The sequence below is a fragment of the Beta vulgaris genome, chromosome 6 (assembly GCF_026745355.1).
Source record: "Beta vulgaris subsp. vulgaris cultivar EL10 chromosome 6, EL10.2, whole genome shotgun sequence".
Classification (NCBI taxonomy): domain Eukaryota; kingdom Viridiplantae; phylum Streptophyta; class Magnoliopsida; order Caryophyllales; family Amaranthaceae; genus Beta; species Beta vulgaris.
Genome location: NC_079207.1, coordinates 52,622,324 through 52,694,412, shown reverse-complemented (window position 1 = coordinate 52,694,412; position 72,089 = coordinate 52,622,324). Strand labels below are relative to the sequence as shown.

General features: G+C 36.2%; 5 protein-coding genes and 1 non-coding gene across 13 annotated transcripts; 2 read left to right on the top strand and 4 right to left on the bottom strand.

The window, feature by feature from the left end:
• The first annotated feature begins 14,588 nt into the window (after window positions 1-14,588).
• LOC104896983 (guanylate kinase 3, chloroplastic) lies at window positions 14,589-21,121 on the top strand. 7 transcript variants are annotated; one of them, XR_008969973.1, is made up of 4 exons: window positions 14,589-14,769; window positions 14,924-15,893; window positions 16,880-16,987; window positions 20,727-21,121. XR_008969973.1 is itself a non-coding variant. In XM_019250350.3 (3 exons), the coding sequence occupies exon 2, from the start codon at window positions 14,946-14,948 to the stop codon at window positions 15,855-15,857; it is 912 nt and encodes a 303-aa protein (XP_019105895.2). In that variant the 5' UTR covers window positions 14,589-14,769; window positions 14,924-14,945; the 3' UTR covers window positions 15,858-15,893; window positions 20,727-21,121. The 7 variants fall into 7 exon arrangements, 5 of the variants coding, with proteins under 5 accessions (XP_019105895.2, XP_010682080.2, XP_010682081.2 ...); XR_002040275.3 differs by lacking the exon at window positions 20,727-21,121 and adding an exon at window positions 18,861-19,196; XM_019250350.3 differs by lacking the exon at window positions 16,880-16,987.
• Window positions 21,122-25,613: 4,492 nt separating this feature from the next.
• LOC104897036 (uncharacterized) lies at window positions 25,614-26,618 on the bottom strand. The gene has a single exon (XM_010683845.2). It carries the CDS (start codon window positions 26,616-26,618, stop codon window positions 25,614-25,616), a length of 1,005 nt encoding a protein of 334 aa, XP_010682147.2.
• A 2,018-nt stretch (window positions 26,619-28,636) lies between these two features.
• On the bottom strand, window positions 28,637-32,456 carry LOC125498565 (uncharacterized). The gene is made up of 3 exons (XM_048646795.1): window positions 31,974-32,456; window positions 30,602-31,864; window positions 28,637-30,463 (listed from the first exon to the last, which is right to left on the bottom strand). The coding sequence occupies exons 1-3, from the start codon at window positions 32,454-32,456 to the stop codon at window positions 28,637-28,639; spliced, it is 3,573 nt and encodes a 1,190-aa protein (XP_048502752.1).
• A 118-nt stretch (window positions 32,457-32,574) lies between these two features.
• On the bottom strand, window positions 32,575-33,567 carry LOC125498566 (uncharacterized). The gene has a single exon (XM_048646796.1). It carries the CDS (start codon window positions 33,565-33,567, stop codon window positions 32,575-32,577), a length of 993 nt encoding a protein of 330 aa, XP_048502753.1.
• A 5,684-nt stretch (window positions 33,568-39,251) lies between these two features.
• LOC104896984 (leucine-rich repeat receptor protein kinase HPCA1) lies at window positions 39,252-51,062 on the top strand. Of its 2 annotated transcripts, none has more exons than XM_019250352.3 (19): window positions 39,252-39,520; window positions 41,996-42,119; window positions 42,207-42,278; window positions 42,971-43,045; window positions 43,133-43,204; window positions 44,135-44,296; window positions 44,430-44,504; window positions 44,879-44,950; window positions 45,047-45,118; window positions 45,215-45,283; window positions 45,420-45,494; window positions 45,819-45,890; window positions 46,059-46,196; window positions 46,930-47,408; window positions 47,503-47,661; window positions 48,873-49,012; window positions 49,218-49,437; window positions 49,880-50,115; window positions 50,392-51,062. In XM_019250352.3, exons 3-19 carry the CDS (start codon window positions 42,220-42,222, stop codon window positions 50,839-50,841), a joined length of 2,625 nt encoding a protein of 874 aa, XP_019105897.2. In that variant the 5' UTR covers window positions 39,252-39,520; window positions 41,996-42,119; window positions 42,207-42,219; the 3' UTR covers window positions 50,842-51,062. The 2 variants fall into 2 exon arrangements, with proteins under 2 accessions (XP_019105897.2, XP_048502472.1); XM_048646515.2 differs by having other exon boundaries at window positions 41,985-42,119.
• A 16,900-nt stretch (window positions 51,063-67,962) lies between these two features.
• Window positions 67,963-68,071, bottom strand: LOC125499245 (small nucleolar RNA R71). Its single transcript, XR_007275960.1, has one exon. It is a non-coding gene; the product is annotated as a small nucleolar RNA R71 (small nucleolar RNA).
• Between the last annotated feature and the right edge of the window lie 4,018 nt (window positions 68,072-72,089).

Below are 72,089 nucleotides of genomic sequence, written 5' to 3'. Positions count from 1 at the left end.
CAATATTTAATCAGACAATTAAACAGATTGCAAAATTAACAAGAAAAACACTAATCAATTAGAGAAATCAATAACTAATCAAACCATGAATAAATATCAATCAAATCATATTATATAAACATGGATTCCCAAACCCTAAGAACAATAACTATTCAATCATGGAATAAAGAATAAAAACTACATCTAGAAAGAGAAAGGAAAACATAATTAAAAGAAATCAATGAAAGAGAGAGAATGAATAATAATATAATGAATTAAAGAAGAACAGAAAAACTAGGATTTACAACTAGCAACTAGAGAGAAAGAGAGGAGAGAAAACTAAAACCTAGATGAAAAATAACGTGAAAGGGGAGTGGAGAGAGAAAAAGAAAGAAAACATATCTAAATAATATTCAATAACCTAAAATGACTAGGAAAGTAATTTTACAAGATAAGGAAAGTCTTAATTAAATCATTAACGGGCGGATTAGTCATCCGCGCGTACGCGTGGCAGATTCCAGCAGAAATAGTGCAATTTTCCGAAAGGCATAACTCCTTGACTACAAGTCTCCTCGAGGCGTGCCACCTATCGTTGGAAAGCTCTTCAAGTCTAGTTTCCAAATATGCTGGAATTACTCGATTTTAAGAAGAACATCAATAGTTATGATCAGAAGAGTAGACGTGACTCTTTTTCACATTTCTTCTAATGATTTTCCGCTTCGTTTTTGCTCAAACTCGTACTATGACATATCCATACGGTCCTTATGCATTGTAACTCCTTTTCAAGTGCTCCTAATCCTCAAGTTTAGCTAATCATAATCCAAATAGGTTCTCAATGCCTGAAATTCATCAAAAACAAGAAAACATACCGAATAGGAGTAGAAATGCAAAACTTAAGAATATAATGCAATAATGAACCTATGCTCTGAAATGAAACCTAAATGCACGTAAAAACTATATATATAAATGACTTATCAAACTCCCCCAAGCTAAACCATTGCTTGTCCTCAAGCAATAAGACATAGACATCGGAAAAGTTAGACAACCTACAATATAGGACTACAACAGGGCTAAAACTCAATTGAGAAACAAGAGATATAATCACTACATAAACAAGCATCGAAACAATCTCGAAAACATAGCAATCATGTATCGCAATCGACTCTCCAATCATACCACACATCCATCTCCCAAACTGGATTTAACCAAACATGACAGACCTCACTATAGTTATGTGCACTCAAATCTCTCATGTGTTTAAGGGTAAATAATGACTCTCAACCTAAATAGTCGACTCAGATGAAGCAAATACTCTTTAACTTTGACTTTTTACTCACTTAATACTCACAATACAATACATAATGATAAGAGGACTTTTAAGGGTTGTAATGGGGTGAGGTTAAAGGTATGGAAATAATTTGGGAATGTGGTGGAAAAAAACAGAAGGGGGACATCATATAACTGAAAACATGACCATAAAAGTCACAAAAACTCCGTGCAACAACCAACAATCTCCAAATATAATCAACAACCTTTTTCACTCAAGAAATTCAATCATAACCCTTTTTATTTCACTTTATTCACAACTCTTTTTCACATCTTTTTCATTTTATTTTTCACTTTTTTTTTGTGTTTCTTTTGTACAAACTTTCATTTCAATTTCTAATCTCACTAAACATATTTTTCATCCTTCTAACCACAAATAGAGCACTTCAATTCAATTCAAACCAAACCGAAACTAATACTCGCTCCCCCAAGCTAGGCTTGGGACAAGAATCAAATGAGGCCAATGGATTGTAATGTAGGTATCAATCAAACAAAGTCAGAAAAGGCTCAGCAGGGCTAGAGGAAGGATAATATGAAAATAAGAATAACTAAGATCATCAAATGAAATGCCTCAATCATATCAAAATGTATGCACTATAAATATCAAGGAGTACCAAGTCAAAGTCAAGATCAATGCAACAACGAGGAACTAATCACACATGAAGAACAAAACTGACACATATACGTCAGTTTATAGGCACAAAAGCTCACTTAGGTTAAGGTCTGCATAGTAATGTTAAAGTAAGCCAGAGAGAGTCAATCAATCTTACCACAAACAATCAGTTGCGAAACAATCGTGCTATGAAGTATCACGAACAAGATGGGTGACACTTAACAAATGTAGTAAAATATCAACAAGGTTCTCAAAAAATTTTAGCAGTAGTCTCATAGATGCAACTAAAATTAGATGAAATATGCTAATGCAACTAAGAAAGCAGTACAATTTTTTTGGTTACACGTAAACTCCCACTCCTAATAAGCAGTACAAATCGTGCAACATCCTACGAAAGCAATGAAATCTACACTAGAAAGCAATAAAGGATAGAATATTCCTCCCCCAAGCTAGAATTTGCAGTGTCCTCACTGCAAAAACCAGTTCAGAGAAAGAACCAAAAGCAACCTCGGGATCACCAAATCACTAAAGGTGTCCACCAAAAGCCACAACACACCACCAAGACCACACACAAACTCCAACAATCCAAAAATTCAACCAATCTGTTAAAAAGATTCTTACAAGAGGACATCAAAATAAAAATCCAAGCAAAAAATGTCAAAATCATATCAAGAATATTAACAATACAAATATAAAAGCTCACTACCCAATTGAAGTATCGGATAAGCTTAAAAATCACATTGTATGAGTTCTTGAAGACTAACTGGAGTATTTTGTTGTCACTTGCACAAATCCTACAACAAGCATGAATTAAAGAGAGAAAAAGGAATTAGATGATCAAGGGAAAAGGTAATAATAAGAAGAAATAAAAATAAAAAGGAAAAAAAATCAGACTAAAACAAATGATGAAGAAAAAAAAAAGAGGAAATAAAAGAAAAAGAAGAAATAAAAGAAAAGGGAAAAAAAAAAGAATAAAGAAGACATAAAAGATCATAGGGTAACAAGGTTCGTGGCTTGGCCGAAGAAGATGGAAGTTGTGATGATGGTGCGGGGATGTTGGACACGGCGGTCAATGGAGATTGGATGGTGGTGGCGCGCCGATTTTTGGTGGTTATCTGTGAATTGTGATGGAGAGAAGCAGAGTGTGAGTGAGGACGAAAGAAGCAGGGGAAAAGGGGGTGAGTGCGCGCCCGGCTGATGGATACCGCAGTAAGGTGGTGGTGCGCATGTGAAAGTGGGTGGTGATTGGGTGGTGTTGAGCAAGTGAGGAATTCCGATGCAGGTGGTGGTCTGGAATGGAGTGAAGCAGAGGATGCGTGATGGACGAAAGAAAGAAACGAGGAAAAAGGGGATGCGGTGAAAAGTCTGCTGGTGGTGGCGAGTGAGGTGGGTTGTGGGTGGTCGTTTGCAGGGACGGATGTTGACGGCGCCGGAGATATGGTAAAGGACGTGGGATGGGGAGAGAGGGGTGTGCGGGATTTCGAAGCTAAGAAAAGGCTGCTGGATTGTCGTTAAGTGGTGGCGGTGGTCGCTGGTGGAGATGTACCGGTGATGTGATGGTGGTGGTGCGCAGAGGAGCGAGGTGACCGGCGTTGGTCTATGTGACGAGATGGAAAGGGGAGCCACGGGCCAGGCGTGGCGTGGGGATGAACCAATGAAGCCCACAGCCTGGCCGTGGTGTCTACTGCCTACTGGGCGCTGCTACACTGCTAATGCTCCATGTTTTTTTTCTTTAATATTCTTTTCACTTTCAAATTCCACCTACAATCACAAGAACCAACAACAACACACCAAAAATCACATACAAAGAATGAAAAAAAAAGATAATAATCAAAATAAAAAGTAAAGAAAAGAAGAAATAAACTAAGTCAAAACTCGGGTTGCCTCCCGAAAAGCGCAAATTTAAGGTCTTGCATGACCGTTTAAGACTAGTAGATCACTCATAATAGTTCAATACTCTAAGAAGCTTATCATATGTTCCTGCAGACATCTCTAACCATATTATATAAGAGTGAAAAGGAAAAATGAAAAAAGTTAGTACTAAAAAAATTACTAAAACTACAAAAGGAAAAATCAAAGGAAAAATTATATTTACAAGAAGAAGTAAAAGAGAAATTGTTAGTATTTTTACATGATTCAAAAGAAGGAAAACAAAATAATTGTACATTATTTACATTATCATGAAAGTCATTCAAAAGGGGAGAAAGATGGAACGGTGAAGGATATAATATAGGAGAAGAAGGAATAAGATCAAGTTTGTGAGAGAATGGAACATGAGACTCAAAAACAGTATGGGATACCGATAAAGACTCATAAATTACCTCACGCTCAACTTGACTTTCCTCTAGAGAGGAAATTTTAACTATGAATTCTGCCTCCTGCAAAACATCCATCACATTAGTCGTTCTTTTAATCTTTTCATCATCACAATATCTCTCATTTATTATCCACCCCTCATTATCATCATAAATAAACGGATTGGGGCTAGAATTCTGAGCAGATTGGCATTCAAATTGGAAAGAGGGGTCAAAACCATCTACTAATGTCACATCACACGAAAAAAAAAATCATGAGAAGTAGACTGACAATTAGAACAATAAGGGGGTAGTGTCATGTAAGTTTGGGGTGAAAGAGCAGATGAAGACATCACCCACTCATAAGTATCCCTAGCCAACCACACAATTAAGTCCCAACAATAATCAGGGGATTGAAATAGAAATCCTCCACTACACATAAATTCTACCACCATCCTAGTTTCTTCATTTAACCCCTCATAAATCACTAGGCACATATCCCACAGTTCAATTTCATTATTAGGACCAATAAAATCACCAAGCCTATGATAATACTTCCAAAACACTTCATTTTCATACTGAGGAAAAGAAAAAATTGCTCTAGAATCACTACCATGTACATGGGGTTCACATAACATATGAGGTAATTCTGGAGAACTCATGTAAAAATTGGGAGGATTTTGATATGATGCATCAAAACTGCAAACATGAGAATTCCAAGAATTATTACTATGTTGCCTAGCAAAATAATTATCCCCATCATCAAAATAGCATGACTCCATGATGCTAAAAAAAGATAAAAAAATAAAAAAATTCAAAAAAAGGGAAAGAAAAAAAAATAAAATTTAGTCTCACCAACAATAAAAACTAAATAAAACAATACCGTCTCCCCGGCAACGGCGCCAAAATTTGATAGGCTGTCGTACACCCGTCAAAAATAATTCCTGCAAAACCTTCTAACAATGTAGTAGGGAAGTAGGGTCGAATCCACAGAGAGATGGTCGTTTTAATATAGTTTCTAAGGTATGGAGAAACTAAACAAGATCACAAATATCTGAATTAAAGTTCTAAACTAATCAACCTTTGAATATCAAACTAAAAAGATCTAGGAAAATGGTTCACCATATTTATACTTATAAACTATCAAAATATCATCACAGTTCAATTAATCATATATCTAGAGCACAGGTTAATCCTTGGTCAGGCATTAACGCTCTCAAATCAACATATGCTAGTACGGTCGCTCAACATAATCAGATTTGCTAATTGCAGGTAAGCCTCTAAAGAGTACTATCTCTCGATCTATGACTCGATATTAGCAATATTTAATCAGACAATTGATCAGATTGCAAAATTAACAAGAAAACACTAATCAATTAGAGAAATCAATAACTAATCAAACCATGAATAAATATCAATCAAATCATATTATATAAACATGGATTTCCAAACCCTAGGAATAATAACTATTCAATCATGGAATAAAGAATAAAAACTACATCTAGAAAGAGAAAGGAAAACATAATTAAAAGAAATCAATGAAAGAGAGAGAATGAAATAATAATACTAATGAATTAAAGAAGAACATGAAAAACTAGGGTTTACAACTAGCAACTAGAGAGAAAAAGAGGAGAGAAAACTAAAACCTAAGAAGATGAAAAAATAACGTGAAAGGGGAGGTGGAGAGAGAAAAAAGAATTGAAAACCTATCTAAATAATATTCAATAACCTAAAATAACTAGGAAAGTAATTTTACAAGATAAGGAAAGTCTTAATTAAATCATTAATGGGCAGATTAGTCATCCGCGCGTACGCATGGCAGATTCCAGCAGAAATAGTGCAATCTTCCAAAAGGCATAACTCCTTGACTAGAAGTCTCCTCAGGGCGTGTCACCTATCGTTGGAAAGCTCTTCAAGTCTAGTTTCCAAATATGCTGGAATTACTCGATTTTAAGAAGCAGATAAAAAGTTATGATCAGAAGAGTAGACGTGACTCTTTTTCACATTCTTCTAATGATTTTCTGCTTCGTTAACGTTTTTGCTCAAACTCGTACTATGACATATCCATACGATCCTTATGCATTGTAACTCCTTTCCAAGTGCTCCTAATCCTCAAGTTTAGCTAATCATAATCCAAATACGTTTTCAATGCCTGAAATTCATCAAAAACAAGAAAACATACCGAATAGGAGTAGAAATGCAAAACTTAAGAATATAATGCAATAATGAACCTAAATATGAAACTAAATACTCTAAAATGCAACCTAAATGTACCTAAAAACTATATATATAAATGACTTATCATCATGCAACGGAGCTCTATTTTCTTTTTAAACTAGATCGCCTTCTTGGATGTCTCTATCTCGAACCCTTTTGCTAAATGCACGAGCAATTCTCCGCTGATAGAGTTGGATGTTATGCAATGCTTGTAGTCAGCGCTCATATGCGAATGCAAGCTCATCGTAGCGAGTTTTGTGCCACTAGTCTTCCGAGATTTCACTTTCTGCTATGATCTTGAGAGATTGTATCTCCACTTCAACTGGTAGGATTGGCTCCATCCCGTAAACCAAAGAATACGGGGTTGTTCCTGTTGTAGTCCTAATTGATATCCTGTATCCCCAAAGAGCATATGGCAGTTTGTCATGTCATTCCCTAGTCTTTTCAGTCATCTTGGCAACAATAGTCTTGATTGTCTTATTGGTTACTTCTACCGCTCCATTTGTTTGGGGACGATAAAGTGAGGACTGATGATGCTTGATTGGATATTTTGCAAGAGTGGTATTCAAATGACCCTCAAATTGTGATCCATTATCAGAGATGATTTCAAAAGGTATGCCATACTGACAGATGATGTTGTTAATCACAAATTTCAAGACTTGCTTTGCCCCTAGCTTCGAAAATGATGCAGCTTCAACCCACTTCGAAAAGTAATCAATTGCTACAAGAATATATTGATGCCCATTTGAAGCCTTTGGATGATTTTGTCTGACTATGTCTATGCCCCAACTTGAAAACGGTCAAGGAGAAGTCATATTTTGTAATGACACAGGTGGCATATGATTGAGGATAGCAAATATTTGACATTGCTTACAGGCGCGGAGAAGGCTAATGCAATCACCTTCTATAGTGCTCCAATAGAAACCTGCTCGTAAAATTTTATGAGCCAGCATTCTTCCATTCAATTCATATGGGGTCCACATTCCCCTCCATGAACTTCTCCATGATGACTTAACTTTTCGCTGTCATTTACGCAGAGTTATAGAGTACCATTAAATCCTTTGTGATACAATATGCCTTTTAGTATGAGAAAATGAGCAGCTAGCCTTCTGATGGCTATACGGTCCTTCTTGCCACTTCCCTCTGGATATTGCATTGTTTCCAGAATATTATTGATATCCTTGTACCAGACATCATCATCATCATCTCGTTGAACCAGCACAGAGACAATTTGTGCTACCGTCACCGTTGGTCCCTTCCTTTCTTCAATTAAAACTAACTGGATCTTTGTACCATTTTCCCATGTTAAATTAACAGCGAGATTGGCTAAAGCATCAGTGAAACTATTTTGTTCTCGAGGAAGATGTTTGAAGCTGATGTTATCAAAATAAAGGATCAACTCTTGAAGGTACTCAATGTAGAGTTGAAGTCTCTCATCTCTAACCCTTCATATTCCTATTGTTTGAGATATGATGAGATTAGAATCTCCATACATAGTGAGATGTCTAGCCCTTGCTACCAAGGCGGCCTTTACTCCATATATACAAGCTTCATACTCAGCTGTATTATTTTTTGTTGGGAAATCCAGCTTGACAGCAAATGGGATATGGACACCATCAGGATCTACTAACAAAACACCTGCTCCATTAGCTCTCCTATTAGAGGCTCCATCAAAGTTCATGCACCATTGTGGATTGTCAATAAAGCTTAACTACTCATCGAAGAATGCATCATCATACTCATCTACTGACACTGGTCCTTCTGCTAGGGCTTCAAATATGGCTCGTCCTTTAACAGATTTCTAGCTGACACATTAAATATCAAACTCAGAAAGCATAGCATGCCATCTTACCAATCTTTCGCTAAGAATGGGTTTTTCAAACAGATATTGATTGGATTAAGTCTTGAGATCAGATAAGTGGTATGAGCTTGAAGGTGATGCTTCAACTTCTTCATGGCATAGACCAAGGAGATACATGCTTTTTCCAATGAGGTATATCTTGTCTCATACTCCAGGAATTTCTTGCTGAGATAGTATATGGCAATCTCTTTCTTTGTTCCCTCCTGATATTGGGCTAAGAGAGCTCCCATAACCGATTCTGTGATAGTGAGGGACAAAATCAGAGGTTCTCCTGATCTAGGTGGCATCAGAATAGGTGGATTTGAAAGGTATTCTTTCATAGAATCAAGAGCTTGTTGACATTCTTCATTCCACTCATGGGATGCTCCTTTTCTGAGCAGCTTAAATATAGGTTCACATCTCATAGTGAGTTGTGAGATGAACCTGTTGATATATTGAATTCTGGCGAGAAATCCTCTTACTTCTTTTTCTGTTTTTGGAGGAGGTAGTCCTTGAATAGTTTTTACCTTTTCAGAGTCCAATATGATACCGTCTTGACTGACAATGAATCCCACAATTTCCTCGAAGTGACGCCAAACAAACATTTTTGAGGGTTTAACCTTAAATTGTATTTCTTGATTCTTTCAAAGAAGGACCTTAATGCAGGAATATGCCCCTCACGACCTTCACTTTTCACAATCATGTCATCTACATAAACCTCCACAATGTCGAGGATGAGGTCATGAAGTATAGTGGTTGCAGCCCTTTGATTTGTGGCTCTAGCATTCTTGAGACCAAAAGGCATAACTCGATAGCAAAAAGTGCCCCATGTAGTGATGAAAGATGTCTTTGTCATGTCTTCTTGAGCCCTGATTATTTGATTATACCCTGAGAATCCATCCATGAAGGAAAACATTGCATGACCAGTCGTACTATCAACAAGAACATCAATGTGGGGTAAAGGAAAGCAATCTTTTGGTGACGCAACATTCAAATCTCGAAAATCGATGCATACCCGAACTCTCCCATCCTTTTTAGGTACAACCACTATATTGGGGAGCCAACTTTGATGTTTTACAGCTTGGATGAATTTGGCGTCAAGTTATTTTTGGATTTCTTCTTTCACTTTCAGACTAACCTCTGGCTTTATTCGGCGGAGCTTTTGTTGCTTAGGCTTGCTTTCAGGATGTAACGGAGTACGATGTTCCGCAATTTCTCTATAAACACCAGGCATATCTGCATAAGACCATGCGAACACATTTACATACTCTTTTAATAATGCAATAAACATAGATTGTTCAGTTATTGGGGAGAGGGATGATCCTATTTTGACTTCTTTGATAGCATTTTTTGTACCAATATTAATTATAATGGATTCTTCCATGGGTTTTATGTATGTTTCAGTTGTATCAAGTGCTTCATCATTATCAAATTCTCTGTCAGAAATAACATCTTGCATGCAAATGTATTTAGATAAAGGTTCACATTCAATTTCCTCACTATTAGATTCTTTTGACTGTGTATGCAAGGTAGATTGGCTGGAAGATGAACTTTTGGTATGATATCCATTTGAAGAAGGTGAAAAGGTATTTTCATGAGATGGATGTAGAGGATGATTTCCTAAAAAAGTTTTAAATTCTATAGGCCCGTCTTTTGCTTGACATTCAATACTCCACTCATGTTCAATGTTTTCGCCAAAAGGTATCATCAAAGGCACCGAGTCAAAATCCCCATCCCCAGAGGACTCAAAAAGGACTCCATGTTCCAGATTATCCACCCAGTCATTTTCTTTTTTCATGTTTTGTTCTTGGACAAACCAACTTTTGATTAAGTCCAAATTCATAGCTTCATTGAAGAATATCTCCAATTCCGATAAAATCTCTTGTTCTTTCCTACTAAGCCACGGTTTTGAAAATTCGTGGTATGGCTGAATATCTCCTTCCAGGACGAACTGACCATTGAGGGTAAAAGAAGGTTTTTTAGTGTTTTGAGAAGTGTTGCTTGGATCATATCCTAACCCATGTCGGTTCTGCTTGTCTACTATGGGGATTGGTTGCTTCATTCCCCTACCATCATGCCCTAATCCGGCTCCTTGAGTATAACTCATCTTCATCATAACTTGAAATCCTTTGGACAGAGGTTGCATGGCAATTCCCACAGACTCTTTGACCGCATTCGTGGGTAGGGCTGAGGAGTTTGTTTTCTGACGGTAATTGGTCATCCTTAGAGAAGGGACAAATTTCTTCTTTTTGGACCTAAAGGTAGAGAAAAAGAATTAAAAGAAAAGAAGGCTACATATTGCCGAATGCATTGTAGAGTAAAGAAAATTTTCAAAAACAACTTTGTCATATTTTGACTGGAATGGTCCACCTTTGCAATTTTGCTTTTTAATTACTATCTATTATTTTTTATTTATTTGTTTTTTGACTTTATTTTGACATCCAGTGAGCTCGAAAAGCTCCTGAAAAGAGAGGTTCAAACTAGGCCTCACGGCAAGCCTTAGGTACCCCATTCAGAATAGTCTACATCAGCTACCCAGACCAGTCCATCCTGGCTAGCTGAATGAACTGAATTCAGCTGAATCCCGGACCATGTGGAGAACGACCACACGGGAACTGCCCCTAGCCTGAGCATCCTCCCTTAGCTACAGTCCATTCCATCCCGATCCAATGGGCTAACTGGACCCGACTAAGTTCAAAGACCTACACTTAGGCACTTCACCTAGATCGAGTGAAGGATACTCCAAAGACACCGTAACTCACTACAAGAATACACCATTTTAACAACGGCAAATACCGACCGCCCAAATAACAGTCGGTGAATTAGAGAATACCGACCGCAAAATAACAGACGAAAATTACCAACCCTCTTGTTGTAATGACCGAATGCACAGCAGTAGTTAATTAAATACACGACCTCTTTAAAAGATATGTTACCATACTTCTGAACCCCATTACCAACATCCATATAAAAAGGGAAAAAAAAACTAGATCTAATCCCTCCCTTATTTCCCACTCCTCTCTACAGTTTCTCACTCCTCTCAAATCCCTAATCTCCATTTCAGCCAAATTTCTCAATCATCTGTTTAGTTTCCCACTCCTTTGTCGACCCCATTCGCCTCCTCCATCATTTTTCGTCGACCGACGTCTGAGTTAGTTGTTCCACCGAGTTTCGTTCTTCATCGACGTTTAGCGGTGTCTGTTCGTTTGAAGTTTCATATTACTCTTCTTCATTTTTAGATTTTCGTTTTAGATCTTCACTTATTCTTAAAGGTTCCCTGTTTAATTTTCTTTTATTGTTGTTTGCTCTTCTATTCTTCTGTCAGTATTATCAAGTTTGGCCAAATTTGAAGACTCGCGATGAAGAAAGAACCAACTGAATTAGTAATGAGCGTATGTAATTTTATTTTGTGTTTCAATTTGTAAAAGTTTGACAAGTTTCAAAATTGGTGATGAATAAAGAACCAATTCAATTTCCAGAATCTAGGAGTGAAGGTGTAATTTTTTTTTTTTATCTTTTTATGTAACTTTTGGATCTGATGTATCAATTTTTGTAATGGGTCAATGTGAATACGAATGAATATTATTTTACCATATGTTCTTTTGTGAATTTTAATTGTGAGCAATTTTGTTTACTTCGATATTGTTGATTGCTTGGTTTATCCTCCTTCAAATTCTTGAAATTGATTTAGATTTTAAATGGAATTATAAAATTAGTGGCATCTCTCAAAATTGAAGGGATGGTGCTATTTTTTTTTTTAATTTTGTCTCCGGTAATTACCTACCGATTATAGCAGTCGGTGGTTTTGCCGACTGTTCAGCAGTCGTTATGATCTAATTAATGATAAGCCTTTTACCGACTGAAGCAAAACGACCGCTTAGCGGTCGGTGATTATAATACCGACTGTATTTGCTAAATTACCGACCGTTTTAGACGGTAGCTAAAAATGCAGATCCTTGTAGTGACTACAGAAGTCGACGTCCGTCAAGTGCTACGGCGTCAGGACCCCTCCAGATCCTTGGGGCTCATTAGCCCCTGAGGTATCTCGAGCGAGTTATCATCACCCCTCGAGATCCTTGGGGCTCATTATCTCTTGAGGCATCTCGAGCGAGGTATCATCACCCATCGAGATCCTTGGGGCTCACTAGGCCCTGATGCATCTCGAGTAAGGTCTTATAAATCCTCGAAATCCAGCGTCCCTGGAGATATATTAGGCCCCTAATCCTATGAGGCACCTTAGAAAAAGCACGAAGGTACCCGAGGTTCACCTTCCATGGAAAGGGCAAATGCGGCATTCCGCAAAACACGCGACTTCAGGGAAGCCTTTTCCAGCATATTTTGCGTGGGGATAATCTTTGGGCCCAATAAGTTCTTAATGCCCCCCCCCCCTTATTCTCAAGACTTGTGCAAGCCTGACAAGGCATCCTCAAGTGGGCCCCACCTACCCTCATGCCTTGTGCTAGCCTGACGAGGCAATTTTTCACACATTCCGACGCCTATAAATAGGGACCATATCCCCATCTATTGAGGTAATGAATTCTAGATAAACCAGTTCACATTTACCGTTGAGCAATTAACTGACTTGATCATTGGAGGGGAGATCCCGGATACACCCCTGGGGTAGTCTAACTCTCATTTTTGCAAGGCTCACTTCATTCCTCGAGTGACCGGTCACCGCCATGAGCCATCGACCTCTAATCTTGATTCATCCCCCATCTTACAAGTTTTTACCCGAAACAGATCCAAAACCGATATTTGCTTTCAATAGCCTGATAAAGAAACTGTTGGCTTGCATTTCTACCTTTTGATCTCGTCTTTCTCAATGCATGTCCACAGTTGTAGATGTGCCTCATGTTAGACCTCAAAGACGAAAATGAACCCTTGATGGATTTCATGATGTGTCGTGGTTTCACATGGGATGTACTTAGTTCTCCAACAATCATCAATTAACAATATCCATACGCTATAGATTAAATTAAATTATATTAAATAATTACAAAATTAACCAAATTATTTTTATTTCAATTTTCTTACTATTCATCAACTAATTAAAGTTAATTTTACATATAATATAAGATAAATTTTTGAAATTTTAAGATCAAACTAATTTATAATATAATAATTTTTTATATATAAAAAAAAATTAAAATTACGTTTAAAATTAAAAATCATTCCATGGGACACACATCTAGCCACAATTTTTTCTCTACGGGACTAGGGCTGGCAATGATGCGAGTCGAGCTCGAGTTTGACTAAACTCGACTCGAACTCGAAAACTCATACTCAAACTCGACTCGAAAACTTGCGAGTTTCAAATTGTCAAGCTCGAACTCGAACTCGAAACCTAAACTCGAACTCGAACTCGAACTCGAACTCGAACTCGAACTCGAACTCGAATTCGTTTCAAGCTTTTTGGTCATCTGATATAGTTCTATTTTTAATAGAAGAAATTCTTTACTTTGCTTTTTGGTCATTCTATAAACTTTTTTTTTCCATTTTTAAAAAAAATAAAAGTACAAGTATTTTTATAGAAAAAATATAAAGTTAAAATTTCTTAAAAAATTAAAAGTGTATATATATATATATATATATATATATATATATTATATATATATATAATATTATTATATATATATATTATTATTATAATATATATTATATAATATATATATATATATATAATTTTATCGAGTATCTCACGAGTTTCTTGAGTCGAGTATTAAGTTGCTCGACTCGACTCGTTAACCTGTCGAGTCGAGTTCGAGCTCGAGTCGAGCTTTGACCGAGCTTTGACCGAGCCGAGTTCGAGTAGCTCGCGTCTCAACTCATTGCCAGCCCTATATGGGACAAACGTCCAAGCCAGACATGTGTCCCATGCTCATCGTTAAAAGGAAAACCTACCTCTTCACCGGAAGACATGGTTGCTGGTGGAGATATCCTCAGGTTGGTGGTAAGGATTGGTGGTCAGTAAGTTTACGTGGAGGTGGAGAGAGTGTTGTAAAGTGGTAAAATAAAAAATTTGAAATGGTAAAGTAAAGTAAAAAGTTGAAACGGTATAAGACAACAAATAATTGTACTTTCATATGGCCGGTGAGACGATTTTAAGTAATTTCGGGGGTGACGTTTAGCATTCAAGAATTCAAGTGGTGAAACAAAAAAATTATAGTCTCTTTTTTTTTTTAGTCATATATATGTAATAATATTGTAATTATTTCAAATAATGAAAAGTTTCATTCATTGAGAAATGGATGTGGTAAATTTTTTTATCTTTTGTATACCAAACCAATTATCATTTGCACGCACGCTGATGCTCCTATGGAATTAACTATTTGAGGCCCAACTTCGGTAAATCCCCCCTCTCTAAAGTCTAAACACCTCCCTCTGTTCCAATCAATAAACAGACGTACCCCATTTTACCGGATTTTGATAAATTTTCACCAGATTTTGAACTGAAGGTCTCTTGTTATCTATTCTCGCCATTTATACATCAAAACTGTAAGGTTAGCAATCTTGCTACTGTTATCTTTGTTCATACTATTGATTAAATGAAGTTCATTGTAACTTGCATGAATTGCTTGAAACTATGCTTCTACTGTAATTTTCTTTAATTTTAAGATTTTTGAATGCTGTTTTTCTTTTCTTTTGTTTTCTCAGGTTACTATATGTTATATAATCGATGATCGTTAAAAGATTTTGTACCTCTCTATCTCGTTCTGAGATCAACCCAATTTGCAATCCGGGTAAATTGTGTAATTTCCTTTCAAACCCACAAAAAATTCGCATAGTTTTGTGTCAAAATCAGCCCAAATTGAGTCTACAAAGACCAAATTTTGTTACCCACAAATTGTATTCATCAAATTCCCGAATGGGTGATGCACGGCGAGCAGCTGCAGTGCCCATACCGGATATCAACAAGGCAGACAGGTCCGAGCTGCTTTGCGCCCTCGAAACCTCGTTGGGTTCGTCGTTCAGCTCGGAGCCGTTGTTGCCTCCACCGAACCCTTTGATTGTAGTGATTAGTGGGCCAAGTGGGGTTGGCAAGGATGCAGTGATTAAGAGATTGAGGGAGGTGAGAGAAAACATACATTTTGTTGTAACCGCCACTAGTAGACCGATGAGGCCGGGCGAAGTTGATGGCAAAGACTATTACTTTGTGACAAAGGAGGAATTTGTGTCAATGGTGGAGAAGGAACAGCTTTTGGAGCATGCTTTGGTGTATGGGGATTATAAGGGCATTCCAAAGCAGCAAATTAGGGAGTTTATGGGTAGAGGTTGTGACATTGTGTTAAGGGTTGATATTCAGGGGGCCGCCACATTGAGAAAAATTCTTGGGAATTCTGCTGTTTTCATATTTGTGGTAGCCGAGAGTGAATATGCTATGGTGAATAGGTTGATTGGGAGGAAGACGGAGACGAGAGAGATGCTTTTAGTGAGGATTGCTACTGCTCGTGAAGAAGTTAAGCATGCTCAGAATTTTGATTATGTGGTTGTTAATGCTGAGGGGGAGCTTGAGAGTGCAGTGAAGCTGGTGGAATCTATAATTGATGCAGAGAAGGCTAAAGTCCGTCAAAGGAATGTGAGGATATAGCCTATGCAGGCTAATCTTTTTGTTTTTCTTAATGAGGTAATAAGCTCCTCAATTGCTAAACTTAATTACTTGTGAAGTCTTATATGCTCAGATTTTATGATCTCTCTGCGCTTGTACGATTGTACTCTAACTCTGAGTTTTGGAAATGTTAGTTTTTGATCATTGAACACTACTTCAATTGTATCAGTAGCTTAGGTCGATTCAGCCTTCTAAACCAATCTTGTTGATAGATGATCTAAGACAAATGGTACATTATAATTGACGGTATTGGTTTGTGTAATGTGCTATCATCATAATTTATTGAGTTGCAAGGTTTAAGTCTTTTTCGAAGCTTTTTGTCTCATTATTCCTTACTGTACTATAGTGGCCGGTACGAGAAACTCCAAATTTGTATCCGATATATACGAATACTGCATATATCAGTTGCATTTTAGCCGATTGTTGTGAAGATAACTCCACAAAAACTTGCTATGTTTCTTGGAATTTCCCTAAACAAAATTACCAAAAATGCTGCATAGATCAGATATAAGTTAGGACAGCCTGTTGTCGTTGCCTTCTTTTAGTTGTAGCTGTTGGAAGAATAGTATGCACAAAAGCAAAGTTTTTGTTAACATGTCCGAGAGAAAATTTGCTCAATTTTTCCCTCTACTCTTTAGTGGGTCTGGGAAAGCAAGTTTTGTTGTTTTCATATGCTTGATTCTTTTATGGTTGTTATTATTGCACTTATCAAGTTGTGAATATAGTTTATTTCTCTTTTCTGGGTATGTTATTTGCAAATTGTCAAAAGTAATGTGACTGAGCTTATAAGCAGGATTTCGAGCTGGTGTCAGCTTTTGTAATTTAGTTATCTCCCACATTGTAGGCTGTACGTTATAGATGATATGATGAACAATTTACTTTCTGCGTGAGCTTTGAACCTCCAATTGCTGCTGCATGTTCAAACTGTAATAGGAAGCCTCATTTCTAAACTAAGGAAATAAATAACCTATGTAGTCTGAACTCTTTATCTATTTTATATATAGGAGGAGGTTCAGACACAACTTTTTACCACTTATCTTACTAACTGTGAGCAAAGAGACACTATTGTGAAGTAACTTAAACTCATATGAACATGACTTTTTCTTTTTGAGGTAAGATTATTCTGCTCCTACATTTTTAGTTTGAGTTTAAGGTAGCGTTTTGCCAAGTTCTTAGTTTGACATAATAAGAGGTTCTTCAAAACCTCAAATTGATTCTAGTTATTGGAAATTAGAAAGCCCAAATTGGGGCTTCTTGAATAAAATTGCCTGAACTGTAATTCCCCATATTAAAACTACTATGACTTCTTTTTCTAAATAAAAAACCAGTCTCCATTTACACCTTCCCAAAACCCAAAGGAAAAATTAGCAACAACAATTACTTAGTCATTCCTTTAATATGCTGTCACAGTCCCACCTTTTAACCTATTCGAGATAATCCCAATTTTAGGAGTGAGGACGTCTTCCTGATCAGTCCAGGGCAACATATAATCTGACATACATGCATTTTTGTAGTAAACTTACCCATCCCTTCCCCTGCTATGCAGCCAACGCCTTCGATTTCCTCACCTTCTTCTTGCTGCCCAACAGCCACCACAGCCACCACAGCCAAGCCATCTCCAGACCCCCTGCTGCAACATGAAGACCACACTGCCATCACCTACCACCAGAGTCCCCCTCCCCTTCACACTTATCCACACACCTCTCTAATCTCAACTAGAATGCACCACATGCTAAGACCACCAGACATGACCATAACCACCTGAGAATTGATAATATAAGCAAATACACAATAGAAGAATTGCAAAACATTGCTGTGAGGATCCTAATCAAATCCATAGGGATTCCCCTTCTTTGCTGATGGCCTTGAATGCTTCATATGACAAGCATCACAAAGCCATACCTAATTTCCATGATTGAACTCCGTGTTCTTACCACAACTTTCGAAATTCTTAGTTGAAAACAATTAAGTGGTATAGAGCTGGCAGTCTGATGTGGTTGGGAATCTGGTGAAGGGGGTTGAGCGGACATAGACACTATGAGGCTTTTGGGGGGGGGGGGGGAGGATAAGCTAAATCTTCTTTTAATAAATTTACTTATGACCAATTCAAATGTGCCACGCGACTCTTTTGATCCCTTAACAGGTAACTTTCACTTTAGGACCAATTTGGGAAGATATCCTTCAAGACGAATTATTTCTTAGTTGACTGAAAGATAGATAAGACTTGCTGAAACAGTCAAGAGCAAATGCAGATTATTCCTTTCAATATTTCAAACCCGAAAGGCATTTGTGTCGTGCACCTTGGCATCAATTGCACCTAAAGGCTTGAAAAGTATTAATGGCACCTCATTGTGCCAACACATTTAGTGTATTCTCGCCTCTTGACTCTTCTGTTCCTCCGCTCATTTACCTCGCTTTGTTCTATATTTTCTAATGCGGAAAGGTTTGGCCTTCATTCTCTCTCTGAGCTCCGAGTAAGGTAGCTTCTTCGGTTGTTTTATGGGCAAGGGATGGTGGGAGAGTGCATCACGATTCTGAAGGTGAGAAAGGCAGCCATTAATGGTTGCAGGAAGGTTCGGCGGTCATAGATGTGGCGGTGAAGCTTTAGTGGTCATCGCTTGATGATGTATTTAGCCTCTCTTTGCTGTGGTCTACTGGACCCTTCTCTATAATTTGTTGGGCTATATGTATTTAGGTTTGGATTTAATTGGATAGCATTCTCAATTTTTTTTTATTTTTGGGTTGAAAACACTCCAATTTTTGCTTCATAAGTAGTTATTGTCCCGGATCGAGGGCTCTTTCATGTTTTCCATGTTATTATGCTAGATAAATATTGTGATGATCGAACCTATCGTTTAATTTTCATTTTTTGTTATACATTTTGCAAATTTGTTGAGGGTAATGTGTCTGATCATATTTCTTATAAGCAGGATCACAACTCACAAGTTGTCGGTTTGTATTATAATATCATCTCCTGCATTGTAGGCTCTACATGACAAATAATACGGTGAATATTTAACATCCTGCTGGAGCTTTTAACCTTAAATTGCAGCTGCATGCTCAAACTAAGAAGATGAAGTAACTATGTGGTCTATATACTCTTATCTGTCGTATAAAAATTTCGTAGATTAGCAGGAGGTTGAGACTCAACTCTTACCTCAAATCTTACTAATTGTGTATTTGTGTGTGTCTGTGACTCTGGGAGCGAAGAGACGCCTTTTGGAGTAACTTATGTTGATGGCATATCAATTATGTAGATATTGCACAAGTTTTATATTACATGTGATCATGGTTATGGAATACAATGTTATTTATTGCTTATTGTGCATTTGGATGTTTTTAAATGAGCAGAATTTGCAAAATGATTAATTCTAATGTGTAAATGATCAAATTTTGCACTCTCGATATTGCTTCATTTCGACCTTTTTAGTGGCTTTTTTTTTACAACGAGAGACTTGCATTAATTTAAAAAAGCAGAAAAACCTAATGCTATTACAATCAAACATAAAACAAAACAAATCAAACCTAAAGGAACTTTATGAGCTCTTAGAAACCATATTAAATAAAAACAAGTAAAATCGATAAAGATTTAGAGGTGATTGAGGTTGTGCTGTTCAACAATTGTGATGACTGAGGCAGAACTGATGAAAATGATGGAAGAAGCGAATCTCATTCATGATCCGGACAACTAGCAACCACCGAACGAGCTTTGCATTTCACCATATGAGCAATCCCTTCCACCTTCGGTCGCTTAGAATTTTTGGCTCATGATTTTTTGAAGAGTCACATTCTTGGATGCGTGACTCATTACTCTCTTGAGAGAGTAATGGAGGTGTCTCCTTTAGGTAGGAGAACCGCATTTGAGTTTGCGTGTAGAAAACCACCGGATGCAACTTGGGTACGACCTTCAGATTTGATTTTGTCAAGGCAAGGATCATTAATATCAATGTCAAGCTAAGAAGAGAGCTAAACATGTTGATCTCTCGAACACAACTCCGATTTGAAAAGTCGGAAAACACGCAATCCAACCATGAAAACTTTTCATCACCTCATCCACGCTCACAATCCTTAGACCTAAATTCAAAAATTGTAGTACCATCCTTACCGACTTACAAACACTTTGTGATTTTCACAACCAACCATGAAGAACAGCTTTTGCAACTCTAAAGACACAACTTACTCCAATTGTTTAGAGATTAACCACACATACTATTATACTAAGATAAAACCTAACATACTTATATCGAACATAACTAACAACCAGGGGAAAGGGGAGAGGGAAGCCCAAAAACCAAGGGGAAGGGGAGGGGAATCCTGAACACCAGGGGTAGGGGGAAGCCCAAAAATCAAGGGGAGGGGAAACGGGAGGCCAACGCACATCGGGAATAGGGAAGTGAAAACAACGCGACTACATGGAAGGGGAAGGGCAAGGGAGACCGACACAACTACAAGGGAGGGGAAAATCGACGAAACTAAATTCGGGACAAAAACAAAAATGGGGGGTGGGGAGGGGAAACAAACGTACAGGGGAGGTGGACGAAACTCACCTAAAAACGAAGAAGAAGACCCGAGCACAACTTGGAAACTGAATACAAAGAATTGATCGATGAACTTGAGGGAGGGGACATAGCGGAGGAGGGGACACAGTGGGGGAAGGGGAATAGAACACGACGAAACAATGGAGGGAAATGGGGGAGGGTGATAAGTAATATTTATCTCTAGTTTTTAGATGCATTTAGCTTGTCTTTTAGAGCATTTATTTTCATATTTAGGTTCATATTTGCATTATATTCTTAAGTTATGCTTTTCTACTCCTATTTGATATGTTTTCTTATTTTTTATGAATTTCAGGTAATGAATACGTATTTGGAGTATGATTAGCAAAGCTTGAGGATTAGGAGCACTTAGAAAGAAGCTACAATGCATAAAGATCGTATGGATATGTCATAGTACGAGTTTGAGCGAAAACAAGTGGAAGATCATTAGAAGAAATGTGGAAAAAAAGTCACGTCTACTCTTCTGACCATAAGTTTTGATGTGCTTCTTATAATCAAATAACTTCAGCAGATCTGGAAACTAAGCTTGAAGAGCTTTCCAACGATAGGTGGCACACCCCGAGGAGACTTCTAGTCAAGAAGTTATGCCTTTTTGAAGTTGGACTGTTTTTGCTATAATCTGTTTTTGTACGCACGGATCACTAATTCCGCCCATTTAATGATAATGATTTTCCTTATTTTTGTGACTTACTTTCCTAGTCATATTAGTTTTATTAGGTTTTAACTATCTCCTCTCTCTCGTCCTCCTTTTTACACGTTATTTTTGTTTCTTAGTTTTTTGAGCTTAGTTTCTTCATCTTTATTTTTCTCTCTAGCTTAGGAGTAAACCCAAGTTACTATTCTTCATCATTTATTCATGAGATTATTATTTTCATTTTCTTTCTTTCATTGATTTCTTTGATTATGCTTTACTTTGTAGATTTAGATTTTATTATTTATTTCATGATAGAGTAGTTTTTATTTCTAGGATTTGGGAATCCATGTTTATATGTCATGATTCTTGATTGATATTTATTGATGGTTTGATTAGTTATTGATGGTAGTTATTGATATCTCTAATTGATTAGTGTTTGTATTGTTAATCTTGCAATCTGATCAATTATCTGATTAAATATTGCTAATAATTATTTGTATTGATCACCAAGATCTTACTTTTAGAGATTTACCTACAATTAGCAAATTTGATTATGTTAGCGATCGTACTGCATATGTTGATTTAAGAGCATTAAGACCCGGCCGTAGGATTAACATGTGCTCTAGATATCTGATTAGTTGAATTATTGATGATATTTTGATGGATTATAATTATTAACATGGTGAACCATTGCCCTAGCTCTTTTTTAGGGTGCGTTCTCTTCAACTTATTGGCCCTGAATTTATTGGACCTTATCTGAACTGAACTTATTGAACCTGAACTGAACTTATTGGAACTTATTAAACCTGATTGGAACTGATTCAACTTATTAGACCTGATTGAACCTGATTGGAACTTATTGGAGCTGATTGGAACTTATTGACCTTCTTGAAACTTATTAGACCTTATTGGCCCTGATTGAAACTTTTAGACCTTATTGGACCTGATTGAAACTTATTAGACTTTATTGGACCTGACTGAAACTTATTTGACCTTATTAGACAAAAAAATTGACCATTAATAACATAAATATTACCCCTAACGTATATACTACCCCTCAAAATTTATTATGAAGTAATAATTATTAAAATTCGTCCTTTAAAAAAATAATAATTATTAATTATCTCTTTAATTTAACAAAAAAAATTTACTATTTATATATTTGCCTATACATAACTTTGACCACTAATATATCAAATACTCTTGTTTTGATTTTATAAAGCACTAGTGGAAAATCGAAAGTTGATTAACATTTATTGCTAACAAGTTAAAATTGGCACATATGAAAAATTCTCACCCCACTTTCATTTATGTGAAGGTAGTAGAATGAATTAACTCCTTATCTCCCACTCTACATTTATATCTTTCATTGTTATTAGTAACAAAAACATGTTATCTCTAGTTATTTAAAGATGAATTGCAAAAATATTGTAATTATAATGATTATTATTATTGTTAACCTTAATTATTTGAACATGATTATAATATTATTTAATAATAATATAATCACCTAATAATAATATGAATAATCAAATAATAGACAATAATAAAAAGTATAATGTTATACATTGTGGTACTTTAATAAAAATTCTAATAATAGCATAATCAGCTAATAGTAATATGAATAATAAAATAATAGACAATAATACAAATATTTAATAAAATAATAGACACTAATACAAGTATAATACTATATAATCATTGTTGTACCTCAATTAAAATTCTAATAATAACATAATGGACAACAATACAAATGTTTAGTGAACATGGACCTTATTGGACCTTATTGGACCTTATTAGACCTTATTGGAACTTATTGGACCTTATTAGACCTGATTGGAACTTATTGCACCTGATTGGAACTTATTGCACCTGATTGGAACTTATTATTGGACCTTATTAGACCTGATTGGAACTTATTTCTCTTGTTGGACCTTATTGCAACTTATCTGAACTTATCTGAACTTATTGGACCTGAAACTTAATTTTTTTAAGTTGAGGAGAACGCACCCTTAGTTTGATTAGTTTATAACTTCAATAATTATCATATTTCTAATCTTGTTTAGTTTTCATATACTTTAGAAGTTAGATTAAAACGACCATCTCTCTGTGGATTCGACCCTACGTACCCTACTTCATTGTTAGAAGGTTTTGCACGATTTATTTGTGACAGGTGTACGACAAACTATCAGAGGGGAAGGGGAGAATGTTAGGGAATGACGACAAACCAAGCGGCGAAGAAGAAGAGAACAAGAAGTAGGCTCGTCGGCGACCCTGCTGCCACCATCGAGCCTACGACGGCGGGTTACTTTGAAGAGTGGATAAGGTTTCATTGTTAGGGGCAGACAGAATAGGGTTTTTTTAAGTGACTTTATGCTGGCTTTTTATCATTGCCTAATAGCCTTTCTAACACTACTTACATATCTCTATTATACTTTCTCTGTTTAGAAATAGTTACACTAATTCATGTTTTTGCGTTTGCCAATCCATTATTTCAAACATTTTTTTTTTGGTAAGTGAGTAAGAATTTATTAGCAAACCAAACACCTCCTCTTTACAACCTAAGCTTTCAATAGAAAGCACACCTCAGCAGCTAAGCTATACAACTTAGCAAAAACTATATATATACTATGAAATGACTACTTACAACCCCTTAATCCAGCTTCTGTCAATTGGACTACATTTTTTAGGCAGACCATTTTGCAGTCTATGTTTAACTATAAACTGTACAGCTTTAAAACTTTTATCTACATTATCCACAACTTGATCCCATAATGCATGATTTCTGGTCCTCCAGATCTGATAGCCAACAACAGCAATCACAGTACGTAACACTTGTTTTCTTATTCTTGATCCTTTTTAAGATCTTTGGATCCACAACAACCATTGAGGTAAGGTTCTGAGTCTGTAGTTGAACCCCATCTAGATCAACACCTTGGCCAATAATCTCCGGCTATATATGGAAGTGAACATCAGATGATCATGAGTTTCCTTTTGCAAACCACAAATGCAACAAACATCTTCCTGACTAACACCAATCTTGTGAAGTTTTTCTCTAGTCTGCAGCCTTTCTTGTATGCTTAGCCATAAAATAAAATTATGTTTAGGAATAGACAATCTATTCCATACCCCTGACACCCAGTTTAACCTCTGCTGCTCTCCAATTAGCTGCTTGTAGACCTTGTTAATCCGATATTGAGTGTTAACAGGCCAAGTATGAATCTGCACCATTTACAATTCATCCCTAACATGACCTATATGCTTCATCACCCAGCTAGCTCCTTGTGGGATCTCATAATCCCACCAACTCTGATTCTTTATGTAGACAGCATGCACCCATTTTATCCAGAGATCAGACTTATTAACTCCTATATGCCACACAATCTTCCCAACTGCTGCCTGATTTCATTTACCAATATTCCTAAAACCAAGACCATCATACTTCTTTGCAGTACAGACCTTATCCCACTTCAGATACCCTCCTTTGATCTCATCGGCCTTCCCATGCCACAAAAAGCATCTACACACCTTATGAGCCCAATAACTACGGATACTCATTAGCACTGCATTAACCAACTGTGCCCTCCCTGCAAAAGACAAATTCCTTGTGCTCCATTGCCTAATCCTGGCTACCATCTTCTCTACTAAAGCCTCACAATCAACTACTTTAAGTTTCCTTGATGAGATAGGAACTCCCAAGTATCTAAAAGGCAGAGTCCTTATTGGAAACCTTGAAAAGTGATGCATTATCTCTACTTCCACATCAGAGATGCCAGTGCAATACAAAGCAGATTTGCTATTGTTTGCTCTTAGGCCTGAAGTATCTGAGAACAATTTTAGGCCTTGTAGGAGCATATAAACTGATTTAGAATCTCCTTTACAGAACACTAATAGATCATCTGCAAAGTAGAAATGATTCATCTTCATTCTAGAGCATCCAATAAAGTGCTTGAACCCCTGAGTATCACTGATATAGCAGAAGATTCTGGACAAGTAGTCCATGCACAGGACAAACAAAAGAGGGGACATGGGGACCCCCTGCCTGAGACCTCTCTTGGCTGGAAAATAACCTTCAGTACCTCCATTTATTAGCAATGTAAACTTTGGAGAAGTGATGCATGCCATTATACATCGAATGAAGTGTGAGGGGAAATTTAAGGCTTTCAGCAACTCTTCCACAAACTGTCATTCTATAGAATCATACGCCTTCTTCAAATCTATATTCATTATCACACTAGGAACTTGACTGCGCCCTCTATCAAATCTCTTCACCAAGTCTTGGCACAGTAGTATATTGTTTACGATAATTCTACCATTTATAAATGCACATTGATTAGGAGCAATCAGTTCAGGGAACACCAAACTTAATCTAGAGCAGATAAGTTTTTTGATAGTTTTATATATGACATAACAACACGCAATGGGCCTATAATCTCCTACTGAAGTAGGGCACTGGATCTTGGGCACCAGTGTGATAACTGTCACATTTACTTCAGCTAATAGTCTCACATGCCTGAAGAAATATTTAACTACTTCAATGAAATCCCCTCATGTCACCTGCCATGTTTTCTTGAAGAAATGACTTGTATAGCCATCTAAACCTAGTGACTTACCATCTGGGATTGAAAAAAGAGCCTGTTTAATCTCTTCAGCAGTGAATTCTAGGGACAGAGCCAGAGTTTGTTCCATTGTGATTACTTTTCCTTTCTCTATAATAGCTTGCTCCATCCCTGTAACATTCTCACTACTGCCCAACAGATCTTGATAGAAATTAAGAAATGCATCCTTAACTTCATTGGCAGATGAAACCCATTCCCCTTCACCATTTTGGACCATATTAATCCTGTTATGTATGCGTCTCATCTTAATGCTTTGATGAAGAATTCTAGTGTTTTCATCTCCTCCTTCAATCCACTTGATTTTAGCCTTCTGACTCAGAAAAGCAACATAATGCTTATGTGCTTCTTTGTATCTCAGCTTGCAAATCCTTTCCTTCTCAGCCAACTCAATGTTGCATACATCTTCTTGTAATTTCTGCTGTGCCTGAATCATCTCTTGATAAGTGATAGCATCCTGAACTGACACCTTCCCAAACTCTTCCTTTTTCAGATTTGTTAGCTCAGGCTTTAGAAGTTTCAATTTTTTCACAATTTGAAACATCTTTGTGCCATGAACTTGAGTATTCCATACCCTTCCCACTACCTCTTCAAATCTAGGAAAAGCACTCCACATATTAAAGAACTTCAGACCTTCTGGCATGAAATTGGCTTCAACTTCAGACCACTCCTCAAACCAATTCTCATTCCCCAAGGGTCTATCCAATTTACAGAAAACTCTACTTAACCCTTCTTGCTTATTAGTCCAGGTATAAAAGCTCCTTGTAGCCTTTATATCTCTCAACTGACAATTCTCCATACAATACCTTAGATCCACCATCTCTCTTTCCCTCACAGCCTGCCCCACTCTTTCTTCAATGTTAACTATGGCATTAAAATCCCCTAACACAACACAAGCTCCTGATACTGCCCGGCAAAGCCTATCGGATTCTCCCATAACACCTTCCTTTCCTCTCTATCATTATGCCCATAAACAAAAGAGCAATGAAACTTCTTTCCACCATTTACCACTATAACTTCAGTGTGTATAACTTGATCAGTATAACACAATATGTTGACTTGGTAAGCTGAAGGATGCCAACCAATCACAATCCTACCACTATTATGCCATGCTGCATTTGTGGAGAAACGCCACCCAGGACAAATTGAAAGATATAAATCACCTAGCTTGTGTGATTTTACCTTTGTTTCAAGAAGGCTAAATAGTCTAACATTTTGAGACATAAGAAATTTTCTTACCTCAATCTGTTTTTTCTTGCTATTTAGCCCCCTTTACATTCCAGCAGATTATATTATCCATGCATTGTCAGGAGGCTCCCCCTCATGGACTCCTTCCACCATATTCTCCTTCTCTGGAATCCTGTCCTTCTCTACTTCCACCAGAACATCACCTCCTATATCTGCCATATTCAACACTGCAAAAGAATTTCTTACAGCCATAGGTGATTTTGTTGTATGTACTTCTTGTGGTTCCTGACCTCCTTTCTTCTGAACTGCCTGAAATCCCTCTTCATCCACTACTGCCTTCAATTTCTTTGCCACCCACTTCTTCCCCGGTTGTTCTTGGTATCGACAATCAGCTACTTCATGCCCCATCCTCTTGCACTTACTACAAGTAATAGAAATCCCTCTTCATCCACTACTGCCTTCGATTCTATTATTTGAGTGACTTCTCTTCCTTTCTCATTATCAAAGCAAATCTGCTTGGGAAACACCTGATCCACTTGAACTTCCACCTATACACGAGCAAATTGCAATCTCTCCTTGTCTTTTGTAGCCTTGTCTAATCGAACTAGGGTCCCAATTCCCGCAACCAGTTTGAATAGACATTTCTCCCCCCAGCACTTGAGATCCAATTTTGGTAACTGAACCCAAATTGGTACACTTCTAATTGCATCTTTTTGTAACTCCATTTCAGGGTGCTAAGGCTTAACTACAACTGGTTTCCGATCAAAAAATTGAAATCCCAATCCAACAATTGCAATGTAGTCATTCTAATAATGAATAACCCTTTCCCTATTGCATCAATTTTATCAATTCCCAATTTCCCCCAGATTCTACGAATATATCCTTCCATTACAGGAAATGGAGGATTTGCCCCTACCGCATAACAGACAACAACATTCTCCCAATACTCAATTTCATCTTTAATATCTATAAAATCAATCTTGATTTTATTGGATTTATGTTGATTAACGTTCGATTCCATAATCGCATCACCATGAACTTTCACAAAATCTCGAATCAAGCAACGGGAAGGAACATTACCTTAATTCATCACTTCAGCTCTACTCTGATTCTTCTTCATAATGGTGAGCCATTCCGAAAATGAGTATCCTTCCTTTGCTACTGTAACTCCTTAATCGAACCTTTTGGCAATAAAGGATCCATCATTAGAGCTTCAACTCCATGTAACTCTGCCACTGCCTTATCCTTCCTTCCTTCTGTAGATCCTGTCGGACCAGTAACCTTATTTGGCTGTGAATTCTGCAGTTTTTTCACCTCAGCTTTGTGTTTTCCAGCCATGGCGACGGTGCTACGGGAACACCGAGAGAAAACCAAAACCGCGGGAAAAACTTTCATTATTTCAAACATTAATATATCTAATTATCAATAATTAAAAATTATAAAAAGTTGATATTAAAATAACATACATTGAGACGAATATAACAAGATCTCATATGACTATGTTTTTCCTAAAATATAAATTACCAAAGACAATCAAAGTGCAAGATGTGAATAGTAAACACTATACAAATGGTGGAACTATTTCTAAATGGAGGAAGTATAAGGGGGGGGGGGCTATGGTTTCCCCTATAAATTTACTTAAGTGTCCATTAGTAAATCAACTAATACCAAAAAAAAGGAAAAACCAAGTCAAAATAAAATTTAGCATTAAGAAAATAACTTTTTTTTTTTTTTTTTTTTTTTTTGAGGGGGAAGAAGTGAACTCTATTACTCCAAAGATAATTTGTCCAACAAAACGTAAGGAGCCACTTCCAATGGACAATGGTTCTCCCAAATTTGCTCAATACCAAAAGGAAACAATCTAGCTAAATGATGCGCTACAAAGTTCCCGTCACGTCTGACATGTGACCAAGAGATGGACTTAAATCCAACACTAGAAGAAAGAATATCATGGAGAATAGAGTCTAAATCCGAGAGACGGAGAGCATTCTTCAAAAGTTTATTAATCACCAGCTGACAGTCCGATTCTAGAATAATCTCTTGAAACCCATACCTTTTACTCAACCGAACAGCCATTAAAATGGCTTTTGCTTCTGCTACTTCTGGAGACCAGTGGGCTCGGATTCGTCGAGTGGCTGCAAATAGGACTTCACCGTCAGCCTGACGAGCTACTACACCCAATCCTACCCAGCCATCAACCGCCAAGGATGCGTCCACGTTTAGTTTGGTGAACCCAGCAGGAGGGGCAAGCCAAATGCGTGAGCTCCGGGGAGTGATCTGTGGCCAAGCTGGATAGATGCGTTTCGCATATGAGCCAAAATCCTCCGCATTTCTTTTCGCTCGATCAAGTAGAACTCGGGGAGGAGTGTGTTTATTATTAAAGACCACATTGTTCCTCTCCCCCCAAATACTCCAAGCCAAAAACACACCTTTAATTTTTGTCGCTCTATCAATCTCGCGCCAGCTCAATATTAAATCACACATTGTGTGAGTATTAGACCCATGACAGAGAGCTGCGCAACCACTAGCAGCCCATAAATCAGCAATATGGGGGCAGCCGAAAATAGCATGTGCAGGCGTTTCAGTTTCACCACAGCCGCGAGGACATATATCATCATCAATAACATGGCGGTGCTTTAGAAGAGATCGCACCGGAAGTGAATTGGTACATAGGCGCCATAAGAAGTTACGAACTTTGGGGCTAGCCTCCAAACTCCAGATATCCACCCAAGCATTATGAAAATCATCAAGATTAAGCCCCTTACCAAGCATGTAGGCCGTCTTTACAGAGTAGACCCCATCCTTAGTGAGAGCCCACGTCAACTCATCCTTCAATTCACCATTACCAAGCGGAGTCGCAAGAATGCAGCGAGTGTCACGCTCATTGAAAGCCGCCTCCACCACCTCGACCTTCCAGTCCATCCTGTCCACATCGACCAAGTCACTCACCATCGAAAGGCCCGCAGTAGGCGTGCTCGTGATGAACCGCCCCTCCTCGTCCACAACCCATGGATCCTCCCAAATGTGTATATTGGCCCCCGTGCCCACACGCCATACAACTCCCTCTTTTAGTAATGCTTTGGAACTCCAAATGCTTTTCCAAGAGTAGCTAACTGAGGTCCCTAGGTAAGCATCCAAGAACTCATGATTAGGGTAGTATTTAGCTTTCATAACCCTAGCCATAAGTGAATGAGGCTCACGCACCAAACGCCAAGCTTGCCTACCCAAAAGTGCATCATTAAAGACCCTCAGATCTTTAAAACCCATACCTCCAAGACATTTCAAAGAGCACATAGCATCCCAATTTTTCCAGTGTGTCTTCCGTTGAGTAGCAGAACTTCCCCACCAAAATTGAGCCATAGCAGAGTGAATTTTTTGAGTGACAGAACAGGGGAGCTTGTACACTCCCATGAGATAAGTAGGGATAGCTTGTATAACAGACTTTAGCAGAATTTCCTTGCCCGCTCTAGACAAATATTTCTCCTTCCACCCTTGGAGTTTCTTCCAAATTCTATCTAAGAGCGAATCAAAAACAGCTCTTTTGGAACGACCAGAAATAGAAGGGATACCAAGGTACTTCTCGTGTTTTTCAACCTGCCGCATATTCAGAGTGTTCACCAAAACTTCTCTTTGATCACTGTTAACCCCTTTACTAAACGAAACCTCCGACTTATCATAATTAATTTTCTGCCCAGATGCTGCTTCATATTTGTTGAGAATATCAACTATAACTGCACATTCCTGTCGGGTGGCTCTAGTAAAAAGTAAACTGTCATCTGCAAAGAGAAGATGAGAGATCTCTGGACCACTGCGGCTAGCTTTAGCCCCATGAAGCCGTTTATCCTGCACATTTCTCTGAATCATCCTCGAGAAAGCATAAGCAATCAGAATAAAAAGGTACGAGGAAAGAGGGTCCCCCTGTCGAAGCCCTCTTGCAGGAGTAACCGAACCACATACTCCTCCATTGATAATGAAAGAATAATTGACGCTAGAGACACATTGCATAATGAGATTCACCCATCTTCCATCAAACCCCATAGTGAGTAACAATTTTCTCAGGAAACCCCACTCCACCCTGTCATATGCTTTACTCATATCCAGCTTCATGGCTATAATACCTTTACGACTCTTATTTCGGTGCTTCATAGTATGAAAAAGCTCCATAGCTATGAGAGCGTTATCAGTAATGAGTCTACCAGGCACAAAAGCACTTTGAGTCTCCGATACAATCATAGGTAAAAAAGCTTGCAATCTAAGAACAATAGCTTTTGAGACCAGCTTATATAACACATTACAAAGAGCAATAGGGCGAAATTCAGATGCTTTTGTGGGGTTTTTCACCTTAGGGATCAATGCAATATTTGTGGAATTAATACAAGAGGGAGAAGAATTGCCATGCAAAATATTACTAACAAAATGAGTCACATCATCACCAACAATATGCCAGAAGTGTTGATACAAAATAGCATGCATACCGTCAGGGCCAGGTGCTTTACAAGGGTGCATTTGTTGTAAAGCTGCAAACACTTCATCCTTAGTAAACGGCTGCAAAAGCTCCCGATTACAGTCAGCAGTAACAACGGGCTCCACAAACTTCAGCACTTCATGGAATGCCGAATCAGAGGGGTTTGTTGAGGTAAAAATGGAAGCAAAATATTCAGCAAAAATCGCTTCAATATCACAAGCATCTTCGCGCCAGACTCCATCATTCCCAAAAAGGCCATGCACATAATTACGCTTTCGTCGTTGAGAGGCTTTATGGTGGAAATAACTGGTGTTTCGATCTCCATCTCTCACTTCAGCCACTCGAGAGCGTAAATACCAGTAAGCTTCTCTCTTCTCATGTAATTCATCCAAACTCTTTTCAAGATCAACACACAACTGACAATTTTCATCCGTGATAGCCTGCTGTTGGGCCGCAGCTAACTTCCTTTCCGCTTCCCCAATTTGTTTATCCAGTTTGGTAAACTTCCCGGCGTTGTTTGGTCCTAGCCCCTGTCATCGATTTCACTCGCGTGACTATGGCCGAATGGTCAGACTTGTATCTGAAAGTGTGCTCCACCACCGTATTGGGGAATAAATCTAACCAAGAAGTGGAACAGACAAATCGATCCAAACGCTCACGGATGCAAGTGTTAGCTGATTTACCTCGTTCCCAAGTGTGCCAGTGGCCCGTGTACCCCAGATCACGTAGGCCAAGGAAATCCATAGTGTCTCGAAAGCCAGTCATTTCTCTCCGGACTCTATCAGCTCCTCCTTCTTTCTCGGAATAACACAAAATTTCATTAAAATCCCCGCCAACAATAATCGGTAATGGTGACTCCACACAAAGGTGACGGAGGAGAGACCAAGTGAAATGTTTCTCCTCCTCTTTTGCCCACCCATAGATACCAACAAACCGCCATTTCTTCCCCTTATCCTCCACATCGCCACATATATGATGTTGGGAAAACGAAACAAGAGAAAACAGAACTTCCTCCTTCCAGTAAAGGCTCAAACCTCCAGCTCTCCCAACACTAGAAACACCAAAAGCATTCTTATAACCCAATCGATCCTTCAATGCTTCAACTTCCAGCTTATTAATCATGGTTTCAGACAAAAAAATTAAATCGGGGCTATACAAATTGCTCCATTTAAGGGTGGAGTCTCCTGGGCAGGAGGAGGGATAACAGAGACAACTGTGGGGTTTACTTTTTGGGGAACATTTATGTGGTTGACTTTTTGGGGGGGGGCGTGGTATTAGGGGACAAAATAGGGCTGGGTTGGTTGGGTTTCGGGTGAGTAGCAGTAGGTGGGGCACCATTATTACTGACATAATGATGAGAGACAGTGTGTGTGGGGGTTGATAGGGTGACAACATTTAAAGCTAGATTCTCCACTTTGTCATCTACCTTGGGACCGTCATCATCATTAAAAAGAACTTTACTGCATGAGCGAAATTTCCCTTCCTCCTCCATCTCTTTCGTTCTCCCACGCCTAGGTGTAGCTTTAAGGCTCAAACTCCACCCCAACTTCTCAAGCTTATCTTCTTCATTTACTAGTTGACAATCCTTCTCAGAGTGGCCCATGATGCCACAAGCAAAACAAAAGAAAGGCAACCTTTCGTATGCAAAATCAATCTGTGTCTCCCTACCCTTCTTATCCTTCAACCGCCGGTAGCGACGGAGGGGCTTAGTAACATCAATCATCACTTTAACCCTTCTGTACCTGCCAAAGCCAAGAACATCTTCTTCCAATTGCAACACTTCCCCCAAGTTGCCTACTAAAGCCCTAACAACTTCATCTGATCGACTATTAAAAGGGAGGTTTTTTATCCGGATCCAAAACGGGGAATGATTTAAAGTTACCTGGTCCGGCTGTTCGTCACCATCAGCTTCCTTCAATAGCACCAGCATATTATCGAAACACCATGGTCTACCTTCAAGAACCTTCGCCATGTCACGCCAATGAAAAAACTGGAAGGCATAAAGATTAGGGCTTAAAACCCTAATAACTAATCCATGCACAGGTTTCCACACACCAGTAATCGTTTTCTTGAAGGCATCCACGTTATAGGATCGGTCCGTAAGCAAGCGACCCACAAGTAACAGTGAGACGGGTTTGGTAACGGACGGGTCAATTACATCAAGATCTAAAACTGTGTCCTCTTCGTCATCCAGTCGGAGGTTTGATACGAAATTTGAGATCTCCTCGGCCATGGACCAAGGAGAGTGGCCGCCGCGGCGGAGAAAAACCAGGGGCGGTAGGTCGCTCTTTCGGGGAGAGAGGGTTTTCCTTTCTTTCGAGGAAGTTTTTTATTAAGAAAATAACTTAAATGTTGAAGGCAACCAAGTTATAATTGAGCCACCAAAAAAAAAACATAAATATAAGATTTAGTACATTTATGCTGAAAAAGGTATAAAAGAATATTACATCAATCAAATATTTTATTAATCAATTAAGAAACACAATCAAATATACATCAAACCGAAAAATTCAGTCAATTAACAAATTAAAGTGAAATGATTTATTTGACAAAAAAAAAATACTATGGTAATACAACATAAGAAATCCTATATAAATTCACTTAGCATTATTTTATTGTTCATCAAGTATAATCTTACAAACGTAAAGAAAAGTATAAGTAAAAAAATAATAATAAAAGAAGAGTTAAGTGATAGATAGAGGTTTAATCTACGAAATTTAGCCAAAAAAATGTTTATTGTTCCAATTTTTACCCCTATTTTTGCGCAAAAGGCTACAATTTATGTTTAAAAAAACAGGCACGCATCGCGTGGATAATTTGTTAGTAGGGTGTAAATGGACCGCAAAATGGCTATAGTCTACTCTAGTCTAGTCCAAACTTCTCGGACTGGATTGGAAAATGTTTGGACTGGACTCGGACCCAAATTTTCGGTTCAAATATTTTCGAACTGGATTTGAACTCCTCTTTGGAGTCCAATAAGTCCAATCCAGTTCAAATTTCATTGATTCAATCATGAGAAAATATTATAAACCTAAATTGAGAAAAAAAAAGTATTATATAATAATCGTAATGGACTGAATTTAGACTAAAAAAAAGTTTGGATCGGTTTGGACTCGATTTCCCGAGTCTAAAAAATTTCAGACTAGATTTGAAGTTGGCAAAGTCCAATTAAGTCCTTATACCGCTACTTATATAACAATTTTTAAATATTTTTTGTCAAATAATGTATGAATAAATCTCTTCAAAACATAATTAACGTCAAGGTGTTGTTGATGTCGAATAGATCTATCCGAGATAATTTACTTTTTGTGCAAGGTATACTAATCTTGTCTCCCAAGTCTAAATAAAACTTGAGGGTTTTTTCTTGACACTTGACTTTTAAAAAAAGCTTACGACAAAGTTGATAGGAATTTCCTTTGGATTTGTAAGGAATTTGGCTTTTAAGCTCAATTCTCAAATGAATAAAACTTGCATTGCAAATTTAGCACCATGTATGTACACTTGGTTATTAATGATCAAAATACACCTTCTAGTTTTTTATTAGTTTATCCCTTTTTTGGGGGCACATTTGTGGAGTCACTATATTTGAGCTTTAATTCTCTAATGATTAATAAGCAAAAATTACCTCGAGCTGATATTTGGATAATACATATTGAGACGAATCTAACAAGCTTTCACATTACTATATTTTTACTTAATTAAAAATCACAAGAGTTAGTCCAACTCATGTAATGTAAAGAGTGTCAAAAGTCAAAATGGATAAGCTAATATAATCTAGAGGGAGTACAAGTTATTCTACGCTATCATGAGATCTATTGCTAGGCAATCCTCTCTTTTCATATCCATTTTTTCTTTGTATGGAAGTCCTAACACCAAAATTCACTAATTCTCGAGTACTTCTTGGGTGTAAAATATTACATTATAGCTTAATATGTAACATCTCACATGTAAAAACTAGCATAATTGTTTCATGTCATTATTACTCTTTCATGTCATTATTGGAGTATCTCATATCATTTAAGAGCAGTTTCATGTCATTTTGAAAATTGTTTCATGTCATTTATAAAACTTTTTCATATCATTATTAGATGCTTCATCATTATTACTAACTTGTATGTCGTTTTTTGATAAGAAAACTTGCATTATTTTCCTTTATTTCGTTATTATTTATGAACTTTTTATATACCTTCTCACTATTAATTATACAAACTAATATCATTTATAATAAAATTGATACTCCCTCCGTCACATAATAGTTTGAACACTTTCCTTTTATGTTTGTCCTAAATTAGTTTGAGACTTCTATTCTTAACATGATCCCATTAACATTATATATTTCTTTTATACTCTTTTGTTCCACTCTACCTTTATCAATAAAAAGGTATCCAACTTTCTCTCTCCTCCAATAAAAAAGAGAGATTGTTAAACACCGTACCAAAATTACTTAAAATCGCTCCCGTTCCCACCAAATAGATCCAACTTTACCCTTCCCTTTTTTTCTTTTCCACAACGACCACCGGAACTAAACAAACCACGCAAACCACCATGAGCAAGCCGGAATATTTTTTGGGGGCCACCGCGGAAATCTTCGGCCTAGACGTTTCCACCGTGGCGAATAAGTCCTGGGCAGACGTTTCCATGGTGGAAACGTCCAGGCCAGACGTTTCTACTATGGCGGAAACGTCCAGGCCGGACGTTTCCGGGGTGACGCCCCATATTTTTTTTCGGCTTGTTCGTGGTGGTTGTAGGAGTTGGGGTGGGGGCTGCTGGTGAGGGTGGAGGGAGGTGGGTGTGGTGGTAGGAGGTGGATGGTGGTGGAGTGAGGTAGCTGGTGGGTGTGGTGGTTTTGAGAAAAAGAAAAAAAAGTTATAAATGTAATTTTCACTTATTTTGGGGTGATTTTAAGTAAATTTGTGGTGATGAATAGAAGTTCAGTATAAAAAAAGTACTCTAGCAACTACTATCACATCTACTTCTTTTCTAAAATAATATTTGGTAATCTTAATACAACTTATCACCTTAAATTATGCGTCCTAACAAGTGTTCAAATTTTTATGGGACATAGGGTGTATCATTATTACTTACTTTCATACCATATTTTAGCAAACTTCTAGAATTATTATCTCTTTCTCTCCCCTTCCCCCTTACAACTTAACCTTTACAGATCACTAGAGGTGGCCACGGTCTGGGCCGATTCAAACAACCATGAACCTGAACTGGATCGGTAGTTGACTGATCCGATTCAGGTTCAGGGCTAACAATTGTCAACCCTGAAGCGATTATAATGCGGTTCAATGAACCGGCCGGTTCAGCCCGGTTCATGGACACACCAACGGTTCAACACTTCTCCTTCTCTCTCTCCCTCTCTCCTTAGGAAAATAGGTAGTTCAAAGGGTGGTTCACATGATGGTTCAAAGGGCGGGCGGTTCAAACTGTGGTTCCAGGGAGGTTCGGTCCGGTTCTCTTCCTCCACCACTTGACCCACTCTAGTTCCGTCTTGTGGACACTTCCGGGCCGGTTTAGGACCGGTGTTGGCATGGTCCGAACCGGGTCAGTTTGTTGACGGGTCAGTACCTGGACTGGGGCCGGTTGGACCTGCTCAATGGCTACTTTTACCGATCACTAGACCTGGTCATTGGGCGGGTCGGGTCAGGCTCAGTGAGGGTCGGAAGCGGGTCGGGTCATAAGAGGGTCGCTTCATAAAGGGTCGGTAGCGGGCCGGGCCAAATGGGTAGAGGGCCGATAATGGGCGGGTCGGTAAACGAGCAAGAAAAATAAGGAACAAAGAAAGCCAAAAGTAAGTATAAATGAATGCGAATCCGAATATGTAATTGTTTTTACAAAACTTATTTTATTTTTTAAAATTATTAGGTTTCTTTGTTGACCCTATAATGGCCCTATCCAATAATGACCCTGTCCAATAAAACCCTGTCCAATAAAAACCCTGTGAAATTGACCCTAACCCTTTAACCATTGGGCTACCCTGTCCAATAACCACGTCTACCGATCACTAGTCCACCTCCTCAGATCACAACCTCGACCACCACACCGCCAATTTACTCACTATGTTGTTAAACGTCGTCTTTCTCACTTAGTCGCTCAATTTACAGATCTAAACCCTAATTTATTACGTAATCACTTTCCTCACTAAAATTTCAGCAATGATTTGGTAATTGTCGCTACACCAACTTACTCATCGCCGCTTCTCCTTCTCCATGAAGACGATGATTAACGCATAAATTACTCATCAAAACATTAACCATGGCGGCGCTGCTATCGTGTGGTTTAAGTATGACCTAAAACCGGAATTTTCTAATTTTGCCACTATTGCCGCCTCTAAGCAAACCATTTTTCTCTGTCTCCTCGTTTTCTTGTTTACTGAAATGAATACCGATGAGGAGAAAGAGTAGATGAAGAATGAGAAGAGTAATCATTGAAGAAATGCAAGGGTCGTTGTAGGGGTTTTTCTATTTACCTACATGGTGTGAGCGCGTATTTGACTACCCCATTGTAAAGGTTTTATTGAAACATGCTTTGAATTGAAAGAAGTCGCCAACAAGTGTTTAAAGGAAGACACATAAACCTAACTAGATAGAAAATTTTAAGGACAATTTTGGGACTTACCCAATGTAGATTTACCCGTCATGACTTCACAAATGGTTAATGAACCAAAAATTGAGTTCGAGGGTGAGAGTACGAATAAGATCAGGAATCAAATTTTTCCATTGCTGGCCCCTACTTAATATCGCTGCATGTAATGTTTTATACAATTAAATAGCCACAAAATATTCTAATGCAGTCGCAAATCAATCTATGTTGGTTCATATAATAAACAAAAAATAAATTTTTGGTGACATGTTATTATGCAACCAAATTACTAGGATCCTAATCAGATTGTCCAAATTATATGAATTTAATGTTAGAATGGTTCTATATTTCTTTGATTAGCAATAATAATTATGTGAGGTGATGAAAGCAATAAATCATATAGCATGCACGCTATTATTATTATTATTACTAGCCTTTATATGCACATTATGTGTGCAAAGTCCAATGATGGGTGGCAATTGCTTTGCAATTTGTTATATATGTTTAGATGTTGTAGTTTTCTTTTATAGTTAAGGGTATATTTGTCAAAAAAGATGGACACGAAAGTACTCAAGCGTTCACATATATAATAGAGATTATTATTATTATTATTATTATTATTTAGAAAATTTGCCAAAGAAACCTTTTAATGGTTCAATTTTTTAAAAAAACCTTTTAAAGCATTCTTTGCAAAGAGAAACCACAAACTTAATTTTTCTTGCAAAAAGAAAGCTATTCCGATTTTTCAGTGTGATTTTTCTCAATTCTAGCGCTGATCCTTCTATCTTTCTTTAACCCCCAATTTCTATTAACTGCAGTACCACCACTATGCATCTCAAAAACCACACCAGAAAATGGGAATATATTTCATTTTGCAAGAAAAATGAAGTTTGTGGTTTTGTTTCGCAAAGAATTTTTTCAAAGGTTTTTTCTTACAAAATTGAACTTTTAAAAGTTTTTTTGGCAATTCTTTTTTCTTCAGCTTATTGTTTAATAAAATTTATGCATAATAATAAAAATATCATAATAGTAATACTAATAATGAAATACAAAGTAATAATAATATTAGTAATAATATGTTTTATAAAAGATAGAGTTCAGATCAAATTAGATCATATCAGATGAGAAAAATAAAAATAAATTAGAAAAATATATTGTTCAGAGCAAAAAAAGAGAGAATGCGGGGTATGGATCTTGTTCATTGTAGTTTATTCAAAAATGATTTGATTTTACCTTATTTAATTATATATTATTTTTGTTTAATATCTATAGTAGATGGCATTTGATCTTTAATTAATGAAATTTCTATAAAAAAAAAACGATTGAGCGAACTAAACATAGCCTTGGAAAGTTGGAACCAAGATGACCCCTTCTCAAATGAGCTCTTACCAGATTATCCTTGAGAAACAACAATCCATCTATGAACTTCCATACTCTTTCCGTTTTTACTGTCCATTTCAATTACAATTTACAAGCAATAAATCCCCTTAATTTTTGGTGGGTGATGCTAATATTATCGTTGCTAAACAGAGCAAAAAGCAATACTGATGACAAGAATGAAAGTAGACTGATACTACTGGCAGAATCAGGGAGTTAAGGTATATACTTATGTTGCATGCATTCTTCATTCTTATTTTTTCAATCAATTTTCAAAGTTTCGATTTTTCTTTTTATAAAAATTTCCTCCATAATTGCTTTACTTTGACTGATTCTTCTTATAATTATAAATTCCCACTTAAATTATTAGTTACCCAGTACTTGCTTAAAAGTCAATAGCATATCTAATATGTTATTCGTTGTTCTTAGATTGTTTTACTAACAATTTGTACTTTCTAAAATATAATGGAAGTGAGTGACAAGCTGTCTTTGAAATCCTCTTGTAAGTTGTATCATAACGTGCAAAGTTCATATACCAAATTGTAGAGCATTTTACTGTTTTATGTACTGACTATTCTTTATGGCTGATTGAAAATGACAAATAATGGTTCATTATTACCTAGTAGAATGCTTACATTTAGTTGCTTTGCTGTTCATGTTTAGTGATGGATATAAGTTGACAAAGTATATGCTTAAATTGTATTGTTTACTTTTCTGAACTAGAACATGTATATCATATAATGCAACAGTTAGTGGAATATTTTAGTAGAAGTTGACCAATTTCATTGGATTAGTGTTTACAACTTATGGGATGTTTCTGACTCTTTTTTCTGCCCAAGTTATTTGAAATGCTGTAAGGGTACCGATGCTTCCTGGGTTATTTAGTTCCATTTCGTTATCTGAATCGATCAAGTGTATATCAATGAGTCTTAAGATAGCATTTTGCCTACTTTTGATATGTGTGCAATTATCATATATAACGTCCGACACAGACTCTAATGACGGTTAGTATAATCCTTGTTTTGTCTTCAGTGGTTGAATTATGACTTATGCCTCTTGGCCTGATTATCTTGCTTACTGAGAACTTATATAGTTATATGCATTTGTGTTTCGATTCTTTCCTTGATTTCGGTTGCTTTATTCATTTTTACATGCTCACTTCTTGTAGATGGAAAATATGTTTCCTATTGGTTCTAAGATTGAATTACTTTTAACTTCATAGCACTTCTTGCTAATTTTCATTGAATTAGCATTATAGACTAGAGCTTTATGTGATTAGTTGTCATGTATAAATCTGTATTTGCATTTAGCTTTAGTGATTCATGTGTTAGCATGGATTTGCTTATGATGAAGAACATCTATTTTGACTTGTAAATTATTGATGTTTGGTAAAACATTTATGATCGATTCAAGATGCGGCATGTTCAAAGATATGTCTCAGCGCTTGATATCTTAGAAATTACTTTCTTAAAGAACTTTGAATGGAGATAACTATTATCGATCCCTTAAAAAGACAAGGTCTAACATCAATTCCTCTCCTAATGGCTTAAGGCTGAATTTCCTATGAGTTGTTATTTGTGAATCCGATATTAGGCCTGTATTTAAGGGTGTCTTTATTTCATTTAACATTATATCAATGAATTATTTGGGGATTGGGGTGTATTTCTTGCTATGTTGTTTTCCCTTCTTCTCACAATACATTACCCTGTTTGCTCTTGGCAAAAAGGTTGAGGGAATATGAAATGGGCCATGTGTAATATACTTCCTCTATTTCCTTAAAAATTGAAATAACTCAACTTTTGCACGATTGAGTATTCAACTTTGACCATATATCATACGAATATATATAAAAACAAAAGTTATTATATAAAATGTTATTGGACTTATGTTAATGTATAGTTTTGAAGTAAATTAAGATAATATTTACTTATGAAGATTTAAATATATAAATGGTCAAAGTTATGCATTAGCAAGCGTGCAAGTCAAACTGTCGCAATTTTAAAAACCGAAGTAAGTACTATATTAAGAAAAGAGAAAAGGCGGATATGATTGATTATAGTAGGTAGCTTTTATATTATACAAGAGATGGAAAAAGTAGATGTGATGAGAAATAGTAGGTTATTGCATATTGTAGATGAGATGTGGTCCTAACTCTTAAAAGGAAATGGATAAAGTATTGTGAGATATCCCAAAATGGCAAAATGGGTAATGTACTTTGAGGTAGAGGGAGCATATTCATGTGAGTAATGATATAAATTGTATGTATTTTATAGAGCTCGAAGGAATGTATACCAGGGGCCTGAGCCTAGTTATGCAATTTTGAACATCAGTTTGGCAGATTGATTTTTCCATTTATGTCCCTAGGCATCCTGCATACAAGCCGTCTTTGTTTTGTACTTTCTTTGTTGAACAACGCTTTTTATATGTTATTCAAGATATATGTGAGGTAGAGATTATAAAGTAGGCAATCATTGTGGGACAGATTGAGTATTTGTGTAAAGCAATATAGAGATATAATATAATTGTAAATCCCATAATTGTAGGTATGGACTTGACCTTATGTTGAACCTTGTAAAAAGCTTGCATCTTTTGTTACTTGTCTATCTCTTGCTCATGAAATTCAGCAATATCGGAATGAACCACATTCATTCATACAATGATAGCCTGAAACTAAAATATGGCTAGTTGTCATGCAGCTGTTGCATTATCTTCCCTGAAGGCACTCTGGGAGAATGTGCCACCTTCTTGGAATGGTTTTCTTGATCCTTGTGGCAATCACTGGGAAGGAATTGTCTGCAATAATTCGAGAGTGATTTCTATGTATGTAGCATCTGCAATGATATCTACAAACTGTCTTTAACTGTCCATGCATCATTTCCTGATCTGATGTTGAAAATCGTGTCTCAGAACTTTATCAAGCATGCAACTAGAGGGCAAATTGTCAGGAGATATCCAACAATTATCTGAACTACAAACTCTGTATGATTTCTACATGTACTCTGCCATTTGTTTGTTATATAGAAACAAAATTTCTGACATCTTTCCTTTTCTAATTTACTTCTATTGTATTCTGTCAATTATCTTCATATACATTAGCATCTACACTATTTAGCTGCTAAACCTGCTTAATAGGTGATGCGTCATTAGTCAGTAGTGAATGTTGATTTAGCACTTCCACTAAATGCTCCATTTTACTGTGAAATCTCCCTCAATTTTACAAATATTTGCTCTATATAGTTGACAAACATATTAATACACCAGCCAAAAAGGTTAGTAGGTGAGCGTGGGTCCCAATTTTAGAGAAAAAGATGACACTGTAATGTTAACATAAAAGGACGGAGCAAATATTTTATGACATCCCAAGGGAGCAAATAATATGAGATGGAGGGAGTATCAGTACTTACTCTTACATGTCTTACCGAAACAAATTTATCACTTGATGTGAGTCATGTATGCCTCTTCTTTCTCTCAATCCCACTTTAAAGGGTTATTAAATTCAAATGTTAACCCTTTTATTGTCATATGCTATTTTGACATTCGGTGTTCTAGAGTTGTGTTCTTCTTTATGTCTCTATCTTTATTGAATCTATGTATGTTTGTATGTCGTCCGTTTCTTTGTGTGACTTTTCCATCAATTTGGAACGATATGATTCTTTTTTTTATATATATAGAGACTTATCGTATAACAAGGGACTGACCAGTTCTCTTCCTGAAGCAATTGGGAAATTAGCAAAGCTCACAAACCTGTAAGAAGAATCAATTTACAAATACTGTTTGTTTACTTGAAAGCATCCATTCTGTTGCAGCAATATATTTTTCCTCTTGTTCTGTAGGATCCTAATTGACTGCAACTTCATCGGCAAAATTCCAGACAGCATAGGATCTCTGTCAGAGCTGAGATTTTTGTAAGTAATTTTAGTTCACTCTCTCTCTCTCTCTCTATATATATAGGAATAAGATCACGTGATAACCACTCCTTATGCTGAAAACTGAAAATTGTATCATAAAATGAGCAAAAAACCTCTGAAAATGAGCAAAAAGATAAAATGAGCAAAAAGTCTCTGAAATGAGTAAAAACATAAAATGAGCAAAATGTGAAGTGAGCAAAAATTTCTTTAAATGAGCGAAAACATGAAATGAGCAAAAAAAAAATAAAATGAACAAAAGTTGTAAATGAGCAAAAACTTTGTAAAATGAGCGAAAATTTGCTAAAATGAGCAAAAACATAAAATGAGCAAAAAACATAAAATGAACAAAAAGGTCGGTTTTCAGTTTTCAGCTTAAGGTTAGTTTTCAGTGGATCCTAACTCTATATCTACCTATATATATATACTCAATAAATTTTATTTAGCTTTTATGATGTCATTAGTTGGTAGACTTTTGAACCTTTGGTTATTGATTCTCCTAAGTCCTAATGGCCTGTTTGGTAGCCGTAAATAAATGGCGGTAATGGTTATGAATTTATATATACTTTTGCAATGGAAGTCTCTTGAGTTGGGATAATGCGCATAATAATGGAACTTTATCCCCAAATATGTGTTTTTCTTCAAAAATTGCAATTACCACCTCTACAATGGTAATGGATGTTAATGATATCTATGACAAGCAAGAAGGCATATAAGGCAGGACAAACATTACCGTAGATATTTGGATGAAATTTTCTATACACTTTATACCTATAAAATTTATCCCATTCCCACCATTAAGAATCACCTGTCAAACAGACTAGGGTTTTTGTGATGCAAAAGTTTCATATAGACAGTTCTTATGTTTTTCCCTCCTGTTATGTTTTCAAGTTAAGTAAAATTGGAAGTCTCCATGTCGCTGTTATGCAGATCGTTGAATTCTAATGGTTTCAGCGGAACAATACCGAGATCAATTGGGAGTCTTTCTAAGATCTATTGGCTGGATCTAGCTGAGAACAAGCTTACTGGAACATTACCTGTCTCTAACGGGACTGAACCTGGTCTGGATTTGCTGCATGATTGCAAGCATTTGTATGTCTAGTAACTTGAATTCTTTAATTTTATACGTCTGGAACTAGTTTACTTATCTACTTTCATTATAATTGCCCTCTCTCAATTTATTATTTTGTAAATTCTTATTACTTGGGAACTGTCTGATGTCCAGTCACTTTGGAAGAAATCAACTCTCTGGTTCAATTCCACCTCGGCTGCTCCATGAAAATATGACTCTTATTCATATGTAAGTACTCTGCATCAGATCACTAGGACATAGGTCCCATCATTGACATATTATTGCTGATAGTGGCACATAAATCAAATTACTTCAATGTCTGCTGAGTAAATCTCACCATATGGTGGATATGACTTATGAGCTATATCAAAGGTTTCTATTCCATTACTTCATAAATACCTAAAGCTTTACACCAAAATCTGCTTTTTACATCATTAATTGTGCTACTGCAACAACATTCTATATATTATCTTCAGCTCTAGTGTCTTTTCTAAACAGCAAACTAGGCTTATTGAAAGGAGTGGTTTCTCAATAATTTGATGATCCAAGTTAAAGTATGTTACCCCTTCAATTAACCTGCTAGAATTATATCCGGTTTGTAGGCTTTTGGATAATAATCAGCTTAGCGGCAACATACCGTCGACAATAGGTCTAGTGAAATCAATGGAGGTGCTGTAAGTATCCTCGTCCATACTTCCAGAAGATCTTATGGAAGAACGGAGATGACTGGTAAATTCTTATGTTTATTCTTTCACTTTGTGGCTTATCAGACGATTGGATTGGAATTCGTTCAGTGGGTCTGTCCCTTCAAATATTAGCAATCTTACTAATGTTACCGATATGTAAGTAAATTTGAACTCTGTCCACTTGTAATTTTTTATCGGATTTTGCAAAAAATACATTATTGGCGAAAATCATATAAATTTGTTCAATTTCAGGCTTTTATCCAACAACCAACTCACCGGCCCAATGCCTGACCTTACTGGCATGAACCTTCTTAGTTACTTGTAAGTTGAAGATTTATGTTGTGTGACATGATTACATGAACCTTCTCGGTTACTTGTAAGTTAAAGATTATGTTGTACTTAACAGCTACACCATGGATGCTTTAACATGACAATTTTATTTTATTGTTGCATGCAGGGACATGAGTAACAATAGTTTTGACATCTCAGACATTCCATCATGGTTCACAGCCTTGCCGTCTTTGACTAATTTGTATTGTTCTCTCTCATGCAAAAAGGCGTCAATTACTTTTCCTTATATCAACTAGATGGAAAAAATATTCTTTTCTTAATCGTTGATAAAGAAATATGTGACTGATTTAGTGATTTATGTTGCCTTTTTTTTTCATGCTACCTTTCCATACATTTGTTTTCTAATCTAAGAATATTACTTTTGTTTAGCCATTCAGTTGTACAAATAATATTGAAGTAACTTACGTACAGTTTGCATCATGGTTCACAGCCTTGCTGTCTTTGACTACTTTGTATTGTTCTCTCTCATGCATATTGCTGATACTGATATGATTTTTCTTGCAAGAATGATGGAAAATACTCATCTTGAGGGTGAAGTTCCAGAAATGTTATTCAGCCTACCCCAGTTACAAAAAGTGTGAGTATCAGTTATTCTGTTGGCACTATTAGTATATAGCATGCTCTATGGATGTTGCTATTGGTATATCGTATAATCATGCATTTAAGGTGATGCAGCAAAGAATTAATCTATATGAGTGAATAATATCAACCTCTCTCACCTTATTAACTTTCTACGTAAATGAAGGGTATTTAAGAAGAACAGACTCAGTGGCGTATTAGACATTGGTGCTGCCCGCAGCTCACAACTTCGTGTGGTTGATCTTCAAAACAACAATATTTCTTCGTACACTCAGAGTCCCGGGAATGATATTGTCCAAATCATGTATGCTTTGATATTCTCTTTCAAACTTCACTTCTATCTTCTACTTTCATATTCGCAAATTAAATATTTCTAAGATGAAGGCTCCTTTGGTTCCGTGGAAAATTTTTATCGACTTTGTTCATTGATAGAACAAAACAAGAATATTGGAAATTAATTTCTCCCGCCTTTCAAGTCATATTATCTCCGCTTTTGCCAAATGTACTATGCCTTCAGAGATCATGCAAGAAAATGCATGGAGACAACTCCCTGATTAAAAAATTTATAAGGAGGCATGAATTCAATTGAACTATGTTGTATCGGTATATATAGTGCATGTTTGGTTCAAGTCATGGAATGTAAAATGAATGGATCAATACAGGGGAGAAATGGTAACAAAAAGTGTTTTCCTCTATTAGATGTTTGGTTCGACTATGGAAAGGAAGAGTGTAAGATGAAGAGGGTAATGTAATTTGTTGCCGTAAGGTTGAGGAGGATTATATCCAGGTGGAAATAATTATCCTCATTAAATGGAAACCTTCACCTAATCCCTCGTACCAAACAACTTGTAACGGAAATTGATTCTGGTTTCCGTTTCAAACACTTGCATATATCATAACAAACATGCTTCTATTGGAGAAATATATTCCACCCAACCAAATGGACTTCAAGGTGTTGTCACCTTATGCAGACTGCGTCTTCACTGATAACTAGCTCTATTAAATTCTATGCCTAACATTTTATTTTATGATTGCAGTCTTGTAGAAAATCCATTCTGTGCGGACACAGTCACGGTGCATAAAAACTGTATTCTTCCTCAACAGCCCAAAGTCTCATATTCAACCCCACTAAATTGTGGCCCTCTTGATTGTGATTCAGATAAAGTTTCCAGCCCTAATTGCCACTGTGCCTATCCGTACACTGGAATTTTCACATTTAGGGCCCCTCAATTTTCCGACTTGGAAAACACCACATACTATAGAGACTTGGAGAAAAAACTAATGAGAACCTTTAACTCCGAGAAAGCCCCTGTTGATTCGGTGTCTCTCAGTAATATAAGCAGATCTTCTTCAAATTACCTTGAAATGACCTTACAAGTTTTCCCTCGTGATCATGATCGATTCAATAGGACAGCGATACTTACTCTAGGCTTTCTGCTAAGCAACCAGACTTTTAAACCACCATCAGATTATGGACCGTATTATTTCACTGCTAATGACTATACAACCTTTGCAGGTAACTCTATATCTAAAACAATAAACTTGAAAAACACATTTCCTTGTGTAATTTCTTACTTATTTTTTAACCTTTACTTCTCTTTCCACTTTAGAGCAACCTGTACATGGATCAAAATGGACACTGAGCAAGACTGCTATCATTGCAATTGCCGCTGGAGGGTCTGCACTGCTCATACTATTGTGTGCTGGAGTTGCCTTTTGTTGTCATAAGAAGAGACCTGCCAAAACTGTGGAGCCAGTTATTCCTTTAGGTATTAGTACTACCTCAATATCATAATCTTGGATGTTTACCAGCTATATTATGTTCCTCAAATGAAAAGATTAATTGTTCTAACATATTTCCTGATTCCCAAACATAAGTGAAGAGAGAATTAGAGAAATACCCAGAGAGGTTTAGAGAGATGGTTTGAGTACAAACCCTATTCTTAGGCATGACACTGGTTCTGCCATGGTTGCGTGGAGCTTGGCATGGGCACAGCAGAACTAATGGGCCTAAGCTAGTTCTTGCAGAAACAAAAAAAAAAAAAAAAAAAAAATTACCCCATTGTTTTGTTTTTTCCTTATAAGACATTGTAATAATAACGACAATTTGACTGAAAATTGGAGAAAAATTTCCTAATGTTTTAAATATATTGTTTTGTTACTTTAAATGTCTAATATTAAAAGCTAGTTAAAATGTTTTAAATAATTGAAGTAATGAGAAAATCAGTAATGAATGTTGGGTAGTACCTGAATATTCTATTAGTTTTGGACAAGAAGAGTACAAAACAACACGAAATCTTAATGAAATGTCGAAGTGTATTAGTCTACTAATTAATATAATTTTATTTTCTTCATCTTTCTCATTATTTCTACCTCCAAATTTATTGACCTAGATCAATTGAGCACTACTAGATGTACTCGTTTATCATAAAAATTATTATCAAAGAATCTTTTTTGAAGATCTTTCCGTTTCACTCTAACTACAACACCAGAAAGCGACCTTACATGCAGTTTGCGATAGAACTTTTCTCTCCATATGCCTTACAAAAGAAATGGTGTTCTCTCCAGCACCCTTAGGGGGAAGGGTATTTTAGGTAGTATCCTTATTAGTTAAACTAATAAGTTAGATAGTTTGTTACGGAAAGTAGTATAAATAGAGCAACTTAGAATGTAAAAGGCATGTTGAAAATAGATGAGAAACTGGGTGAGCTCTTAGTACTTCAATTGGGAGAGAATCAAGCCTCTTGAAAGCTTGAATATTGGTTACTTTTGCTGTTTTTACTGTTATTAATCAATCAGAGTACATCTTCTTCCCTTAATTTCTCCATTTTTGCACTATAATCTGTCCAAGCTAAGTTAATTCTTAGCAGAAAATCTGCGTGCTTTTTCTAAATTTTCCATTTATATAAACATTTCCATGTTTAAACCATTGTTTCTAGAATTGCATGGCTTGAATTATAAGTTGTTGGTCTTACATCAGCTGCATCCTGGATGTCTCCCGGAAGCACCACTAGCACTTTGCCTCTGGCAGGATCAAGGGTGTTTTCACTTGAAGATATAAAAAAGATGACCAATATTTTCTCAGAATCAAATATCATTGGGTCAGGGACCTACGGGAAGGTAAATTTACTGCTACGTAAACTTCTTACTGCTGTGTCTGCATTTTCATTGTGGAGGTAAATAACAAGGGAACAAATCACTTGTTTACTATGCCACGACGAGTCGTCTTAAGTTTAACTGATATAAAACTCAATCCTTCTGCATCTGAAATATAAACACTCAGGTGGAATACTTATGTTTCATTTTTCTAAATCTCACTTCACAGGTTTACAGGGGTGCACTGACTAATGGCCAGCTAGTTGCTGTTAAAAGAGCTGAACAAGGTTCACCACAGGGTGACCTTGAATTTAGAACTGAAGTAGAACTTCTCTCAAGAGTTCATCACAAGAACCTTGTTAGACTTTTCGGTTTCTGTTTGGAGAAAGGAGAACTTATATTGATCTACGAGTATGTGCCAAACGGCACCTTAAAAGAGAGTCTCTCAGGTACACCTACTGCCTACATGCAATATTTTAGCTGCCTACCCATTTTCATTTCATTCTTGTGTTTGTGTACTATTAGTGATAGCTGAGTGGTATCCCAGATGATTAAACAATGGATTATCTTAAAGTAACTTATTAATCCTCATATGTTGGTATTGATGTTAAGTTAAGGTAATTAAGGCCTATGTTATTCGAACATGGGTAATCATATCGGACATGGCTATCAGTCCAAGTAGACTCAGCTAATTTATGGCCGTGTCACAGTGTTGAGACTCCAGCAACCAACGCCAATGCTTGAGTTTTAATGACTCCGAGTAACATAGCTTGCACAAGGCAATTATATATGATTTTTGGCACAAGGGAAAAAAAGAATATTTAATGCACCTAAATTTTAGGTTCTCCCTTGGATCTTGATTGTTGACAACTTTATGCGTGTTTAATGCAGGCAAGTCAGGAATAAGGTTAGACTGGAGGAGGAGAATCAAGGTAGCTGTTGGCGCAGCAAGAGGTTTGGCTTATTTGCATGAACTTGCCACCCCACCAATCATACATAGGGATATCAAGTCGAACAACATCTTGCTTGATGAAAACTTGAATGCAAAAGTTTCAGATTTTGGTCTATCTAAGCCACTGATTGATGTTGGAAAGGGTCATATCACTACTGAAGTGAAGGGTACAATGGTGCGCATATATAACCATCTTTAATTCATATGCACTCATTTGATATAACAAAATTCTTAAAAGTCAAGATATGTCAAATTGCTTCCGGCCTTTGTTACTCAAGACTCTATTTATTTTACCTCAAGTTCATGTGCAGGATCCTTGACTTAAGTTATTGATGTCAGTGTAAAAGCGAGTGATGATTATGTATTCTACATATTATTGTGCGACGAATGTGGTAGATGAGCAAAAAAAGTGGGAATGCATGCTCTTAATAAGCTAAATTTTGTGATACAGGGATACTTGGATCCTGAATATTACATGACTCAAAAGTTAAACGAGAAGAGTGATGTATACAGCTTTGGAGTGCTAATGTTGGAGCTCATAACTGGTAAGGCTCCAATTGATAGAGGACGATACATTGTGAGAGAAATGAGGAATGTCATTGATAGAACACAAGACCTATATGGTCTTCATGAGTTTATGGACCCAGGCATTGGTCTTGGAACCACATTGAAGGGGTTCGAGAAGTATGTCGATTTGGCTCTCTGTTGTGTCGGAGAATCAGGAATTGATCGCCCTGTCATGGGGGAGGTTGTAAAAGAGCTCGAAGAAATACTACAAATGGCTGGTTTAAATCCTTATAGTGATTCAGCTACCAGTTCTGGGACATTTGCTCGTCGGAACACTCGGGATCTTTACGATGATGAGTCTCTTTACAGTTATAGTGGACAATTCCCACGTTGATGGTCACTTAAATGTTATTATTGAGCCTTGTAAGAATCTTGTGCATATGTGGTGAACTGTATGTAACTAATGTAAGTGATTCAGAATATGTTTTTACTCTAATTGCTAATCTTGTGTTTTCTGATCACCTGTTGAAAGTTTTCTGAGGATCACATTGATTTGAGGTAATTGGTTAACGCATATACTTTCTCTGTTAATTTATACATACAATAGATTTTCACGTTTATCTTATCAACGTACAATTCTGACATTTTATATCTTTGATAATTTAGTAGTAATAATTACAATAAGAAAATCTACATTAGAAGTAGTCCTTTATTGGTCATCATGTTATTATATGTTTTATAAATCTTTTTAGTCAAAACACTTTTGACATTCCTGCAAATGGAATAAGTTGATCAATAGTTGATCAGAAATTGATGAGCGATTCTCTTACAAGTTGACCAGCAATTTCAGCTCAATTATTAAGGCCCTCATGAATGCATGAAGAAAGAGAAATTCACATGCAAAAGCGTATCTTCTAAGCACTTGTATAATAAGTGGGTCAAGTTACTCAAGTAGATTGCACTATAAATTATCTTCATCTTAACAATCATTCTAATTAAACATTATGTTTTGTAGATTGTTTATACAGATTTTTGCCTAGGCGACACAAATCAACGTTGGGACGACAACATCAGATTAGAACGATAATAAATTCGATGTAAATGCAAAGAGGAAAAGGAAGCACAATGATATGTCGATTGGACTTTTTTCCACTAGTGACTACTCACTATGCCGATTGAACTGGCTAGGCTTGACAAGACTTAGTCACCCTTATTCTCCGAAATTAGTTGCCTTTTGACCATGTCTTTTGCGTCAAGTCATTGCTGCTTGTGTCAACGTCGTTCGTTCCTTACGTCAATACCAATATGTAAAAATCAGCCACAATAGTTTTCCCGCAATCGTTGCAATGAGGATTACGTTAGAGTCATAAAACAATTGATATGTTGACACTTAAAACCATTTGATAATCAGGACAGTCATGCGATGAATTAAATTCTAACAAGATAACTTTTGCAAAAAGATAACTCAAGAGTCATATGTAAAAGATAAGCAATTAAAGATAATAAATTCTCTTTGGCAATTAAAATATATCCGTTGCTAATGATCAAAACAACAATATAAAAAGATGTGCCAGCTGAGCCAACTTTACACGCAACATTCGTTCTCTCTCCTCAAAAACTCTTGAACCTTCGGCTTTTTCTCTAGAAATTTCCGAGGAACTTTGACTGAACCGCCTCAATTTACCAGGTAAATTCTGACACTTTTAGCTCCAATTTGAGCAAATTTCTTGCTTTTTCTTCGAATCCATGGCTCCAAGTAGGTGTAGCACTAGAAACTATATTAAAAATCATGAGAAGGCTAAGGCAAAAGAAAAAATAGTAGAGGAGAAAAACGAAATTGATGATGAATAATCAACTATGTCGAAAGAAGACTTAATGAAGTTTTTAGACATAGGAAATTTACCCACCGACATGATTTTAAAAAACGCTGAACCACATGAGCGTCCGAGAGATTGCCCCAACGATTGGGTTGTCCTTTATGAATACCGGTTCAAAATAGGTCTTAGGCTACCCTTTCCACCCATAGTCAGAGATCTTCTACAAGTTTTCCAAATTAGCCCGGGATAGATAATGCCTCAAATTTGGAGGGTTCTTAGCGTTGTTGACAGGGTAACGTCCACCTGGACAAACCTTTCACGCTGCAGGATCTTCTGTACTGCTATGAAATTAGGGTTAAAGGAAAAAACAAGTTAGCCTTACACGTTAGAGCAAAAAGAAACGCGCTAGTCGAAGGGGTACCGTCGAACGATAGAGGCTGGAAGAATCGTTACATCTTTGTGAAAAAATCGTCTCTTGGTCATTTAGGGAGTGGAAGGTTCATGAATTTTCTTGTGATTTTTCTTGACGTCCTATTATTAACATTATTCTTATGCCGCTTTTTTGCAAATTTGGACCCAATACTGCTAGGGAATATTGAAGTATCGGAACAAAGGTGTAGGGAGTTCTTGGAATTTAGTGAAATAGAACGGTTGTTCAAGAAAATTCTAGTTGTTGACCAACACAACTGGTCCTCAATGGCGTAAGGTAAATATTCCTCTCCATGAGTCATTGGATACTATCTTTATAATGAATTTTGAATATATCCACTTTCTGCGCGACAGAGTCTTCGTAATCACGACAGAGGGGGGGGGGGTTTCTATGGATAGTCATGCCCTAGCTGAGGCCCTTAGAAAGAGAAAGAGGGGAACATAACACTCCACTGATGCGTCATATACCACAACGTCTGACAAACAGATACATCTCGATGTCGTCCACGTCGAGGATGACGATGCTGTCATTCATCACCAAAAAGTTTGTAAGTCTGAATTCTCTGCTCCTCCTGACAAAGAGGGACCATCATACTCCGTGACAGTTCCTAACACTTTTATGTCGTTAAATAAGCCAATCTCGCTTGAAGCGAAGAAATTCCTCGTTCCTGGACCTCAGGATCTTTTGTGAGACCGTCCAATGCAGTGGTAATATCATATGGTGTAACACCCCGATAATTCTCTCTTTTTCAAAGTACTTTCCCATTATAAAACCTAGAGAATCATCAAAGCATTTTTGCCCGTATGATAACGTATCGTTTATTCAGAATTTTGCAGCGGAAAACATAATAACTAACTTTAGAATTGGAATTTAATTAACAGCAAAGTCAACCAACAAACGTCAACGTTAACTTAAAACCAAACCAACTATAAAGTATATAAAACTAATGTACGATAAATAATTTAAACTACACAAGCTCTCCAATCTCGAACCCAATGATGCATCATCTTCAAACCTGTAAATGACAATGCACTATTGATCTAGAAAGTCTTCTCACCAAAATGGATCATCACAGGATCAATAAGGCATAGCCATGATCAACACACACAAACAAAAGCACGTAATCAGCAAAGTTGTGTACTACATAATAAATAAATAAATAACAAACCTAACATGATACTACAGGAATAAATAATAACATAATAACTTGCAGATAACTTTTACTGAACTAAACTTTAACAACATTCTTATCACTTTAAATGGAATAGTCAATGGACCGAGTTGTCTAACTAAACCAGCCTTCCCTTTGGAAGACGAAATACGAGCGCGACTCTGTATTCCCATGACCTATGATATAGAGGAACTTTTTAAATAAAAATAGGAACGGTGATCAATCCGATCCCAAAAAAAACCATGGCACGTCACCATGTACCCCTGCTCCTGTTTTTCCAATACTTCAGACGTGTACCAGTCTAAAGCTTATTACTATCCAAGTTTTACTTTACATGATTTATCATTTATTACTTGTTATGACACGCAAGCAACACATATAATACATGATCAAACAATGACAACTTTATTTTTATCTTAGGATTATATAGCTGATCACATAACTCACAACCCAAGATTAATTCCTTCTTTAATCCAACCTTCATTATTTGTTTAACCTAGCCAACAACCAACTTACCTTTCAAAGGTATAAAAATATCAACTTACCAAATAAAGCTCTCGGTCCTCATAGAGTAGTGAAATAATAAATAAAAAAACAACATGACAATTATGATCCATACCAATATATATAGTAATTCCCCCATGTAAATTAATATAATAAAGTTCCCAACCAACATGCTTGGATAAATCTTTCATACAAACATGATATAAATCTCATAATATAAATCTCATAATTAACATGTTCGCACAACAACATAAAACATGTAAAATCCAACATAATAACAATCATATATGAACTCAACATAGTTCCTATACATGATGCTACATGTAATCCCCCATAATTTTAAAGGATTTTATAAGATATTTTAGTATTTATATGTTTATATTTAAACATAATTTAGCTTTTAAATGATTTGACTATTTAAAAAGGTTGACTATTTTAAAAGTAAAATGAAATTATTTTAAGGATTTCAAGAAGCTAAAATGCTTTGAAAAAGGTTTGAAATACTAATTTAATTTGGAAAAGAAGTCTAATTGGACTTGAGGAACTTAAATTCTAAGTATATTAGGAAAGAGAAGTCATATTGATGATAGGAGCTCTAATTTATTTATCCTATTCATCATCAATTTTAATTGAGCCCAATATCCTTTCCTAAGCCCAAAAAGAAGTATCCTTATAAATATCCTAATACCCAATTATTTTTTACCCACACAAAGAATATTTTTCTCTCTCCTCTTCTTCAAAACACACGGCCAATCTCTCTCTCTCTCTCTCTCTCTCTCTCTCTCTCTCTCTCTCTCTCTCTCTCTCTCTCCTTTTCTCACGTTTTTTTTATTTGCTCCTTCTTCCAATTTTCTTCTTCTTCAAGTAACGTTTCTTCTTCCACAAGAAACGTCACAAAGTCTTCAAAAATCATCAAGGTGCGCTGCTGTTACTACTGTCGTGGCCTTCTGTTTCGGCGCCTCTCTTTGGTTCTTTCTTGTTGGTTGATTTCTTTTTCTTCTTCCTCAAGATTCCATTAAAGATTATGTTTTTATGATTTCTTTTAATGTTAATCATGATTATTGGTTTTAATTTACTATCTTAGTAAATAATATTGACTCATATATATTATATATTATAAGAATAAAAATTCAAATTTGTTTATTATTGTTAGAATGAAGTTTTAATCATTAAAGCATGGATTTTTAGGGTTTTAAGTACTAGAAAACCATAGTAGCATATTATATACTACGAGATTGGTTTGGATTATAATTTTTATCATGTCTACATATGTTTAAAGAAGGTTTTATAATTTTTTAAAGTTGCTGGAATTTCAGAAAGGATTTTATTTATGGAATTTTAAGAGTTTTGATTACTAGCTAGTATGGTAGTACTATGCTAGGAATTAAAAGTAATTGAAGTTTTGATAGTAAAATCAACTCTTGAATATGTTTAAAGGGGATTTTAAATATTTTGGAGTTGCTGTATTTTTATTTAAGAGTATTGATTTTAGTTTATATTGATTTCTAGGCGGAGAATACTCTGTAGGAGACTTTTAAAGAATTAAAAGTGGTATGCCGACTAGTTTACACAAGGTACATACATACATGTGTGCTATGTGATTAGTATCATGATTTAAGGAGAAAGAATTTTAGTATCATGTATAGGAACTTATTAAGTTCATATGTGATTTCTAGTATGATTGATTTTTACATGTTTTATGCCTGTGTGCAAGCATGTGATTTTGAGATTTATTATGAGTAAAGATTTTCATATTTGTATGGAATAATTGATGCAAGCATGTAGAAGAGAATTTTATTTATTAATTCACATGAGGAATTAATATATGTTAAAGAGATTGAATCATGTTATTCATATGTTCTCTTACTCTGTAGGAGACTTTTAAAGAATTAAAAGTGGTATGCCGACTAGTTTACACAAGGTACATACATACATGTGTGCTATGTGATTAATATCATGATTTAGGAGAAAGAATTTTAGTATCATGTATAGGAACTTATTAAGTTCATATGTGATTTCTAGTATGATTGTTTTTTTACATGTTTTATGCTTGTGTGCAAGCATGTGATTTTGAGATTTATTATGAGTAAAGATTTTCATATTTGTATGGAATAATTGATGCAAGCATGTAGAAGAGAATTTTATTTATTAATTCACATGAGGAATTAATATATGTTAAAGAGATTGAATCATGTTATTCATATGTTCTCTTACAAGTATTATTTTCACTATCTTTTGAGGACTGTGGGCCTTATTTGGTAACTTGATAAGTTATGCCTTTTAAAAGGTAAGATTATTGTTTGCTAGGTTCAACAAAATAAGAAAGATTGAGATTAAAAGAAAGGAGTCTTGGATTGTAAGTTGTGATCACTTATTTAATTCTAAGATAAAAGAAGTTCAGTTGTGAATGATTGATTTGTATTTCTGTGATTGCTTGTATGTGTGTCATAACAAGTAATAACATGTATATAACGTAAAGTGTAAAAAGGATAGTTATAGACTTTAAAATGGTGCACGTCTAGAGTTGGACATTAGGAGTTGGGGTTCATGGTGAGCCTGCCATGGCTTTCCTGGGGGTGGATTGATCACCATTCCTATTTTAGTAAAAAGGTTCCTCGATATCGTAGGTCATTCTAGAATACGGGGTGACCTCCGTATTTCGTCTTCTTAGTGAAGGCATTAGTAGATAAGACAGCTCGGGCCCAAGTAACTATTTCATTTAAGTAATAAAAAGATGTTTAGAGTTTAGTTCAGTAAAGTTGCCTGCAGAATATTATATGATACTATTATTATTTATCCCTGCATGTTATTTATGTAGTATCATGTTAGGAATGCTTATGTTTTAGTATGTAGTACTCAGCTTTGCTGATTACGTGCTTTGTTTGTGTTTGTGATCATGGCTTTGCCTTATTGATCCTGTGATAATCCATTTTGGTGAGCGAATTCATTAAAGCATTGCCATTACAGGTTCACAGATGTGCATCATTGGGAATTTGGAATGGAGAGAATGTTTAACTAATATAATTTATTTTTCTGCATTAGTAGGAATATAATTAATTAAGTTTGTTTGAATAAGACTTATTTAGATGTTGATTTCTAAATACTTAGCTTGTTTATTTATTTATTTATAATAAAAGGTTAAAGTTTAGTTCTATGTTTCCGCCGCAAAATTTTGAATAAGCCGATACGTTATCACACGGGCGATAATACTTGGGTAATTCTCTACTTTTATATTATAAAGGTATTTGTGAAAAGAGAGAATTATCGAGGTGTTACACTACATAACTTTCCTTCTGAAAATCATGATACTACATCAATCAACACATAGGTATGTACGTACCTTGTGCAAACAAACTGATAGATCACTTTAACAGTCTTAAAAGCCGCCTAGAGAGAATTCTCCGCCTAAAACAATAAATATAAATTCATAATCAATACTCAGATAATTTCCAACAACTTTAAATTAATTTAAACCTCCTTGAAAAATATTTAAAAGTTGTTTCCATCATTAAAACTTCAATTACTAACACTTTCTAACATAGTACAACTATACTAGTTATTAAAATCTTTAAAACTCCATCAATAATATCCTTTTTAAAATTCCAGCAACATATAATCTATTAAAAATCCCTTTCAAAATGCTTAAACATACTTAAACTTATAAGAATAATCAATTCCATAGTTTATAACATACTACTATGATTTTCCAATCTTTAACACCCTAAAAATCCATGCTTTGATAACTAAAAATCCAATCTAAACACAATAAATAAATCTGAATTTTTATTTCTTCAATACATAAATTATATAATCTTAGATTCATAATCAAATCATCAAACTAAAGTTTCTAAACATAATCAAACTAAAACCAAATCTTAAAAACACAATCTTCAAATAAAACTTGAGGATGAAGAAAGGTAATCAAACCAAAACAAAGAAAGGAAGAACAAGGGTGCACCGACGATGGTGACGTGGCTGCAGGTGGCGGCAGTCGGCGGTGGTCCGGTTGAGGAGGGGAGATTACTTGTTGAAGAAGAAAGCGTTGCTTGGGAAGGAAGGAAGAAATGAAACAGCTATGAATTAACATAGCTTAGACAGATTATAATACTAAAATAGAGATATTAAGGAAAGAATACGAACTTTGATTGATTAATAACTGAAAATATAACAAAATGTAAAAATATTCAAGCTTTCGAGAGGCTTGATTCTCTCCCAATCAAACTCTTAAAAGTTCACCCAATTTTCTTAACAATTTTTAACATGATTTTTCTCTCCTCTAATTATCCCTATATATAGAGTAATTTTCTAAGCACAAGTACCTAGCTTATTCCCTAAGCTAACTAATGAAGAAAATATCTAAACTACCTTTCCCCCTGATATAGATTCATAGCATTACTGGCCGACCAAATTTCCACCTTGTACTCAAGGTGGATAGTAATCAACACTAAATTCTCGACCTCCATAGTGATTGACCTTGGCCTTTTGTACATTGATGCATGGCTTCCATTGGCGCGTAAGCTCCTCGTTGGTGAGGGAGATGGTAGGGTAGTTCAATTTGAACAGAGTGGTGGGATTGGAAAACTTTGGCGTGGGACAAAGTGTGGGCTGAGTGGTGGACTGTTAGGTAAGGAAATTGGAGTTAGAGAGTTGGGTAAGGTGTTTGGGTTTAATGACAAGTGGGCCGCATCTATTTCGGTTAAAGAAATGAAGAGGGTTTTGTTATAAAACATCGGTACATGGAATAAAAATAGGGTGGGTTTCATTTAGGGGTGTTCATGGGTGGTTAAACGTCCCGAAATAACATTTCTTTCGGTAATCGAAAGTTTCGATTCGCTCTTTTTGCGAACCGTAACTGTAACCGTTTAGACCGATTACTGCTTAAGCGGTTAACCGTTTTTTCGATACAATTTTTCGGTCACCATAAGGCTTATTTAATTTATACTATTATGTTTTACTTAATGTACTATACATTTTCAATTTTTTTGTGGATATATTTTAATATTATATATACTATAATATAAAATGTATTCTAAAGTGGATAATAAATCCATTAGAAAATTTAACTGACACTAATAATTCACTTCATTTTCTGATTATAGTATTAGTATTAGAGCTTCCAAGTAATTACCTACTTACTCTAATTGTTGTAACTTAGCAACAAATATTAGAAAATGTGATTTTTTGAAAATGTTTCACAACATTTAAATAGAGAAAAAAAAATATTTTAGTATTTGGGTTGACCGTTCACTCAAAAATCATAATCGTACCGTTGAAACTTTTTTATCTTTACGCTAACCACCCATTTAGACCGGTTCTCCGATATTTTGGTATGGTTTTCGGTTTTAGTTTTTCACGAGCACCCCTAGTTTTATTAATGGGGTTTACAATGAATGCTAGGGAAGTGGGCTTCACATTAAAAAATCCATTCATAAAGCTGGACTCATAAGATGAAAAAGAGGTAGGAATTAAATGGTGGGGCCCAACCTTGGTTTTTGCCTCATTAGTTAAAGATGAAGTAGGTTTTTTGCTCTATCTTTGAGAGACACAAGAAGGCACGTGTCTTACCTCCTTTTCTTTACCCATTTTAAAGCCATTTACAATAATACCCTTAATAATATCTAGCTCTTTCAGTTGCTTTTTCTTTAAGGCAACCCAACCACGCAACACTCAGCCATTGTTTCATGAAGATTCTTGAACTCTCTGCGTATCTTCCCACTTGTCCCGCCTCCTTTGTCTTGAAAACTACCGTAACACCACTGGAGCCAGTTGCACACGACCCCCCCCCCCCCCTTCGTGAATGTCGCTCTTCCTCCTTCTGATTTTCCAGTGAAGCCAACTTGACTGTTACCAATGAAGCTATAATTACCACCATCCTTAGTTTCGGCGAGACCACCATGTCCACTCTCAACACCACCGCCAATCAACCGACCTGGGCCACCACCCGACCTGCAAGCTTCTGATCCACCCTTCGTGAACCCTTCTTTCGCCTTCTTCAAGCCACCACAAGTGGTGGTCCTAATCCCAAGCCTACAATTTTCGGCCAAATAACATGGACCACCGTCAGATCCAGAACTTCCAGCACCACCTCTCTTGAATAAATACTTCCCCATCTCATAAATTTTTCCACTTAATCAAACACCCTAAATTTTCTATTCTCTCTATCCTCCCCACCGTTTTATTTCTTTCTCTTTCGTTCCGATGCTGCCGCCGCTGCACCTAGTAACCCAGCGGCGGTGTTTCCCTCTCCTTGGCTGCCATTTTTTTTCTCCTTCCTCTCTCTTTGGTCATTTTCTTCCTCCTTTAGTTTTATTTAATGATATAAAGTTTATATTTTTAAGGATTGTTTTAATGTGTTTATGATTAAATTTATAGTTTGATGATTTAAATAAAAATTTAGATTATGTAATTTATATAATGAAGTAATTAAATTTTAGATTTATTTATTATGTTTTAATTAAGATTTTGAGTATCAAAATATGAATTTTTAGGATTTTATGAGTTGGAAACTCATAGTAGTATATTATATAGTTTATGAAATTGATTACTCTTATGATTTTGATTATGTTTAGGTATATTTTAAAGGGTTTTAGATACATTACAAGTTTCTGGAAATTTATTAGTATGCTTATGATGGAGTTTTTATGATCAAAGTATGAGTTTTTAAGGGTTTTAATGACTAGTATAGTAGTACTATACTAGGGAGTACTAATAATTGAAGTTTTAATGATGGGAAAGGTTTTTAAATACTTTTAAGGAGGGTTTAAAGTATTTTAATATTGCTTGAAATTTATAGAGTATTGATTTGTCGTTATGTTGGTTATTGGTAGGCGGGAGAATTATTTTTAGGCGACTTTTAAGGCTGTTAAAGTAGCCTCGAATTTTGATTATGTAGTATCATGTATAGGAACTATTTATAGTTTATATGTGGTTTATATTCAAGTGAATTTGCATGTTTTATACCGTTGTTTGAAACATGTTGATTTTGATGATTATATTATGTTTGTATGGATAATTGATGTAAGAATATAGGATTGGGAACTTTATTTTATTAATTCACATGAGGAATTAATATTTATGTTGGTATTGAATCATGATTGAATCATGTTGTTCCCTTTGACTTATTTAATTTCTTTATGAGGATCGAGAGCCTTATTTGGTAAGTTGGTTATTCACCTATGAAAGGTTGGTTGGTTGTTAACTTGGTTCAACGAATAAAGGAAGGTTATGGATTTAATATTAGAATTAATCTTGGGTTATTAAGTTATTGATCACCTTATCCAATCCTAAGATAAAAATGAAAGTTTATGTATCGTTGATGATTATATTATTTGTCCTACTTGTGAGTCATACCAAGTAAATAAATTATTAATCATGTATAGTAAAACGTGAATAGCATTAGTTTTAGACTTGTACACGTCTGAAGTGTTGGACAAGTATGAGTTGGAGTACATGTTGGTAGCACATGACTTTTCTTGGGACTGGATTGATCACCTTGTCCTATTTTTATTTTAAATGTTCCTCGATATCGTAGGTCAGGGGAGTACAAAGTTGCGCCTGTACTTCGTCTTCTATATTGAAGATTGGTTTTGGTTTAGACAACTCGTTCCATTGACTATTCCATCTAAATTAATTAATTTTTTAGTTGTGGAGTTTAGTTCAGTAAAAGTAGTCTGCGATATTATATTATTATTTATCCCTATTGAATATTTATTGGTATTATGTTCGGTTTTATTTATTTATTTACTATGTAGTAATCAACTTTGTTGATTATGTGCTCTGTGTGTATGTGTTTATCATGGCTATACCTTATTGATCCTGTGATGACTCTTTTGGTGAGTAGTCTCTCGGGATCAATAGAACATCGTCGTTTACAGGTTTGAACATGATGCCTTATGGGTTCGGAAATGTGGAGAGCTTGGGTTGACTTTTATTATTTTATAGTTGACTCTATACTTTTCTAGTTGACTTTGACTTTGGAGGTTGACTTTTGACTTTATGTTGGTTTGGCTTTTGGAGTTGACTTTTTTGTTGACTAAGTTTTATTTATAAAGTTATTCATTATTATTTTCGTTGCAAATTTCTGAATAAGCCGATACATTATCACACCGACGATAATATTTGATAATTCTCTAAGTTTTATATAAAAAAGGTATTTTTGAAAATAGAGAATTGTTGGGGTATCACACATACAACATCGTGGGAACTTCAGAAGGAGATTGACCTGTACCTCAAATGGGTAGGCTCGATGAAAGACTTGATGGGACAAGGCGACTTACTCAAAGCGATTGGCGAGTCTTCTCTAAGCATCAGTCAGCAAGAGGATGATGTCTTCGCTACCAGCGCAGCATTGATACGTCTGACATTCCGCAGAGCGACGATTCAGAGAAGAGAATTATGCATGAGGTACAAGTGTAAGAAATCCACTGACGAGAAGACAACCGATGTTCAGGCGTTTAGTCATTTAGACCTTTCATTCTACACTTTCTTTTGCTTAGAAACAATGGATCTTCTGGGTTACTCACTAGAGTAACCAAACATATGTAGTTTTAAATTTAGGTCACTCATGGGAGTAGGCACATCTTATGTTTAATTTTGGCCATTCGTGCGAATAGTATGACTTTTTAAATTTACTTTATGCAAATGACCTTTTGGAACTTATGTCGTGCCATTTTTTCTGGCGTCAAAATACAATGATCAGGTGTTTTGTAAACCTTTCTCTGTCGTATGACTTAGGTATCATTAGAACTAAAATCAAAAATTTGTAAAACATATTTACTTACTTGACTTTAACAGGTTGGATGCGCTTATGACGCTGTTGTGTTCTTGTGAATGACGTTGAGATCTTATGACATTTACATCAGTGTGCAATGTCGAAGTAACTTGATGTTATTGATGTTGTATTCAACATTTTGTCAATCTAGTTGACTTATTATGCAAAAATAATCGTTGGTTGCTACGTGTGGACGTTGCGAATTTTGAAAAGCATGAAAACCCTGTAAAAGAAACACACAATAATGTTCCATCGTTGACATCTCAGCGACGACATCTTGATCACTTACTGAATACATAAAAAGAGAAAAATGTCACTTAATACTTAGCTAGAAATGATATCTTTAGAGGTGAAAAACGTTCCGACTGCGTGGGATCATAGTTCCGTCGTCTCGGATCACTGGTATGCGCCATTGCTAACGACCTTGCTGATCTGATAGGGACCTCCCCACATTGGACCTAGCTTACTTGCCTTTGGCTCCTGTGTGTTTTAGAAGACCTTCCTTAGTACCTAGTCGCCTTCAATGAATGACTTAGCCTACACGTTTTTATTAAAACTCATTACAACGATTTGATGTTGTGCTGCTATACGTACTAGCGCTGCCTCTTGTAATTTTTCTATGGTATCTAGGCCGTTGATCAGTCGTGATTGGGCTGTTCCGTCATCAAGTTATACCTCAAAGTTGGGATACTTACCTCAGCTGGTAGGACTGCTTCGCAACCATAGACCAATGGGAAGGGCGTTTGTCTGGTCACCGTGTTTGATGTCATGTTATTTGCCCATAAGACAGATCACAATGCTTCGGGCTGAATTTTCTATTTTATATAAATTATTAAGCCCAATTCCCTTAGCTTTGAGAGTTGGTTTTGAGCTCTTTTGAGCTCAATTTTGTGTGATTTGAAATGTTTGGACTTGTTTCCGTGGGTTAGATGTTTTTGTGCAGATTAGGCGTCTAGAGCCTTTATTTGAGTTGCGGAACGGAAGTCCAAAGGTCACATATGGCCCATAGAAGATCCAATAGATTGTACAAGTGATTCGGACGAAGATTGCATGGACAAAGCCGAGAAATCACTCTCGCCTGGTTGATCGGGCGGTTTGGTCGGACCAGGCGAGCCAAAAAGTTCAGCACTCCAAGCCATGTGTCGCCCAGCCAACCGGGCAAGGAAGGGGCTAAAAATGCTTACACCCCAACCGGTAAAAAGTTCTCCTAAGCTCGTAAAATCAAGACACTGTCGCCCGATCCGACGATTTTTCGGGATCATTAATTTTTGCCTTTTTTAGCCGGTTTCGTAAAAACTATAATTAAGTTTTTAGTATTTTCGATGAGTTCATCTTTTATTTTTCGTTTTTAGGTTTAAACACTTAGTTTTCTTTCTCTACTTTTGTATTAACTCTTGGCTTTGAATATTATAAAGATCGTTGATTTCGTTTCCATTGCTCTTCAATCATTCGGTATTTTTCTTTACTTTATTTACTTTGATGAATTCTTCTATTTGCATTATGTTTATTGTGGTTAATATTATCATGAGTGACTAGTCTTTTTCTAGGGCTTAGTGAGGGAAGCCATGTTTATACCTATTTGATTGTGGTTTAAAGTTCTTCGATATTTGGATTGAATTAGAGTAATTTCTATTGAATTGTTATGCTTGTTTAATTCAACCAATTGCACAATATCATTGGTTATGTTTAGCTAATAGGAGTTAGAATCGAAAGATTGTACTCATTCGAGCCTTGTTGCAATTGGTAGGTCTGATTATGTTGAGCGACTGTACTAGCATATGTTGATCTAAGAGTGTTAAGACTCGACCATAGGATTAACAAAATACACTAATTATTCGAACCTCAATCCAAGTATTGTTAAATTATATTATAGTAATTAAATTGGTATAAGCATGGTGGACCGATCCATTACCTTAGGTTTTTAAATATTTCATAAACTTCCATCCTTTTGTGTTCTAGTTCATTCTAGTTTAATTATTAATCATTCAATCAATCTCTTGAAGTAGTTAAATAGTTGAGTATAAATCTATAGAACTAATCTCCCTATGGATCGACCCGTATTTGCCAGTTTCTGTAACAACAAACATTGTGCACTTGCGGTATATATTTTAAAACCCATCAAGTTTTGACGTCGTTGTCGGGGAGACGACTAGTTTTTGTAACTTTTTGATTGATTATTTGAACTATTTCTATTATCTCATTGGAACTTCAAGTTCCATTTGAGGCAATCTCACTGTATAATTTTCTTTGTTTCTTTTATGCCCAGGTCTAAAAGAACAGGTACCCTAGTTCCAATGATCTTGATCTTGAGAAAACCATCCGCCAACTCAAAAAACAAAAGAATAAGAAGCAGTCTGCTAATCAGGGAAAATCCATGGAAGAACCATCATAATCAATCATGATTCCTAAGTCATTGAAGTCTTATGGGAACCTTCCCATGGAAATGTTCTCACAAGCCCTCTAGTGTCTGACATACAAGCGGAAAACTTTGAGACCAAGCCAGCCCTCATTAATATGATCCAGCAGAACTGGATTGGAGGGCATCCATTTGAAGACCCTGCAAATCATTTATAATGGTTTCAACAACTCTGTCATACAGTTAAGCATCAAGCGGCCAATCCTAATCAGTTGAAGGTCATGATATTTGATGTTATGGTTTTATATATAGTTTTAGGTGCATTTAGGTTGTATTCAAGTTTATACTAGAGCATTTAGGTGCATATTTGCATGATTTACTCAAGTTTTGCTCTACTACTCCCCGTTTGCGTGTTTCGATGATTCTCAGGTTATTTTGATGCAAATTGATTATGGTTATCTAAGATCAAGACTATTACTCATTGAGGATGAAAATAGCTTGCACTAGGATCACAATGCATCTGAAGGGGATAATTTCGAGTTAGAATGAAGCAAATAGTAAGTAAAAGAAGTGCCAAAACTGACACTTGTTCATAATGTTGATAATAACTTTTCATAGAAATTTGATAATCAAGAAATTCTAGTTAGGTTGGAAACTTAACTTAAGGGCTTTGTAATGATAGGTCACACGGCTCAAAATGACTTCTGATTTGAGAGAAATAGCTTTCGCAAGTTGACTCAAAATCGCAGTTTTCCCGCCCGATAGGATCGGGCAGTTTAGCTTGATTGGACCCGAGAACATATTCATCTGGTTGCGTTCGAGAGTTGAAAACAAGAGTAAAATACTCCCGCCCAATGGGATCGGGCGAGCTTGTCCAATTGGGAGCGCGATCCGTCATATTTCCGATATAAAGAGCTTTTCACCCGATGAGATCGGGTGAGTTGACCCGACACGCATATTTTAATGATTTTCGGGCTATCTTCGTGTTACTTTTCCTTTATGTTTTAGGTTTTGTATAAATACGAAAATTAGAACATTACTAAGACATCTTTGATTCAAGTTTTGTTTAGCCCTTGTTTTTCATAGTTTTCTCAAGAGAGTAATTCAAGAACCATAGTTCATTGCTTTTCGCTTTGGATTCAAGAACAAATCTTTAGATTATTCGCAATTTCAATATAGTTCTTCAGTTTGGTAATCTTCTTTATTCCTTTCTCTATTATTGATTAGATTCATCTCTTAGTTATTTGCAACTATTCGAAGTATGAATTATCATATTGATTTTATTGTTGTCTTCATAAACATGAGTTAGTAGTTTTATTTGTAGAATTATGGGGATTTGTGTATGATTGATAGATTAGTCTAATTACTTTATATTTCAATTGTTTCCTGTGGTTGAATCGTTCATGCTAGATTTTTGAATTAGGCTTGATTTGTATTTCTACTATCGCAATACTGAATATGTTTCGAGAGGAGAGATTTAGTATAAAATCTTAATCACTAGGCAGAGTGATCCTTGACCATGCGAGAGTGGCTAGGTGATCTTTGAGGGAGTTAATGTTCGAGAGAAATTACATGTGCCCTACATAAATTGACTTGTCAGGTAGTTGTCATTTGTCACTGATTTCCTAAATTGTATGCGTAGTGATCCATAATCCTAGTTCTTTATTAATTAATTCATTCCCTCGTATTTAATTCTGTTATTTGCTTAGTTCAGTAAATCAACCATTTTTATCTGATGTAGTTAGTATAATATTAGAGTTTAGATACAATAGTATAACTTTCTCCTTGTGGATACGATTATGACTTGCCTGGCTACTAGGTAGTGGACTTTAAGTTATTTTCATTAACTGATACGACTTTAGCTTGTCAAATTTTGGTGTCATTATCGGGCAGACGGTTTACTCTGAAGAACATTTGTTCTTCGGAGCATCTCACGTTTGCTTTAGTGTTTTTTGTGCATGAACATGAAATTCAAATCCCCAAATCTCATTCCATTTGATCAGGAGATTAAAATAACTGCATGTAAACTCAAAAAAAAAAACTAAGCATGCAAAGTTATCTGCAGGGACACCTTCCCAAAAGACACCTTAAATGGGTGACGAGGTTAAACCAACCTTCAGAGATTATGCACAACAATATCCTGATAATGTGCCCACTAGGGTACGGTTGCCTACTATCGTTATTGAAAAATTTGAAATCAAATCTCATGTGCTGAACATGGTTCAAAATAATCAATTTGTTAGGTTACCTTCTGAAGACCCAAACCAGCACCTGCAACGATTTTCACAATGTTGTGCTACTCAGAAACAAGCTGGTTTTTGTGCTGAGGAGATGAAAATGATTCTATTTGGCTTTTCTCTGCGAGAGAAAGCTCTATTTTGGTGTTGCAAGTTGTCTGCCTCCATCACCACTTGGAAGAGTTATCAAAAATATTCCTCCTTAAATGGTACCCATATCAAAAGACTACAGACATGCGTCATGAGATAGTGACTTTCACCTAATATCCTGGTGAGTCATTGTATGAAGCTTGGGAAAGATTCAAGGATCTGCAACGCCTTTGTCCTGCATCATGGTTTTGACATGTGGTATTTGTGTCAAATTTTCTACACTAGAGTTGATGCAGATACGAGACAAGTAATTAATGGAGCTTCCGGTGGGTTCTTCATGGATAAGGTCATAGATGAAGGGTATGAACTTCTGGAGAAACTTGCTTCTAATCAAGCGTCTACTCTTCATTCTTCTATAAAAAAAGGGAGGAAATTTAAACATCATATTGAGGCCATTTCTTTACTGTCCGGGCAACTAGTTGCTCTAAACCAGAAGATCTATTCTTTGAAGCTAGTTAAAAATTCCTCACCTCGCATGAGCGTTAACGCAATGGCTAGTGTTTCTAGTTACAATGCTCTCATATGTGACGCTTATAGGATAGCTGGACACAACTCTTAAGAGTGCCCCGCTCTCTCACCTTCTAGTGAGACAGTGCATGCATTACATTCATAACACAAGCCCCAGTTCGACCCCTACTCTAATACATACAATCTTGGGATGCAAGATCATCCAAATCTCTCATATAGAAGCCATAATGTGTTGAATCCGCAACAACATTATCCACAACCTCAGTAGTAACAACAGTCCTACCATAACCCTAGTTTCCGCAGTATCAGTCACAACCACAAGCTCCTCCATGATTTCAGAGAAATCAATATCAACAACATCATAGCACACCTCCTTCAGACCCATATATTGTTAAACTCAAAAATCTCATGTGGCAGATGCATAATGATATCCTTTCCTTTCAAGCATATAATAGGTTTCAATTTGAGAACCTGCATGCTCAAAACAAGCTACAAGGGACACATAATAAGATGTTGGAGCCACAAATAGCTCAGCTGTCTAGTTCTTCTGCTAGTAGGCCAATGCTATTACCCTTCGAAGTGGAGTGCAGTACGAGGCCCCGACAATGCTAGAGGTGGAATTATCAGTTGCTCAGAAACCACGGGAAGTGCCTGAGGATGTTGAACCTCAGGAAAAAGCAAGGAGCCATAGACAATACCATAGATGTGACTAAGAAGAAAATTGTGACTCCGGTGATCAAACTATCATTCCCAAATCGGAAGCTCAAGAAGAAGCTTGACTACCAGTATGGTAGGTTTTTGGAGGTGGTAAAGAATCTGCAGGTAACAATTCCTTTTACTAAATTATTAAAACAAGTGTCTGCTTATTCTAAATTTTTAAAAGAACTTTTGATGCGGAAGAAGACTCTCAATGAGGTGAAAACTGCATCTTTTATTGCTGAATGCAGCGCCCTTTTACAAAACCAGTCTAAACCTAAATTGAAAGATCTAGGGAGTTTTTCCATCCCCTGCCACATTGGCACCATATTTATTGACAAAGCTATATGTGATTTGGGTATCAGTGTGAGTGTCATGCCTCAATCTATCTGTAAGCAACTGAACATAGGTGACTTAAAATATACTACCAGTATTCTGCAAATGGATGACCGTCCTGTCGAATAACCCCTAGGTATATTAGAGGATGTTCCTGTTAGAATAGGTAAATTCTTTATCCCTGTGGACTTTGTTATGTTAGACATGGTAGAAGATACCCAAACATCCACTGTCCTCGGAATACCTTTCCTCCACACTACTGGAGCGGTTATAGATGTTAAAAGTGGGAAACTAACATTAATTGTGGGGGATGGTAAGGTTATTTTTATCCTAACCAATGCCCCTAAGAGCCCAAATGATAGAGGAATCATTCTATGGTGTTAACGTTATAGATGAACTGATCCATGACTGCATGCCTCATTCCCCCTCCCGTGATACTTCAGATGATGTGCTTGTCTTAGAGACTATTGCAGGTGAAGAACATTTTTGAACGATCTTGAAGACTCACAAAAAGGAAATTGGATATAACACTAATGACCTGACAGGATTTAGCCCTGACTTTAATGAGCACCAAAGTCATCTAGATGAGGGCCACCACCCTAGCATTACATTCCAAGGCGGGTCGCAAGGGGTGATACAACTAGAAGTGGCAAAACTGCTAGATGCAGGTTGGTGGACAACTGATATCCATGTCCCATTCCTTCCCCTTGTTGCAATGAGGCCATGGTCAAATTCAGCTTGGAGGAGGATTTATGTAAGTATTGCTTTTGTTTTACTTTTTACTACTTTTTAGATTAGTTTAGTTAACTTATTGCTTTCAAAAAAAATGAGAATTCACAAAACAATAATGAAAAATTGCTGAAAAAATACCAAAAATACGAGTTGAATATAGAGTGAATTCATTGCTTTGTTGTGCCCTATATTGTGCTTTGAAAAAAATATTCAACTCAGTACATTGGATAGGTTAGCATTTGTGATTGTGATGTTGTGATTTGATCTCTGATTGCCTTAATCTTTAATGAATTTTGATGATAATACACATACATGGACTGCATACTTGAACTAGTTATACTAGAGGTTTCATTGTTGCCTATGGATTTACATCCATATCCAATCTATTCTTATGTGTTAGTTCCTTGTAGCATACTGATTTATTTTGATTTTGGCAATATACTCGTTGATTTCTGGTGACTTTAGACATGTGTTGTGTTATTTCCCTAGGAACACTACAAGAGGGGGGTGAATTGTATGTGTAGAAATAAACGTAACTTTTTGCGAAAATTTAAACTTAAACAAATAAACAAGCTAGAGGAACACAAGGGATTTTTACGAGGAAAAACTTCTCGGGCCCAACAAGAAGAAACAACCTCGACCACTAGGGATTTTAAACTCAACTCTTTCACTAATTAGGCCAAACAACTTTGTTACAACCTAATTCTATTCTCGAGCCACACCTTGAGTTCCTAAACTCAAGTTCCTGAGCCACTGTTCCCTTAACAGTAGTTCCTCTCAACTTCACTCGAAGTATTCTCACTCTTACTAGCTTTACTCAAAGCTTCTCTCTTACAGAACTTCACTCAAAGTCCCCTTACCCCAAAAACCAAAATACAATTGATCGAAATAAGCTTAGTGGAATTAGAGTAAGAAGCAAAGAACAAATGCTATTATGAGAGAATGAAGGCACTGACACTTAATTAGTTAAACTCACTTAATTACTTAGTCAGACACACTTTGGAACTTATTTAGACTTCAATATTTATAGTGACAAACATATAGAACGTGGGAATTAAAATCGAGTTCATGTTAAATCCACTATCCCATGATGTTCCTCCCCTTAATGAACACGTTCCTTAACATATCCCATGATCCCATGATCTCTTTTTGGACGTGGACATGTTTTAGCCACTGCTCCTAAAGATTAGGAGTTTCTTGAGCTTTATCCGAAAATCAGTTAACTTTAAAACAGATTTAAAACTGAATTTTAATTTTTAAGAAAATATTATCTTTTAAATCAAATCCTCTTAAAAACCGGATAATTATTTTCTTTTCCTTTTCCGAAAAACAAAATCTTTTATAAAAAGATTTTCTATTAAAACTGATTTTTTTAGTTAAAAACGGTTTCCTATTATTTAGGCATGACTTACTCAACTTAATAATCAAACCGTTATACTGCTTCAAGCCTAAGTCTAGTTCCTTTTACATGCTAAGTTCCTTTAACATATTCGCATAGTGCCATTTAGTTTGTTCCTCACAAAGGAACAAACTCTCATTCTCAAATATGATTACCAATGTTCCTTACCATCTTTACTTGTTCCTTTTACAATGGAACTAGAAAATAAAATGCCTTGCTTTTATTCTTCTTGATCCAATGCTGCTCCAGTATCACTTTTGAGAAACATCTTCACTTAGCCTTCGAAATCCTTACTTGACTTCTTTCTTGACATGGTATTCTCTTTGTTCCTTTCAATGATACCTTAGAAAATCATACACTTAAATAACTCATTAGTTCACTACTTAGTTTACATCTTCGTTTCTTTGTCATCATCAAAACTAGGGTTCAACATGTTGTAATAGAGGCATTCTCTTGTTTAATTTTAAGCCTCAAAGTATATAAATGAATTAATTTCCCTTCTAACCCTGCTGAGCCTAATGACTTTTTTTTTAATATTAAGCCACATTACACACCTTGAGGCTTTACAATGATTAT

Bases quoted from the DNA above. Each gene is read 5' to 3' on its own strand.
- LOC104896983 (XM_019250350.3), top strand. From the start codon at position 14,946: ATGATCGTTAAAAGATTTTGTACCTCTCTATCTCGTTCTGAGATCAAC.
- LOC104897036 (XM_010683845.2), bottom strand. From the start codon at position 26,618: ATGGGAGAATCCGATAGGCTTTGCCGGGCAGTATCAGGAGCTTGTGTT.
- LOC125498565 (XM_048646795.1), bottom strand. From the start codon at position 32,456: ATGATTAATAAGCTGGAAGTTGAAGCATTGAAGGATCGATTGGGTTAT. The intron at 31,865-31,973 runs GTCTGTTCCACT...AATCGATGACAG, and splicing joins GTGAGCGTTTGGATCGATTT to GGGCTAGGACCAAACAACGC. The intron at 30,464-30,601 runs GTTATAGTTGAT...AATATGCGGCAG, and splicing joins CCACCCGACAGGAATGTGCA to GTTGAAAAACACGAGAAGTA.
- LOC125498566 (XM_048646796.1), bottom strand. From the start codon at position 33,567: ATGGCCGAGGAGATCTCAAATTTCGTATCAAACCTCCGACTGGATGAC.
- LOC104896984 (XM_019250352.3), top strand. From the start codon at position 42,220: ATGCAACTAGAGGGCAAATTGTCAGGAGATATCCAACAATTATCTGAA. The intron at 47,409-47,502 runs GTAACTCTATAT...TTTCCACTTTAG, and splicing joins TGACTATACAACCTTTGCAG to AGCAACCTGTACATGGATCA. The intron at 47,662-48,872 runs GTATTAGTACTA...GTCTTACATCAG, and splicing joins GGAGCCAGTTATTCCTTTAG to CTGCATCCTGGATGTCTCCC.